The following is a 72,089-nucleotide window of genomic DNA, read 5'->3' as shown; positions in this document are numbered from 1 at the left end:
AGAATGCCCACCCAAATCACACCCTGACCTAACCAAATAGAGAAATAAAAAGGCTCTCTACGGTCAGGGCGTGACACCCCAATAAAACTCCCTAGTCCTTGTCATTGACAAGCATAACTATAACACGATGCAGCCACCACCATGCTTCAAAATATGAATATTGGTAATCAGTGATGTGTAGTGTTGCATTTTGCTTTGTATTCAGGACAAAAAGTGAATTTCTTTGTCACATTTCTTTGCAGTATTACTTAAGTGCCTTGTTGCAAACAGGATGCATGTTTTGGAATATGTTTATTCTGTACAGGCTTCCTTCTTTTCACTTTGTCATTTAGTTTAGTATTGTGGAGTAACTACAATGATGTTGAGAAATCCTACGTTTTCTCCTATCACGACCATTAAAATCTGTAATGGTTTTAAAATCACCATTGGCCTCATGGTGAAATCCCTGAGCAAGTTCTTTCCTCTCCGGTAACTGGGTTAGGAAGGACTCCTGTATCTTTGCAGTGACAGGGTGTATTGATACACCATCCAAAGCCTAATTACTAACTTCACCATGCTCAAAAGGATATTCAGACTCTGCTTTATTTTTCCATTCTTCGCAAGGCATTGAAAAACCTCCCTGGTCTTTGTGGTTGAATCTGTGCTTGACATTCACTACTTGGTTGAAAGACTTGACAGATAATTGTATGTGTAGGGTACATAGAAAAAATGATTATTGAAGATGGAATGAGTCCATGCAACCTATTATGTGATATGTTAAGCACATTTTTACTCCAGAATTGATTTATTCTTGTCATAACAAAAAGGTTAAATACTTATTAACTTAAGACATTTCATTTTTATTTATTTTGTATTAATAAATAACAAATCTACAAACAAAATTCCACTTTGACATTATGGGGGTATTTTGTGTTGATCAGTGACACAAAATCTCAATTTAATCCATTTTAAATCCAGGCTGTAACACAACAAAATGAAGAAAAAGTAAAGGGGTGTGAATACTTTCTGAAGGCACTATACATGTACATAATGTATCTACCTTAATTACCTCATACCCCTGAACATCGACTCGGTACTGGTAGTCCTTGTATATAGCCAATTTATCGTTACTCATTGTCTATCTATTGTTACTTTTATTATTACCTGTTTTACTTTTCTTTTATTTCTGTATTTTCTTTCTCTCTGTATTGTTGGGAATGGATCGTAAGTAAGCATTTCACTGTTAGTCCACAGTGTTCGGCGGTCAACGTCACCGGTCTTCTAGCCATCGCCGATCCACTTTTCATTTTCCATTTGTTTTGTCTTTGTTTTCTACACACCTGGTTTCTATTCCCCAATTACATGTTCATTATTTAACCCTCTGTTTCCCACATGTTAGTGTGCGTGTTTATTGATTGTTCAGGTCGGTACTTGTCGGCTGGTTATGTTTGCCAGGTTATGTATTTATGCCCGTTATTTTCGAGGAACCGGTATTTCGCCGCACCTTGAGTGTTGTCTGTATACTGGTGCTGTCGTGGAATTAAATACCTTGTACACTAATTTCTGCTCTCCTGCGCCTGATTCACTGCACCAGTTACCCACCGCCTGACACACAGGTGTTGCTTACAACGCATGTGACAAATAAAATTTGATTTGATGTGAAAGAAAAGGTCAGGGTAGCTTAACCAAGGATAGAGAAAATTGCAGGAATTGGGTTATCATAAATGTTTCACTTTTTATCCATTTCCATTTTATTTGCTCTCGCATTTAAAAATTAGTTACTTGCAATATTTTGTTTTGCTATAAATACTTTTGGGTTTATGTTTTTCGTTCAACCTCATTATTTTTGTTTGCAATACTAAGAATTTTGTTTTCGACTTCAGAGGTTTTGCTTGATATTAATGGTACAAAATGAACTCACTCACTAGAGGATTGTACCATATAATAACACTATGACTCTATTAAAGGTGTTTAAAGCCGCAATCCTTCATTGAAACATTAACAAAGTGACCGATGCAAGGACTGACCATCTATGGTATAAAATTATAGTTTTAACCATGTTTTTAGGCTATACAGTGTTTGTTTACATTTACTTTGTTTACAAATATTGGAATAAATGTGTAGTTTTCTTACACACACACCGCAAATTAGATGTTCACTTTCACGTGGAATTGCAAGTTCACATTTGAAAAACAATCACATCTAAAAATCATATTGCAATTCACATGTGAGGTGACAAATTGTTATTCTCCTCACATGTGAAAAGGTGGTGATAACATGTGAACTCTAAATGTAATACATGTGAAAATATGTTTTCACATGACATTTAAGCTGAACATGTGAAAACAGCTATTTCACATGTGAAAATGCGAAGATGGAGTGATGAGGACAGAGAGGGGTGGAGGTGGACCATGTTCGGAGAACAGACTCATAGGATCCGTTGCTTCCCTTGTAAGGTCTGGCACAGTGAGAACACTTTCTCATGGCTGCCAGTGCTAAGGTTATCATAGACAGTTTGCTTTTGTCTGCGGATGCGTGCATGTGTGCATGCGTGCGTGCGTCTGCCAACAAATGGATGGTCCCACTTTATGTGCAGGTGTTGACAGGCAGAGACAAAGCATGAAGACCCTGTTAAGCAGGGAAAAAAGGACACACACACACACACACACACACACACACACACACACACACACACACACACACACACACACACACACACACACACACTCACTCACAGTCTCTCTGCGTAATTAGTCGTTTATCTACGTTTATCCAAACGTCAAATTTCGAAGTTGCTCCAAATGTCAAATTTCGAAGTGTTTTTGACACACTGGGTTGACTCCTTCTGCTCAGTCTACAAGCTCTCACAGTCTCACGTCAGATTTAGACATTCATCCATGCTTCTCAAATGTCAAATTTAGAAGTTATTCCAAATGTCAAATATTGAAGTGTTCAAGTTTAAGTTTAGGCATTACATCTGAATTTTTAAGCTTAGGGTTAAGTCTCAGCATCAACCATCCCTGTCCACAATGTCCTAGCAAAACCAAAAGGTAACAGCGCTCACTGTTGCCCTAGTGGCTGGGTTCCACATCATCCCTGATGTCCTCAGACATGGATGGACGTCGAATACTGACTTGTATCACGGGATGACCTGTCTGGGGCAGTATCGTTCTGTCTCTCCAAATGTCAAATTTTGAAGTTGCTCTAAATGCCAAATTTAGTTGGTTAAGTGTTTATGTTTTGGATAGGGTTAAAACATTAAGTTCAGGCACTCATACCAAATGGTTAATGTAAGGTTTAAGGTTTGGGATAGGGTTAAAAAAAGAAGAACAAAAACATGAGTATCCACCGCTGGGATCGAACGCAACCTTCTGAACCATAGGTCATGGGATCTGCCACAGTGGCCAGTTTTGGAGACGTTTCTTGACGTGTTCAGGACATGGATAGACTTCCAATTCTGATGTCATTCTGGAGCGATCTGCCTGCACACACACACACACTGCCGCTGGTTTCCAGACCCTGTGCTGTATGTAATGAGGTCTATAATGAGAGGTTGTTAGCGAGGTGAGGTTGTTGTGTTTAGAATTGTGCTCTCTGGGTAATTAGGGAGATTGGACCTGACTGAACCGTTCATCACTGATACACACACTGACTGAGCCCTGCAGGCAGCACAACTGAGGTGCACACACACACACACACACACACACTCGTGGGCCCACACACACATGGGCCCACACACACATGCTCATACTTATGTCCACACTCTTTGCACACAAATGAACGTTTGCCCATTTACACACACAGATGCTTATTCATGGTCATGCACGCACACACGCACGTGAACGCACAAACACACCGCATTCCTGCAGTGATTCATAATGGTTGAGTCTGAGCAGTGCAGTGCTTTCCACTAGTCCCGGCTGTCGGGCTATACAGCCGATTACAGACTCATTTTCAGCCGGGACACTTTTTCCTTGTAAATGAACTAGGCTGCTTTTCATTTCGCTAGTCAGAAAAAAATGCCTGACGAGCCCTCTCCCACTAAAATGAACGATATGCATCGTTTAGCGATCTATTGATAGGACAGGCACCTGTCAGTCACAAAGTGAACGATGACAGGGAAACTGCTGGTTTAACAGTCTGCTGTCTGTCCCGCCTCTCGGTACCTGGGGGTGTGTGTTCTGTGGTTGTAGTCAAATTTCTTTACACGGAGGGAGAGCGCATGAATTTGCATGTTCCATATAATGTGGTAACGATGAGTCGAAATCCACTTAGCCAATTGTTTTCTGGCACATTAAGTAATTTTATTTAGCGTGCAGGGTCTGACAATCACAAGGGGGCAGTAAAAATGTGTCGGTCGGGCCAGTGGATCTCGCCAGTCACTGGGCCAAAAGGGCCTGTAACTTCTCAGCGCATTTTTGCATTCCAGTTCAACATTAACCTGCTCTGTCACAGTTTCCCTTTGAAAACCATTGAAGACTACACACTTAAATGCTATTTGTATTTGAGCAGTATGATTGGCCATTTATTCAAGCACCGTCACGTTCATGCGAGTCACAAGTTTGTGCTTTGCCCTGGACACCATATGTGAATTGATTGCCCCCCATCTATCGTCAGAGTTCGTTCTGCTAGGTGACCTTAATTGGGATATCCTTAACACCCCGGCCATCCTACAATCTAAACTAGATGCACTCAATCTCACACAAATTATCAAAGAACCAACCAGGTACAACCCAAAATCCGTAAACATGGGCACCCTCATAGATATCATCCTGACCAACCTCTAAATACACCTCTGCTGTTTCAACCAGGATCTCAGAGATCACTGCCTCATTGCCTGTGTCCGTTATGGTTCCGCGGACAAACGACCACCCCTCATCAGTGTCAAACGTTCCCTAAAACACTTCAGCGAGCAGGGCTTTCTAATCGACCTGGCCCGGGTATCCTGGAAGGATATTGACCTCATCCAGTCAGTAGAGGATGCCTGGTTGTTCTTTAAAAGTGCTTTCCTCACCATCTTAAATAAACATGCCCATTTAAAAACATTTAGAACTAAGAACAGATATAGCCCTTGGTTCACTCCAGACTTGACTGCCCTTGACCAGCACAAAAACACCCTGCAGCGTATTGCACTAGCATCGAATAGTCCCTGCGATATGCAACTTTTCAGGGAAGTCAGGAACCAATACACACAGTCAGTTAGGAAAGCAAAGGCTAGCTTTTTCAAACAGAAATTTGCATCCTGCAGCACTAATTCCAAAAGGTTTCGGGAAACTGTAAAGCATGGAGAATAAGAGTACCTGCTCCCAGCTGCCCACTTCACTGAGACTAGGAAACACTGTCACCACTGACAAATCCACGATAATCGAGAATTTCAATAAGCATTTCTCTACGGCTGGTCATGCTTTCCACCAGGCTACCCCAACCCCGGCTAACAGCTCTGCACCCCCCACAGCAAATGGCCCAAGCCCCCCCGCTTCTCCTTCACCCAAATCCAGACAGCTGATGTTCTGAAAGAGCTGCAAAATCTGGATCCCTACAAATCAGCTGGGCTAGACAATCTGGACCCTCTCTTCCTAAAATTAACAACCGCCATTTTTGCAACCCCTATTACTAATCTGTTCAACCTCTCTTTCGTATCGTCTAAGATTCTTAAAGATTGGAAAGCGGCTGCGGTCATCCCCCTCTTCAAAGGGGGAGACACTCTAGACCCAAACTGTTAAAGACCTATATCCATCCTGCCCTGCCTTTCTGATGTCTTCAAAAGCCAAGTGAACAAACAGACCATTTCAAATTCCACCGTACCTTCTCCGTTATGCAATCTGGTTTCCGATCTGGTCACGGGTGCACCTCAGCCTCGCTCAAGGTCCTATATGTTATCATAACTGCCATCGATAAAAGACAGTGCTGTGCAGCTGTCTTCATCAACCTGGCCAAGGCTTTTGACTCTGTCAATCACCGTATTCTTATCGGCAGACTCAACAGCCTTGGTTTCTCTAATGACTACATCGCCTGGTTCACTAACTACTTCTCAGATAGATTTCAGTCTGTCAAATCGGAGGGCCTGTTGTCCGGACCTCTGGCAGTCTCTATGGGGGTGCCACAGGGTTCAATTCTCAGGCCAATTAATTTCGCTGTATATATTAATGACGTCGCTCTTGCTGCGCGTGATTCTTTGATCCACCTCTACGCAGACGACACCATTCTGTATATATCTGGCCCATCTTTGGACACTGTGTTAACAAACCTCCAAACGAGCTTCAACACCATGCAACACTCCTTCCGTGGCCTCCAACTGCTCTTAAATGCTAGTAAAACGAAATGCAGGCTCTTCAACCGATCACTGCCCGCCCACCCGACTAGCATCACTACTCTGGACAGTTCTGACTTAGAATATGTGAACAACTATAAATACCTAGGTGTCTGGCTAGACTGTAAACTCACATTAAGCATCTCCAATCCAAAGTTAAATCTACAATCGGCTTCCTATTTCACAACAAAGCCTCCTTCACACATGCTGCCAAACTTACCCTCGTAAAACTGACTATCCTGCCGATCCTTGACTTTGGCGATGTCATTTACAAATTAACCTCCAACACTCTATTCAGCAAATTGGATGCAGTCTATCACAGTGCCATCCGTTTTGTCACCAAAGTCCCATATACTACCCACCACTGCGACCTGTATGCTCTCGTTGGCTGGCCCTCGCTACAAATTTGTTGCCAAACCCACTGACTCCAGGTCATCTATAAGTCTTTGCTAGGTATAGCTCCTCCTTATCTCAGCTCACTGGTCACCATAGCAATAGCCACCCGTAGTACGCACTCCAGCAGGTATATTTCACAGGGCATCCCCAAAGCCAACACCTTCTTTGGCCGCCTTTCCTTCCAGTTCTCTGCTGCCAATGACTGGAACGAATGGCAAAAATCACTGAAGTTGGAGACTTATATCTCCCTCTCTAACTTTAAGTGTCAGCTGTCAGAGCAGCTTACCGATCATTGCAGCTGTACACAGCCCATCTGTAAATAGCCCATCCAACCAACTACCTACCTCATCCCCATATTTGTTTTTGTTTTTCTGCTCTTTTGCCCACCAGTATTTCTACTTGCACATCCTCATCTGCACATATATCACTCCAGTGTAAATTGCTAAATTGTAATTACTTCGCCACTATTGGCCTATTTATTGCCTTACCCCCTTACTTAATTTGCACACACTGTATACAGATTTCTCTATTGTATTACTGACTGTACGTTTGTTTATCCCATGTGTAACTCTGTGTCGTTGTTTTTGTCGCACTGCTTTGCTTTATCTTGGCCAGATCGCAGTTGTAAATGAGAACTTGTTCTCAACTGGCCTACCTGGTTAAATAAAGGTGAAAAAATAAATCAATAAAAAAACAAATTCTCGAGCACTCGTCTTGAGTTGATGCCTTCACAGAGCAAACGCAATAAAAAAACAAGTTCTCGAGCACTCGTCTTGAGTTGATGCCTTCACAGAGCAAACGCGAGCTGTGCAGAGCATAAATACGCACCCATCAATCTACTCGCTGAGCTTATTTATTTTAGGGAAAGTGATTTACAAAAGTAAACCTTCAACAGTGAACATACCAGTAATATTCTGGCTACTGTTGATATTCTGCAAAAAGAAAGCTACAAAAGACACTTACTATTTGTCTTGGCTAGCCTACTTTAGTCTTGTCATTTTGCTTTTGGAAACTCTGTCTTAAAGGGGCAGCGTCCTATTTTAAATCTCAAAATGAAATACAGTACTTTAGAAACAAAAATGAATAATAGCTTAATAGCTTAATATAGAAAGAAAGCATGCCAACCTATATGCCCTGCATTATCCCAATGCATTTAAGAACTACACCATGTATGGGCCAGTAGAAATTCTGTTCGGGTCAGTATCTTTTTGGCCAACTGGCTCGACCTAACTAAAAAGTTAACGTTGGACCCTGGTGTGTTTCATATGCAGCCACGGAGTGATTACACATAGGATATTTATTGTGCTTTGATTGACGAACAGCAAGCTTGACTAGTTTATAGCAGGTGTGGAGCTAACTGAATAAAGTCGATCTCATATGTCCTTGCCATTCATAAATCATATAACGTAGTTGGTAACACTTTACTTTACACCCAGAATCATAACACATTATGAAACGGTCATAACCATGTAAAAATATGACAAAATAGCTGACATAACTTGTCGTAACCTGTCATAATATGGTCATAACACTGTCATGACCCATATTTTATTTTATTTTATTTATTTACACCTGTTGTGACATATATTGTGCTATTTTATGGATTTTATGGATGGTTATGCCACCCACATTTACTCAAATGTATTTTTTCCCTGCCAAGAAGTTTCGTTTGAACGTTTGTTTCTTAAGTCCTTTGTTGTTGTTGTTGTTGTAATGAATTATTTATAGTCATGTTTTTTTCCCATCAAATTTCTACTAACTTTATGACATTGTCAAGAAGCATTATGGCCATCCTGTGTCACTTTACTTGGACTAAGAAAATACACTTTATGACACTGTCAATAAGCATTATGACCCTCATAATCATATAAACCAGATAGGCCTATCACGTACATGCCCTTATATCAGTCATCTGTCAAAAAGAGGATGTCTTGTCCTGCTCCTGAAACCTGCTCCTGCATTCATCCCAGTCATCAGAAACAGAGCATTGGGGTAGGTGCTTGTCTGACACCAATTTCAGAAAATGTTAGATAACATAAACATACTGTTGACAATGTGTAATGAAATGTTTTGACTTGTGTGATAGGTTTTGGGGGTTTTGACACTCTTATGTAAGTGCCATAACTAGACATAAAATATCTACCATGGTAGGTTTTATGGGTTTTGACACTCTTATGTTGGTGTCATAACCAGCCATAAAATGGCACAATGTATGTCACAACAGGTGTAAATATATGTGCCATGACAGTGTTAAGACCATATTATGACAGGTTATGACAAGTTATGGCAGCTGTTATGACATATTATGACATGGTTATGACCATGTCATAATGTGAAATTACATTGGATGTCAAGTAAAGTTACCACTGAGTGTACAGAATATTAAGAACACCTGGACTTTCAATGACAGACTGACAAGGTGAATCCAGGTGACGGCTATGAGGGGAGGAGACAGGTTAAAGAAGGGTTTTTAAGCCTTGAGACAATTGAGACATGGATTGTGTATGTGTGCCATTCAGAGGGTGAATGGGCAAGACAAAAAAAAAATTTGTGTCAAGAATTGCAACGCTGCTGGGTTTTCCACGCTCAACAGTTTGCTGTGTGTATCCAGAATGGTCCACCACCCAAAAGGCATCCAGCCAACTTGGCACAACTGTGGGAAGCATTGTAGTCAACATGGGCCAGCATCCCTGTGGAAGGCTTACGACACCTTGTAGAGTCCATGCCCCGACTAGTTGAGGCTGTTCTGAGGGTAAAAGGGGATGCAACTCAATAATCAGAAGGGGTCCTTAATAATGTTTTGTACATTCAGTGTATGTCCATGGTTTTGCATCGGGACAAGTAAACTAAAGATCTTGTTTGTATTTTCGATAAGAATTCTATCAGGACATGCCAGACAGTGACGTTAAAGTGACTAAATTCGTTAAGAGAGCCTTTTATTTGGCTCCCTAATTTGCATACTGGTATGCTTTTTGGCGATTAACTGCAGATAAATTATAAAAACATTTAATGATGATGGTGAATACTCCACAATGCAGGAACAATAGGTAGGCTAGTGGAGTGATAGCCTCACTCTGGTCCAAAATATGATAAAATAAAACAGATTGAATTGTTTTAAAAGCTAATGATACTTATATGGTATTTTCAAAGATGTAGATATAGGTCCACTGATTTAATCAAACTGCTGCTTTCTGATTTAATCAAACTGCTGCTTTCTGATTTAATCAAACTGCTGCTTTCTGTGTAGCAAAGCCCATGTTTAACAATGGCTTCATTCTTCAGTCATACCTGTATTGCAGATAGCTGAGAAAATGCCTCTTAAAAGGAAGCTTGAAGCCTGTGGAAGACAGCAGACTCTTACTGTATTCAGGCCCAGTGCAGTCAAAATGAACTTTTCCTTGTGCTTTATATCATATTGTACAACAACTAATGAAACTAACACTGGAAAAGTGTGAACGAATGTGTTTCTTGATAGTCGCTGATTGAAAACACAATCTACACTGAACAAAAATATAAATGCACATGCAATAATTTCAAAAATGTTACTGAGTTACATTTCATAGAAGGAAATCAGTCAATTTAAATAAATAAATTAGGCCCTAATCTATGGATTTCACATGACTGGGAATACAGATATGCATCTGTTGGTCACAGATACCTTAAAAAAAGGTAGGGGCGTGGATCAGAAAACCAGTCAGTATCTGGTGTGACCACCATTTGCCTCATGCAGCATGTCAGATCTCCCTCAAGTTGATCGGGCTGTTGATTGTGGCCTGCGAAATGTTGTCCTACTTCTCTTTAAGGGCTGTGCAAAGTTGCTGGATACTGGCGGGAACAGGAATACGCTGTCATACACGTTGATGCTCAGCATCCCTAACATGCTCAATGGGTGACATGTCTGGTGAGTATGCAGGCCATGGAAGAACTGGGACATTTTCAGCTCCCAGGAATTGTTACAGATCCTTGCAACATGGGGCCGTGCATTATCATTCTGAAACAAGAGTTGATGGTGGTGGATGAATGGCATGACAATGGGCCTCACCATCTCGTCACGGTGTCTCTGTGCATTCAAATTTCCATCAATAAAATGTAATCGTGTTCATTGTCCGTAGCTTATGCCTGCCCTTATCATAACCTCACCGCCACCGTGGGGCACTGTTCACAACATTGACATCAGCAAACCTCTCGCTCACACTCCATACATTGTCTGCCATCTGTCCGGTACAGTTGAAACTCATCCGTGAAGAGCACACTTTCCAGCGTGAGCATTTGCCACTGAAGTCGGTTACGACGTCAAAATGCAGTCAGGTCACGTTAGGTGAAGATGCCGGATGTGGAGGTCCTGGGCTGGCGTGGTTACACGTGGTCTGAAGTTGTGAGGCCGGTTATCTGCCAAATTATCTAAAACGACTTTGGTGGAGAAATTGGCTTATGGGGGAGAAATTAACATTAAATTCTCTGGCAACAGCTCTGGTGGACATTTGCAGTCAGCATGCCAATTGCATGTTCCCTCAAAAGTTGAGACATCTGTGGCATTGCATTGTGTGGCATTTTAGTGTCCCCAGCATAAGGTGCACCTGTGTAAGGCTGTTTAATCAGCTTCTTGAGATGCCACACCTGTCAGGTGGATGGATTATCTTGGCAAAGGAAAAATGCTCACTAACAGGGATGTAAACAAATGTATGCATAACGTTTTAGACAAATAAGCTTTTTTTTGCGTATGAACATTTTTTTGTATCTTTTATTTCAGCTCATGAATCATGGAACCAACACTTTACATGTTGCATATATTTTTTGTTCGGTGTAGCATTAGAATGTACCAGAGTCATTGCTGCCTACTTTTTCTATTTGGTTGGTTTCTCCATGTGCTTGTGGAAAACACTGCAGTGCCAAAGCAGAATGGCACAACTGTAATCAGAACCCCTTTGTGCGTGTGTGTGTGTGTGTGTGTGTGTGTGTGTGTATGTGCAGTGTGTATTGTACATGTGTGTCCTGTCCTCAGTGTCTGCCATGCGGTTTGGATCCCTGTGTCCGTTCCCTCTCTGTGTGAATGTGAGCTCACTACCCCCTGTCTAAACAAATACATCATCCCTCTGAGCGCAGCCAGGTCACTCCAGATCCAAGGCGATATTCGACATTCATCCAGGTCCCCAGGAAGTTGGGAGATGCTTTCAAAACTGGCCACTAGGGGCAACAGTGAGCACTATTACCATCAAGTGGGCTTGCAGCTTGCTAGTGCGTTGTGGACGGGATGGCAGATGGGCGTAAACCATAAGCTCTGGCTCATTTTTTTTTTACTCTGTCCCAAACCTTTCGTAATTAATGCCTAAACTTTACTGTCAAAATTATATGTTTATCCCCGTCTCTTGACAGAGATTGAAGTCAAACTGAGAGAGAGAGAGAGAGAGAGAGAGAGAGAGAGATTAGAGAGTCCTTGATTGTTTATGAGCTTTTTACCAATGAAAGGCTGAAATCCTCACAATCCATCTAGCTGCATCCTCTCTCATCTGAAGCACTAGGAACATAATGTGACAGAAAATAACATGACACAACACCGGACAACACAGAACACAAAGGAACAGTGTTACACATCAAAGCGCCTCAGGGAATAACATGAGCTCCATGTTGGGATGTTCAGAATGCTCTCAGAACACACAACCAAACTAGTCCTGTCACTCTCCTAACTTTCAAACTCACTCTTTCACTTTCCCATGTGCTCTACTTACAACCTCACCAACAACCTGCTGTGAGTGTCACGTACAGGAATGACTTCATGTGAATTATAAATGTTTTCAGCTGGAGATGTCTTCATGCGAAGATGAAACGTGTTGACAGCTTCAGGGATTGTCGCTCTCAAGGGATTTTGGAGCATTTCAATTCTCATCTGAAGTTAATAATCTAATAGAAATCACAATATGCCTCAATGTGAGTATGATTAAAATGTTTTGTTTGCAATGTCATCACGTCTCCTGTGTACTAATAATACCTTTCTAGAGTTTGGTTTTCTTTCCTGTTTTGAGATTAAATCAAATCTGTTTATGTCTTATGTCCCATCTTAAATGTGTCCATTGCAGAGATCATACAGATGAATATGCCAGAAACTGACATTCTGACCCTGTACCAAATGCTTTTGAATTGTTTCACTTTCTTCCTATTTTTGGGGGGAACTAAGAACTGGTAGGTTATGGTTAGAGGACAGCTTATATTACATCTGTCATTATATGGATGTAAACTCACTATATGATTGGCTGGTATTCCATTTTTAACCTTTGTTTTATGAAGGAAAGGAAACAAGGAGAGGAGGAAAGAATAGGAGGAAATAAAGCCATTTTTCACTTTTAGGACAAACTCTTTCTTATCACTTTTTACCTTTGACCTTTCCTCAAACATTCTTTAGTTTGTTTATCAGGTTGTGGAACTGCTAGCGTTTCACTTTTCTTTTAGAGACGACAGAAATAACTGAGGAAGTATTTTTCATACCCTGTGGTGTTTGGTTTTGTATTTCACTCCTCGTTTCGTTTGGGGTTCCCTTCCCTGTGTCACCTTATACCCCGGACAGAGCCCTTCCAAATTAGCCTGCATCCTACACACATGCACACTCACACACACTACTCGGTCTAGTGTTTGGAGTGTGAGCTCTCTGGCCTTCACATACCTACAGTGTCGACTCTTGATGGTTGAGTGATGTGTGGTGAGTTCCTATGCGGTTTCTCTCTCTCCCCCCTGTATCTCTTCTTATGTGTCTCTTTCTCGTACTCCGCTAAGGTTACTCATCACCCAAGCATAGTTGACCAAACCACCTACAATACAAATCAGCACTTTGACTTCCTCCTCCTAGCTCTCTGCAGCAACCCCAACAGCTGATAGGCATTTACTGTGTAATCAAACCCTGATCATCCTTGCTAGCCCACTGAAGCCTAGATTGCACTGAGGGCTCACACAAGTATTCAGGGCCTGTATTTATCAAGTGTCTCAGATTAGGAGTGCTGATCTAGTAATAATAACAATAATAATAATAATAATAATAATAATAATTGAATTCATTATGATCTAAAAGGCACAATTGATCCTAGATCAGCACTCTCAGACAAAAATCCTGCCATTGACCCATTGCGTTGCTTATGTTGGACAGAGATTGAAAAGCTATTGTTACAGTATACATGTTTTTTATTTGTAATAAATTTGCAACAATTTCTGAAAACCTGTTTTCACTTTGTGTCACACCTTGATCTGTTTCATCTGTCCTTGTGATTGTCTCCACCCCCCTCCAGGTGTTGCCCATCTTCCCCATTATCCCCTGTGTATTTATACCTGTGTTCTCTGTTTGTCCGTTGCCAGTTCGTCTTGTTTGTCAAGTCAACCAGCATTTTTGTTCTCAGCTCCTGCTTTTCCCAGTCTCTCTTTTTCTCACCATTCTGGTTTTGACCCTTGCCTTCCTGACTCTGTGCCCGCCTGCCTGACCACTCTGCCAGCCCCTGACACTAAGCCTGCCTGCCGACCTGTACCTTTGCCCCACCTCTGGATTATTGACCTCTGCCTACCCTGACCCTGCCTGCCGTCCGGTACCGTTGCCCCCCCCTCTGGTTTACTGACCCCTGCCTGCCTTGTCCTGTCTATTGCCTGCCCCTGTTGGAATATTAAACCTTTGTCAATTCGACGTGTCTGCATCTGGGTCTTACCTTGATTCCTGATATGTTGTCATTATGGGGTATTATGTGTAGATTGATGATGAAAATATTACATTTAATCCATTTTAGAATAAGGCTGTAACATAACAAAATGTGGAAAATGTCAAGGGGTCTGAACACTGTACATAAAACAGAATCCATACACATTTTACATTTTATTTTACATATACTTGATAGAGAGCAGACGTTTATTTATTGTTGTATAAGATATTTAACATTTACATTTCATTTACGACATTTAGCAGACGCTCTTATCCAGAGCGACTTACAAATTGGTGAATTCACCTTATGATATCCAGTGGAACAACCACTTTACAATAGTACATCTATATCTTTTAGGGGGGGGGGTAGAAGGATTGCTTAATCCTATCCCAGGTATTCCTTAAAGAGGTGGGGTTTCAGGTGTCTCCGGAAGGTGGTGATTGACTCCGCTGTCCTGGCGTCGTGAGGGAGCTTGTTCCACCATTGGGGTGCCAGAGCAGCGAACAGTTTTGACTGGGCTGAGCGGGAGCTGTGCTTCCACAGAGGTAGGGAGGCGAGCAGGCCAGAGGTGGATGAACGCAGTGCCCTTCTTTGGGTGTAGGGACTGATCAGAGCCTGAAGGTACGGAGGTGCCGTTCCCCTCACAGCTCCGTAGGCAAGCACCAATGTAATGATGTTACATTATATTGGAGGGGAACAAACATTTTCAAAGCCATGTAAGCTGAGTGGAGTACAGAAACCAACAGGACTGATGATAAATAATTTACATCTGGGAGACTGTTCTGTTGGATAGCTACAAGACATAATGTACTTACTCTTTTTATCCATCTTTCTTTCTCTTTCTCTCTCTCTCTCTCACTCTCCATCTATTTTTCTACATGTTACTATACTTATTCTCTCTCTCCTTCCTCTCTCACTCACTCTCTATCCCCAAATACCTCTCTCTCTCTCTCTATCCCCAAGTACCTCACTCTATCTCTCTCCTTCCTCACTCTCTCACTCTCTATCCCCACCTACCTCTCTCTATCTCTCTCCTTCCTCACTCTCTCACTCTCTATCCCCAACTACCTCTCTCTAGCTCTCTCCTTCCTCGCTCTCTCACTCTCTATCTCCAAGTACCTCACTCTAGCTCTCTCCTTCCTCACTCTCTATCCCCAACTACCTCTCTCTAGCTCTCTCCTTCTTCTCTCTCTCACTCTCTATCCCCAATTACCTTTTTCTAGTTCTCTCTTACCCTCTCTCATTCTCTCCATCCGTTCCTCCCTCAAAAGTTCTAACTCTCACTTGTCAGGAGTGATTTCGGATAAACTTGGTTATTCCAAAGCACGCCCCCATTCTCATCGACGGGACTGTAGTGGAGCAGGTTGAGAGCTTCAAGTTCCTTGGTGTCCACATCCCCAACAAACTATCATTGTCCAAACATACCAAGACAGTCGTGAAGAGGGCACGACAATGCATATTCCCCTCAGGAGACTGATCCTCAAAAAGTTCTACAGCGGCACCATCGAGAGCATCCTCACTGGTTGCATCACCGCCTGGTATGGCAACTACTCGGCCTCCGACCGCAAGGCACTACAGAGGGTAGTTCGTACGGCACAGTACATCACTTGGCCCAAGCTTCCTGCCATCCAAGAGCTCTATAACAGGCGGTGTCAGAGGAAGGCCCTAAAAATTGCCAAAGACTCCAGCCACCCTAGTCTGTTCTCTCTGCTCCGGAGTGCCAAGTCTAGGTCCAAAAGGCTTCTTAACAGCTTCTACCCCCAAGCCGTAAGAGTCCTGAACAGCTAATCAAATGACTACCCAGACTATTTCCTTTGTTGCCACCCCATGCATAGTCACTTTACCTCTACCTACATGTACATATTACCACAATTACCTTGACTAACCTGTGCCCCCACACTTTGACTCTGTCAATGTGCCCCCTGTATATAGCCTCGCTACTGTTATTTTATTGTTGCTCCTTAATTATTTGTTATTTTTGTTATTTTTTATTTTTGTTATTTTTTACTTCAGTTTATTTTAGTAAACACTTTCAAAACACTTATTTTTCTTAACTACATTTTTGGTTAAGGGCTTGTAAGTAAACATTTCACTGTAAGGTAATACCTGTTGTATTCGGCGCATGTGACAAATAAAATATGATTTGATTTGATTCCTTGGTGTGACTTTGTGAGGCGGTAACCTTGAGAGGGTGTGTGCGTGCGTGCGTGTGTGTGTGTGTGTGTAAGAGAGAGAGAGAGAGAGAGGATGAGTCCCTGTGTGTATAGTAGATTAAAAAGTGTGAAAGGAGATACTGTGATGTGACAGAGGGTTTAATGAAAAATGTCTGATCACAGTGTGTGTGTGTGTGAGTGTGTGTGTGTGTGTGTGTGTGTGTGTGTGTGTGTGTGTATGTGTGTGTGTGTGTGTGTGTGTGTGTGTGTGTGTGTGTGTGTGTGTGTGTGTGTGCATATGAGTGTGTTAATTGTGCTGCTATCTGACCAGCACAAACTACAGGTCCTACAGCCCTGGGGCTGTATGTAACTAGCTCCTCAGAGTAGGAGTGCTGATATAGGATCAGGTCCATCCTGTCGATGTAATCTTATTCAATGTGATCTAAAAGGCAAAACTGATCCTTAACCCCTAAAAGTCTAAGGGCTCTATTTTTGGCCGGCGTTAAGGCGGTGCCAGTGTCAAACGCACGCTCTTTGGCAATTTCGACTTGTAAAAGCCAGCGCTCTGCTTTTTTCCAACCCTCATGCCAGTGTTGGTAATTGACCTGTCTTATATCAGCTCTCTTGCACTGAGGTGGGAGGGGTGGAAATATTTTAGGTTTGTCTTTAAAAACGTGTGGCAATGTGCCAATTTCAGGCAGCGCTACTGGTGGTATTTAAGACTCACCAAAAGCTGGTCTTAGCAGTAACGCAATTGGTATTGGCATACATTTTGCCAGCAGAGGCACACAATAGCCTAATCAGTCGCCTTTAACCAATGTTTTATTAAAATATCATGAGCAGCAAAACAGTCAACAGACATTCCCTTTGTTATTTATATTGGACATTATTTTTGTCCATACAGCTTCTTCTTCAAAAGTTTGTACTCATTAGGCCGACCGGGAGTGGATATCGACTCTCAGCACTCCTACTCTAAATCACTTTAGAATAAGGACATCTAACTTCCTGCAATTCTCCACATTTTACCATGAGGTTGAGAGAAAATGTTGCTATTTTAAAACCAATTTCCTGCAGTTCTACACATTTTGCCATGGGACATGGAGAAACATTTTCAGTTTCATAGCTAATCTTATGCTATCCTACACGTTTTGCCAAGAGGCTAAAAGAAAAATGTTAATTTCCTGCATTATATACATTTTGCCATGGGGCATGGAAAAAAAATAGCGTTTCATACCTAATCTCATGCTATTCTACACATTTTGCCACGAGGTAGAGAGAAAATTGTGCAGACTTAAAGCTAATTTACTGTAATTCTCAAATATTTGCCATGGTTTATATAATCATATGATGTCTGGGTGGGAGTGGTACGCCAGTGCATACGTCCCCAGACCACACAGTCGTCACATCATAAAAAAAACACCGTTTCTGCTGAACAATTTATTTTCAAACTCTCCTTTACTCAAGTCCTTTTCCTATGCCAAACATGTGTTGCTGTTTAATATTGTTGGATTATTAGGACCCATAAACACTTGAAATATGTGAAAGATTGTATTCTTTAGTTTAAAGATGTATTGCAAGAGCTTCAGTTTAGGGGATTTTAAATATTTGATTCGTAACAGTGGAAAACTGACAAGAGTCGTCGGTCAAAATCTGTCTGAAAGGAATCCTTAGTCTACTGTCATGTCTTCCAATAACACACAAACAACCCCCCCCACCCCACACACACACACACAAATCCTCCCCTCCCCTCCCCTCCCCACCCACACAACACCACCAAACGCACCAAACCCCAGGGACGTTGGGTCTCGGAAACAATCAAATAAAATATAATGTTATTTGTCACGTGTCGAATACACCTGGTATGGACTTTACCATGAAATGTTTCCTTACATTCCCAACGATGCAGGTTTAATAATAATAATAAGAAGAATACAAATAAAATAGCAACACAAGTGGAATAAAATAAAATACACAAGAGTGGAGCTGTATACAGGAAGTACCAGTTCCAGAGGTATGAGGTATTTGAGGTAAATATTACATGAAGGCATGGTAAAGTGACTAGGCATCAAGATAAATAATAATAAGATTAAAATAAACACAGTAGCCACAGAGTCATCACCAGTGGAAAATCTGAAGTATACAGAGGCCAGGGAGCATCTGTTGAGTCTATCAGTAAATTCCCAGTCCTGCTGTTCCTCTTCAGAACAAACATGTCAGACAGGAGATTTACACTGGCATGGAAAACACACAGACATACCAGCTAGGTAGCTCAAGATCCGTTGTGAAATTAGACATCCGTCCAAGTAAGAAGGACGTCAGGAGATAACGTCAAAACCGGCCACTAGGGGCAAAGTTGAGTGCTATCACCATTAAGTAGGCTTGGGTTTTGCTTGGGCATTGTAGATGGGGATGGAGGATGGGTGTAAGCTGCGAGCTCTGACTCCAAGGGTTCCATGTTCAATCCCAACTATAATTTATTTGTTTACCCTATCCCAAACCTTAACTCTTAACTTAAGCGTTCGCAATTAATACCTCAATTTAACCTTAGAAATGTGATGTTTATTGATATGGTTTGGACGTTTGATTTCGCAGTGAGATCTGAACATCAAATCAAATTGTATTCATCACATGCATAGTAAACAACAGGTGTAGGTTAACAGTGAAATGCTTACTTACGGGTCTTCCCCAACAATGCAGAAAGAAAGAAAATAATAGAAAAGTAATAACATGTATCAATTTATACACAAGAAGTAACAGTAACTTGTTGGGGTACCAGTGCCGAGTTGATGTGCATGGGTACAAGGTAGTTAGGGTAGATATGTACAGTTGAAGTCGGAAGTTTACATACACCTTAGCCAAATACATTTAAACTCAGTTTTTCACAATTCCTGACATTTAATCCTAGTAAAAATTCCATGTCTTTGGTCAGTTAGGATCACCACTTTATTTTAAGAATGTGAAATGTCAGAATAATAGTAGAGAGAATGATTTATTTCAGCTTTAATTTATTTAATCACATTCCAGTGGGTCAGAAGTTTACATACAGTTTACATACATACACATTTGGTAGCATTGCCTTTAAATTGTTTAACTTGGGTCAAATGTTTCGGGTAGCCTTCCACAAGTTTCCAACAATATGTTGGGTGAATTTTGGCCCATTCCTCCTGACAGAGCTGGTGTAACTGAGTCAGGTTTGTAGGCCTCCTTGGTCGCACACACTTTTTCAGCTCTGCCCACAAATTTTCTACAGGATGGAGGTCAGGGCTTTGTGATGGCCACTCCAATACCTTGACTTTGTTCTCCTTAAGCCATATTGCCACAACTTTGGAAGTATGCTTGGGGTCATTGTCCATTTGGAAGACCCATTTGTGACCAAGCTTTAACTTCCTGACTGATATCTTGAGATGTTGCTTCAATATATGCACATAATTTCCCTGCCTCATGATGTCATCTATTTTGTGAAGTGCACCAGTCCCTCCTGCAGCAAAGCACCCCCACAACATGATGCTGCCACCCCCGTGCTTCATGGTTGGGATGGTGTTCTTCGGCTTGCAAGCCTCCCCCTTTTTCGTCCAAACATAACGATGATCAATATGACCAGACATTTCTATTTTTGTTTCATCAGACCGGAGGACATTTCTCCAAAAACTACGATCTTTGTCCCCATGTGCAGTTGCAAACCGTAGTCTGGCTTTTTATGGTGGTTTTGGAGCAGTGGCTTCTTCCTTGCTGAGCGGCCTTTCAGGTTATGTCGACATAGGACTCGTTTCACTGTTGATATAGATATTTTTGTACCTGTTTCCTCCAGCATCTTCACAAGATCCTTTGCTGTTGTTCTAGGATTGATTTGCACTTTTCGCACCAAAGTGCGTTCATCTCTAGGCGACAGAACTCGCCTTCTTCCTGAGTGGTATGATGGCTGCGTGGTCCCATGGTGTTTATACTTGCATACTACTGTTTGTACAGATGAACATGGTACCTTCAGGCATTTGGAAATTGCTCTCAGGGGTGAACCAGACTTACAATGTTATTTCTGAGATCTTGGCTGATTTCTTTTGATTTTCCCATGATGTCAAGCAAAGAGGCACTGAGTTTGAAGATAGGCCTTGAAATACATCCACAGGTACACCTCCAATTGACTCAAATGATGTCAATTAGCCTATCAGATGCTTCTAAAGCCATGTCATCATTTTCTGGAATTTTCCAAGCTGTTTAAAGGCACAGTCAACTTAGTGTATGTAAACTTCTAACCCACTGGAATTGTGATACAGTGAATTATAAGTGAAATAATCTGTCTGTAAACAATTGTTGGAAAAATGACTTGTGTCATGCACAAAGTAGATGTCCTAACCGACTTAACAACACTATAGTTTGTTAACAAGGAATTTGGGGAGTGGTCTAAAAACACTCCAACCTAAGTGTATGTAAACGTCTGACTTCAACTGTACATATCACCAGAAACAAAGTGACTAGGCAACAGAATAGATAATAAACAGTAGCAGCGGTGTATGTGATTAATTAACATTTTTAGTGCACCAAAGGTCAATCCAGACAGTCCCATTAGATATTTGGTTAACTTTATTACTAACTATTTAGCAGTCATGGCTTGGGGCTGGAAGCTGTTCAGAGTCCTGTTGGTTCCAGACTTGGTGCATCGGTTCCACTTGTCGTGCGGTAGTAGAGAGAACAGTCTATGAATTGGGTGACTGGAGTTTTTTTATAGCCTGGTATAGAAGTCCTGGATGGCAGGGAGCTCGGCCCCAGTGATGCACTGGGCCGTAGGCATTACCCTCTGTAGCGCCTTGCAGTCTGATGCCAAGCAGTTGCCATATCAACTGGTGATGCAGCCTGTCAACATGTTATCAATGGTGCAGCTGTAGAACTTTTTGAGTATCTTAGGGCTCATTCCAAATCTTTTCAGTCTCCTGATGGGGAAGAGGCATTGTCGTGCCCTCTTCACAACTGTGTTAGTGTGTGTGGACCATGATAGATCCTTAGTGATGTGGACACTGAGTAAGTTGAAGCTCTCGACCCACTCCACTACAGCCCTGTCAGTGTGAATGCTTCATGATTAACGACTCATGGTGTAATCATAACATCATACAGGAACTCAAGTCCTTCTAATCACCCGACCTAGAATTCCTTACAATCAAATGACGGCCATATTATCTCCTAAGAGAATTATCGTCAGGTATCGTCACAGCTGTGTATATACCCCCTCAAGCAGACACCACAACGGCCCTCAAGGAACTTTACTGGACTCTATGTAAACTCGAAACCATATATCCTAAGGCTGCATTTATTGTAGCTGAGGATTTTAACAAAGCAAATTTGAGAATAAGGCTACCTAAATTCTATCAGCATATTGACTGCAGCACTCGCGCGGGCAAAACACTCGATCACTGCTACTCTAACTTCCGTGATGCATCCCTCGCCCTCCCTTCAGCAAATCAGACCACGACTCCCTCTCACTCCTAGCATCTTATAGGCAGAAACTCAAGAAGAATGTACCCGTGACTATTTAACCTCTCTAGGGTAGGGGGCAGTATTTGCACGGCCGGATAAAAAACGTACCCGATTTAATCTGGTTATTACTACTGCCCAGAAACTAGAATATGCATATAATTATTGGCTTTGGATAGAAAACACCCTAAAGTTTCTAAAACTGTTTGAATGGTGTCTGTGAGTATAACAGAACTCATATGGCAGGCAAAAACCTGAGAAGATTCCTTACAGGAAGTGGCCTGTCTGACCATTTCTTGGGCTTCTACACTCTCTTTATTGAAAACTCAGGATCTCTGCTGTAACGTGACACTTCCTACGGCTCCCATAGGCTCTCAGAAGGCGGCAAACCGCTGAATGATGTCTTTGCAGGCCCTGGCTGAAAAACAGTAGCGCATTTGGATAATGGTCGATCAGAGAACAATGAGACTGAGGCGCGTGCACGAGGCGACACCATGTTTTTATTTTTTCGTCTTTGAACTAAAACAGGGTTTCCCGGTTGGAATATTATCGCTTTTTACGAGAAAAATTGCATAAAAATTGATTTTAAACAGCGGTTGACATGCTTCGAAGTACGGTAATGGAATATTTCGATTTTTTTTGTCACGAAACACGTCGGGCGCGTCACCCTTCGTCACCCTTCGGATAGTGTCTTAAACGCACGAACAAAACAGAGGATATTTGAACATAACTATGGATTATTTTGAACCAAACCAACATTTGTTATTGAAGTAGAAGTCCTGGGAGTGCATTCTGACGAAGAACAGCAAAGGTAATCAAATTTTTCTAATAGTAAATCGGAGTTTGGTGAGGGCCAAACTTGGTGGGTGTCTAAATAGCTAGCCCGTGATGGCTGGGCTATCTACTCAGAATATTGCAAAATGTGCTTTTGCCGAAAAGCTATTTTAAAATCGGACATAGCGATTGCATAAAGGAGTTCTGTATCTATAATTCTTAAAATAATTGTTATGTTTTTTGTGAACGTTTATCGTGAGTAATTTAGTAAATTCACCGGAAGTTTGCGGTGGGTATGCTAGTTCTGAACGTCACATGCTAATGTAAAAAGCTGTTTTTTATATAAATATGAACTTGATTGAACAAAACATGCATGTATTGTATAACATAATGTCCTAGGATTGTCATCTGATGAAGATCATCAAAGGTTAGTGCTGCATTTAGCTGTGGTTTGGGTTTATGTGACATTACATGCTAGCTTGAAAAATGGGTATCTGATTATTTCTGGCTGGGTACTCTGCTGACATAATCTAATGTTTTGCTTTCGTTGTAAAGCCTTTTTGAAATCGGACAGTGTGGTTAGATTAACGAGAGTCTTGTCTTTAAAATGGTGTGAAATAGTTTTTATTTCACCTTTATTTAACCTGTTGGGGCTAGGGGGCAGTATTTACACGGCCGGATAAAAAACGTACCCGATTTAATCTGGTTACTAATCCTACCCAGTAACTAGAATATGCATATACTTATTATATATGGATAGAAAACACCCTAAAGTTTCTAAAACTGTTTGAATGGTCTGTGTGAGTATAACAGAACTCATTTGGCAGGCAAAAACCTGAGAGATTCCTTTCCAGGAAGTGGCCTGTCTGAGCATTTATTTGCTTTCTTTGACATCTCTTCCAAAAACTGAGGATCTCTGCTGTTACGTGACACTTCCCACGTCTCCAATGGGCTCTCAGAGCCCGGGAAAAACCTGAATGACGTAATTCAAAGCCCTGGCTGAAACACACAAGCGCTTTTGCTAAGTGGTCTATCAGCAGATTCCCGGTCGGAATATTATCGCTTTTCTATGAGATAAATTGCATAAAAATTGATTTTAAACAGCGGTTGACATGCTTCGAAGTACGGTAATGGAATATTTAGATTTTTTTTGTCACGTTATGCGCCATGCGCGTGACCATGATTTACCATTCTGATATTGTCTAGAACGCACGAACAAAACATCGCTGATGGAACATAACGATGGATTATTTGGGACCAAACCTACATTTGTTATTGAAGTAGAAGTCCTGGGAGTGCATTCTGACGAAGAACAGGAAAGGTAAGACCATTTTTCTTATAGGAAATATGATTTTGGTGAAGGCTAAACTTGCCGGGTGTCTAAATAGCTAGCCCGTGATGGCTGGGCTATGTACTTAGAATATTGCAAAATGTGCTTCATCCGAAAAGCTATTTTAAAATCGGACATATCGAGTGCATAGAAGAGTTCTGTATCTATAATTCTTAAAATAATTGTTATGCTTTTTGTGAACGTTTATCGTGAGTAATTTAGTAAATTGTTAGTAAATTCCCCGGAAGTTTGCGGGGGGTATGCTTTTTCTGAACGTCACATGCTAATGTAAAAAGCTGTTTTTTGATATAAATATGAACTTCATTGAACAGACATGCATGTATTGTATAACATAATGTCCTAGGTGTGTCATCTGATGAAGATCATCAAAGGTTAGTGCTGCATTTAGCTGTGATTTGGGGTTTTGTGACATTATATGCTAGCTTGAAAAATGGGTGTCTGATTATTTCTGGCTGGGTACTCTGCTGACATAATCTAATGTTTTGCTTTCGTTGTAAAGCCTTTTTGAAATCGGACAGTGTGGTTAGATTAACGAGAGTCTTGTCTTTAAATAGCTGTAAAATAGTCATATGTTTGAGAAATTGAAGTAATAGCATTTCAAAGGTTTTGAAAATCAACAAGTTCTCAAGTTTTCATTTTCAACTGCAACCTGGCCAAGATACAGCATGTGAATTGTAATGGGTCCAGGGTGTCTGGGATGATGGTGTTGATGTGAGAAATTACCAACATGTCAAAGCATTTCATGGCTACAGATGTGAGTGTTACGGGGCAATAGTCAGACAGGTTACCAGACAGGTTACCTTGTCATTCTTGGGCACAGGGACTATGGTGGTCTGCTTGAAACATGTAGGTATTACAGCCACGGTCAGGGAAAGGAGTGAAAATGACTGAGTACACATCCTGTTAATCCCAATGGCCTTGTGAATGTTTACCTGTTTAAAGGTCTTACTCACATTGGCTTTGGAGAGCGTGATCACACAGTCGTACGGAACAGCTGGTGCTCTCATGTATGGTTCAGTGTTGCTTGCCTCGAAGCATAAAAGGAATTTAAGCTGCTTGGTTGGTCAGAGTCACTGGGCAGCCTGCTGCTCAGTTTCCCTTTGTAATCCATGATAGATTGCAAGCACTGCCACATTGGACTAGCGTCAGAGCCGGGGTAGTAGCATTCGATCTTAGTCCTGTATTGATGTCTATGAAGCCGGTGACTGATATGATGAACTCCTCAACGCCATTGGATAAATCCCGGAACAAAATACAGTCTGTGCTAGCAAAACAGTAGCTTAGCATGCGTTTCATCGGGCCACTTCTGTATTGAGCACGTCACTGGTACTTCCTGTTTGAGTTTTTGCTTGTAAGTAGGAATCAGGAGGATAGAGCTATGGACAGATTTGCCAAATGGAGGACGAGGGAGATCTTTATATGTGTTTATGTGTGTGGAGTAAAGGTGATTTAGAGTTTGGTCGCCTCTAGATGCACAAATCACATGCTGGTAGAAATGAGGTAAGACTGATTTCAGTTTCCTTGCATTAAAATTGCCGACCACCCTATTAGTTCCGCCGCTGATTGAGCATTTTCTTGTTTGCTTATGGCGCTATACAGCTCGTTGAGTGTGGTCTTAGTGTCAACATCGGTTTGTGGTGGTAAATAAACAGCTACAAAAAATATAGATAACACGCACATATACACACACGTAGACGGACGCATACACAGACGGACGGACGGACGGACGGACGGACGCACAAGCACACACATGCACACACACGGAAAATGACATGTCCACACACTAACATGTAGATACACACACACACACAAACACACACACACACACACACACACACACACACACACACACACACACACACACACACACACACACACACACACACACACACACACATAAACAGACACTTTCTCTCTCTTTCTCTCTCTCTCTTTCTCTCCCCATCTCCATTGATTAGGAACTGAAAGGGGCCTGACAGGAAAGAGTACAGGCATTATATCAATTAGTGTTCTCACAGTGACACAACACCCCCTTCGCTGTCATGGCCTCACGGGTCAAAGTTGACGACAATCATAGAGGTCACTCCTAATGACCTCCCACTGTGTGTCTTTGTGGGAGTGTGTGTGTGTGTGTGTGTGTGTGTGTGTGTGTGTGTGCATGTGTTTATTTGTGTGTGTGTGTGTGTGTGCATTTGTTTCTGTGTGTGTTTATTTGTTTGTGTGTGTGTGTGTGTGTTTGTGCGTGTTTATTTGTGTGTATGTGTTTGTTTGTGTGTGTGTGTGTGTTTATTTGTGTGTGTGTGTGTGTGTGTGTGTTTATTTGTGCGTATTTCTCTCTCTAGATTGGACCTTTCAATCTCCCTTCTCTTCCTATCCACCTTGACATGGAATATGACTTTGTCTGCGGCCAGCAACCAAGCTGGAACATACTTGTGTGTGTGTGTGTGTTAGTGTGTGTGTGTGTGTGTGTGTGTGTGTATACATGCGTGTGTGCTTGTTTTCTGACTCTTGTGTCTGGAATGGAATACATTTACTATCCTTTCCCTAGGCCTTTCAAATTGGCTTTGTTATACATCCAGGACTCAATGTAAACACAGTCATCTCTCTCTAGATCAAGTTGTAATACAAGTTTGCTGTGTGTGTGTGTGTGTGTGTGTGTGTGTGTGTGTGTGTGTGTGTGTGTGTGTGTGTGTGTGTGTGGGTGTGTGTGTGTGTGTGTGTGTGTGTGTGTGTGTGTGTGTGTGTTTGTGTGTGTGTGTGTGTGTGTGTGTGTGTGTGTGTGTGTGTGTGTGTGTGTGTGTGTGTGTGTGTGTGTGCAAGTGTGTGTAGACAGACACAAGCAGAAAGAAAGGCTCTAATCAACTGTGAAAAATGTTCCCCTTATCACTGCACATCAATAAAGGCATAAAGGACCTATTCTCATGCTGTGTGTATGTGTGTGTTTGTGTGGGTAGGTGTGTGCGTGCACATGTGTGTGTGTGCGTGTGAGTTTGCGTGTGCTTCAGACCTGGGTAGAAATTACACTGCTCAAAAAAATAAAGGGAACACTTAAACAACACAATGTAACTCCAAGTCAATCACACTTCTGTGAAATCAAACTGTCCACTTAGGAAGCAACACTGATTGACAATAAATTTCACATGCTGTTGTGCAAATGGAATAGACAACAGGTGGAAATTACAGGCAATTAGCAAGACACCCCCAATAAAGGAGTGGTTCTGCAGGTGGTGACCACAGACCTCTTCTCAGTTCCTATGCTTCCTGGCTGATGTTTTGGTCACTTTTGAATGCTGGCGGTGCTTTCACTCTAGTGGTAGCATGAGACGGAGTCTACAACCCACACAAGTGGCTCAGGTAGTGCAGCTCATCCAGGATGGCACATCAATGGGAGCTGTGGCAAGAATGTTTGCTGTGTCTGTCAGCGTAGTGTCCAGAGCATGGAGGCGCTACCAGGAGACAGGCCAGTACATCAGGAGACATGGAGGAGGCCGTAGGAGGGCAACAACCCAGCAGCAGGACCGCTACCTCCGCCTTTGTGCAAGGAGGAGCAGGAGAAGCACTGCCAGAGCCCTGCAAAATGACCTCCAGCAGGCTACAAATGTGCATGTGTCTGCTCAAACGGTCAGAAACAGACTCCATGAGGGTGGTATGAGGGCCCGACGTCCACAGGTGGGGGTTGTGCTTGCAGCCCAACACCGTGCAGGACGTTTGGCATTTGCCAGAGAACACAAAGATTGGCAAATTCGCCACTGGCGCCCAGATGAAAGCAGGTTCACACTGAGCACATGTGACAGACGTGACAGAGTCTGGAGACGCCGTGGAGAACGTTGTGCTGCCTGCAACATCCTCCAGCATGACCGGTTTGGCAGTGGGTCAGTCATGGTGTGGGGTGGCATTTCTTTGGGGGGCCGCACAGCCCTCCATGTGCTCGCCAGAGGTAGCCTGACTGCCATTAGGTACCAAGATGAGATCCTCAGACCCCTTGTGAGACCATATGCTGGTGCGGTTGGCCCTGGGTTCCTTCTAATGCAAGACAATGCTAGACCTCATGTGGCTGGAGTGTGTCAGCAGTTCCTGCAAGAGGAAGGCATTGATGCTATGGACTGGCCCGCCCGTTCCCCAGACCTGAATCCAATTGAGCACATCTGGGACATCATGTCTCGCTCCAACCACCAACGCCACGTTACACCACAGACTGTCCAGGAGTTGGCGGATGCTTTAGTCCAGGTCTGGGAGGAGATCCCTCAGGAGACCATCCGCCACCTCATCAGGAGCATGCCCAGGTGTTGTAGGGAGGTCATACAGGCACGTGGAGGCCACACACACTACTGAGCCTCATTTTGACTTGTTTTAAGGACATTACATCAAAGTTGGATCAGCCTGTAGTGTGGTTTTCCACTTTAATTTTGAGTGTGACTCCAAATCCAGACCTCCATGGGTTGATAAATTGGATTTCCATTGATGATTTTTGTGTGATTTTGTTGTCAGCACATTCAACTATGTAAAGAAAAAAGTATTTAATGAGATTATTTCATTCATTCAGATCTAGGATGTGTTATTTTTGTGTTTCCTTTATTTTTTTGAGCAGTGTATTTGTATTTTGTAGTTTATTTGAAAACATCACATTTTCAAATACTCAAGGTAGTCAAAAGGTAGTGGAACGTGTAGAGAATCAACTGAAGGCAAGTATTTCCTTTGATATTCATATACACGTCTCAGAAAAACAAATAATATTTGAAAGCAGAAATAATGGCATTTTAATGAATTGGTCCTCTTTCTTTAAAATATTTGAACGTATTTTGAATACCTCTCAGAAAAACGTTATATATTTATTTGATGACTGCGAAATATTCGATGAAGAACCCAAAAACTACAACAATTAGTTTAGGTATTCTAGATACATGATCATTATCACATGGTTTATATGGCTTTCAGGTAGGAATCTTAATATATAGCCTATAATTAAATAGTTCATGATTGAAGAAAATAAAACATGGCAAACATTCACATTTATCAATCTAAATAATGGAAAGGGATTCAAATGTAAATCAATCAGGCATTTAGGTACATCTAGGCAATTGTTCGTGAGGGACATGGACTCATCTCAACATTGGAGTTGGAACACTTGTCTAAAATACATTTTGTTAATGAGTGAAACATAAGGTACAGTAACACTTGACATCAAGTTCATATAACGTACATATACAATATACTATATATGTAGTAACCTTGTGATTACTACAATAGCAACATGGTTATTAAATAAGACTTTAGATATTGGTTTATAATTGCAAAATAAGGGAGTTATTACACAAGTGGAATAAGGTACAATCACTAATCTTGTGCACAGTAGTTTCAAAATCTCTGCTCTAAAAGTAATTACAGTGTTATTACACAGGCACAATAACTGTTACTGAGAACACTAACAGTAACAGTTAAAATATAGCTATTAAGTGTCTAAGGGAACTAAATATAAAACAACTGCCTTCTTGACAGCCAATGTGGGTCGAAAATCATGTTCATTTGTCTTATTAAACCATCCCTTTAAATATGGTTTATTGTGTGTTTGAAATAAGAACACTCAGATAGACAAAGAAGTTCTATATTGTTTTTGTCGAGCATCCAACTCCCTGTCTGCAATGTTTGTACATTTCTTTGAATTTCTCTGCAGTATTTTCAGGTATCATAAAATGTATTACAGTGGCATGTTGAAAGAGGCATACAGTAGTTTAGTGTCAAAACGTATTTATACTTATCTGTAAAAATATCATTGGTTGATTGGTTTGACTTGATTATTGACACCCACGCGATCGCTGTTCAGGAGAAAGGAAATATACAGAATATTCAGATAGAAATGTATTGTGTCGATCAAATTTGATCTCCTGTCAGATAGATTGGAATAGTACAGGAGATTGTGTTTGGTCTATTCATTATATCTGCAACATGCAGTTCCTGAGTCTTTTGTTTTGTTTGTTTTAACCCTATCCGAATCCTCAACCCTTATCGTAACCATTCAGAATTAATGCCTAAACTTAACCGTCAAAATTGGATGATTATCCCCCGTCTGAACAAACGTTGAATACTGAAGTCAAACCATGTCAGTGTGAGATCTTGTTGGGAAAGCAGGGTGGAGGACAACAGCCAGGTTTGACAGTCTGACAGAAGCTGATGGAGGATCTGAATTAGTTTGATATTGGCCATGTCTCTCTCTCTGTGTGTGTGTGTGTGTGTGTGTGTGTGTGTGTGTGTGTGTGTGTGTGTGTGTGTGTGTGTGTGTGTGTGTGTGTGTGTGTGTGTGTGTGTGTGTGTCTACGTGCGTGTGGATATGCATCCTTGTGAGTGTGTTTGTGTGTCTTTATGTGTATGCACGTGCACATGTGCTTGTGTGCATGTGTGTGTCAAGGGGACCAGGGGACAAAGCTGGCTCCTGTCTGTGTCCTGGGTCCCTCATCAGGCCCTCATTAGTCACGCTAAGTGACCTTTAAGGAGGTGAAGATAGACAGGAGATGGGATACAGCCAGAAAGTCTATCTCCCTCTCCTTCTCCCGCTCTCTCTTGTCCCTCTCCCTTGCTAGCTCTCTGTCTGTCTGTCTGTCTGTCTGTCTGTCTGTCTGTCTGTCTGTCTGTCTGTCTGTCTGTCTGTCTGTCTGTCTGTCTGTCTGTCTGTCTGTCCCTCTCTCTCTCTCTTTTCTCTATCCTGTCTGTCTGTCTCTCTCACTCTCACTCTTTCTCTCCCCCTTCTCCCCCCTTCTCTCTCTTTATCGCTCTCTCGTCCGTCACTCTCTGTCTCTTCCTCCCCTCCTGGGTGGTTCAGTGGTTCCAGAGACGGTTCAACAGAGGAAGGTTTTTATATCTCATACAAATACAGTACAGCATTGTCTAAGAATGCATTTGGAGAAAGTGTGAACTATGAACTAATTTGACATCCTTTTATACCGTTTTGACATCAACCCTATTATAAAGATCTGAAAGATATTTCATTATACTCAGAATAGAGTGTTTGTTATTGGATGTGTATTTGTGTGTGTTCGTTTTAGTGTGTCAGAAATACAGCCTCTTTCTGTTGGAATCATATCTCTCTCTCCCTTTTTCCTTCTCTCGCTTTCCCTCTCTCTCTCTTTATTTATTTATTTCTCTCTCTATCTCGCTCTCTGTATCTCTCTCTCTCTCGCTCTCTCTCTCTCTCTCTCCCTCCCTCCCTCCCCTTGACCCGGGTAGCAGCTCCAGCCCGGGGGGACTAGTCTCTGTGTGTAGCCTGATTAGAGGCAGTGTGGGCTGGGGAGAGCTGGGCGTTGTGCTGGGCTGTCTGGAGCTCCTCCAGACATATTCAGACCTGCTACTGAGGAGACAGGCTGGAACGTGGGAGGAAACGCACACACACACACACACACACACACACACACACACACACACACACACACACACACACACACACACACACACACACGGACCGGAGAAGGAGGACACCCACGCGATCGCTAGTGCTGCCTGGAGAAAGGGCACTTAGAAAAGGTGACTTAGCCCTCTGAGACAGAGGCTGTTGTGTGTGCGCGTGTGTGTGGTCCCTTGTTTTACTATCTTATCCCTTCTTAGACTTGAGTTAGTATTAGAAAGAGAAGCAAACAAAAATGCCTAAAAGTTCCATAGAGTAAACAACGTTAGATAGTGAATGCCAAAATCACAAATATCTTTTGGTTTGAAAATAAATGGCACCATTAAGATCTTTATAAAAATGTCAACTATATTTTATTTATTTACTTTTGCAAAACAATAAAAAGTGGTTCAGTAACAGAACTACTTACAGTTTTAAAGGGTTAAAAACATAACTGCGTAAGTTAAATTAATCTTTTCATGAATTCAGGTGCTATGTCTGTATTTATGATTCCTGGTGTACCGTACCATAAAATATAATTCAAGCAAATGATAACAAATTCATCGTTTTAAAGTTGAACGCTGTCACTTTACAGCCCTTTTACGACCGGAATTGTCATCTGGTATGTAATGTGACATTTCTTCTAACAAAAAGTACTCTCTGGTCTAAAATTACACTCAATTCCCAAATGAACCGATATGTTCTCACAATATATTTTAATACATAGGTAAATACCTGGTAACTAGAGAGCCGTAAAATCAAGCGTTACTAAAAAGTGACATATTTCAATAGTGATAGTGAAACATAGTGAGAACCAGAGAGTTCACCACCCAATGGGTAGTTTTATTCCTTAATATGAGTCTCTCTCTCTCTGGCCTCTCTTCTTTTTCTTTCTGTTCTCAGATTTAGTATCCTTCTCTCTCTATCTCTTTCTGAGGAGTAGGCCTATGGTCCCAATGCAGGCTGCTCTGTACGATAGTCAGTGGCAGCATCAATCCATCAATCCATCCATCCATATCTTCTTCTTCTTTCGAGGAATTCATACATCCATCTTCTTTTTGATATTTTTCATATCAACAACCTATTATTATAATTTTTTCATTGAATTAACTTTTTCATTCTTATCTACACAAAATGAGAAACATAACAAGGAATGGGAACACATTATTTGAATATTCCATAATATTTCTGTGTAGGCCTGCAAAAAACTTTCCCAAAATTCCTTGTTTTTCTAGAAATCCTGGTTGAAAAATTCTTGGAATCAGGAGGGAATAGAAAGGACATGTGGATATCCTCCAATCAGGTTTTATGAAAAACCTTGGAATTTTGCAACGTCTGTGTTTTCAGGAAAAACCTGATCCAGCTCAGTCATGATTTGAGCGTATGACAGAACATTCAAATAAGGTGTCATCAGTAGCTAACTAACTTTCTATGTCCACTCTGGACAGATAGGTAGCTTGTCTATTTCAGTGTCTACTGAAGACACAAACGGCTTGCTAAGGGCACAACCTTTAACTCAAACTTTACACATGCATTTTCTCTTACCCCTTTTTCTCAAAAGCATAAACTCTCCCTTTCGTCTATTAATACATCTTGATGCTTGCTTTACTCGAATGTCTGCATTCTTTCGAAGAATTTAAAAATCATTCAAAGCACCAAAAGCATTGTCCTTACCACAATCTGTGCAAGTCTTACCATACTTTTTACTAACCCCCTCTGCTATCGTCATAATGATAAGGGGACATCTGTAAAATATACATGTGATTGTTTTATTTATAGGATCTAACAATCTAATAGTGTCTTGGAGGATCCCGTCACCTTGTGTCTGTGATAAACGCTGACTCCAATATGGCGGGTTAGTAACACCACCACCCCTGTATCAAAAATCTGTAGTAACCATCTCAAAAACAGGAAAGTCTGGGTTTCTTTGGGGCTCTCAGGTCAGGTATAAAATAGTGCTACTGTAGGGTAGGGGCTAGGGTAGGGGTTAGAGAAAGGGTAGGGGCTAGAGAAAGTGCTACTGTAGGGTAGGGGTAGGGTAGGGGCTAGAGAAAGGGTAGGGACTAGAGAAAGTGCTACTGTAGGGTAGGGGCTAGGGTAGGGGCTAGAGAAAGGGTAGGGGCTAGAGAAAGTGCTACTGTAGGGTAGGGGTGGGTAGGGGCTAGAGAAAGGGTAGGGGCTAGAGAAAATGCTACTGTAGGGTAGGAGTTGGGTAGGGGCGAGAGAAAGGGTAGGGAATAGAGAAAGTGCTACTGTAGGGTAGGGTATAGGGTAGGGTCAAGAGAAAGGGTAGGGGAGGAGAAAGTGCTAATGTAGGGTAGCGGCTAGGGTAAGGGCTAGAGAAATGGTAGGGGCTAGAGAAAGTGTGACTGTAGGGTAGGGTCTAGGGTAGGGGTAAAATAAACGGAGCTAGGGAGTGAGTGAGTTATCACAATAGTCTACAGAGGGTGGGTGGATAGCACAAAGGAGTTTGGGCCACAAAAAGGTCCAATGTTTCAACTAGTGGACTGGAGGGTTCTGGAGGGTCTGGAGGGGTCTAGAGGGCCTGGAGGGGTCTGGAGGGGTCTGGAGGGTCTGGAGGGGTCTGGAGGGGTCTGGAGGGGTCTAGAGGGCCTGGAGGGGTCTGGAGGGGTCTAGAGGGCCTGGAGGGGTCTGGAGGGGTCTGGAGGGTCTGGAGGGGTCTGGAGGGGTCTGGAGGGTCTGGAGGGGTCTAGAGGGTCTGGAGGGGTATAGAGGGTCTGGAGGGGTATAGAGGGTCTGGAGGGTCTGGAGGGTTCTAGAGGGTCTGGAGGGGTCTAGAGGGTCTGGAGGGGTCTGGAGGGGTCTAGAGGGGGCTGGAGGGTCTAGAGGGTCTGGAGGGGTCTGGAGGGGTCTAGAGGGGTCTGGAGGGGGCTGGAGGGTCTGGAGGGGTCTGGAGGGGTCTGGAGGGTCTGTAGGGGTCTGGAGGGGTCTGGAGGGTCTGGAGGGGTCTAGAGGGTCTGGGGGGGTCTGGAGGGGTCTGGAGGGTTCTAGAGGGTCTGGAGGGTCTGGAGGGGTCTGGAGGGGGCTGGAGGGTCTGGAGGGGTCTGGAGGGTCTGTAGGGGTCTGGAGGGCTCTAGGGGTCTGTAGAGGTCTGGAGGGTCTGGAGGAGTCTGGAGGGGTCTGGAGGGGTCTAGAGGGTCTGGAAGGGTCTGGAGGGGTCTAGAGGGTCTGGAGGGGTCTGGAGGGTCTGGAGGGGTCTGGAGGGGTCTGGAGGGGTCTAGAGGGTCTGGAGGGGTCTGGAGGGTCTGGAGGGGTCTGGAGGGGTCTAGAGGGGTCTGGAGGGTCTGGAGGGGTCTGGAGGGTCTGGAGGGTTTGGAGGGTCTGGAGGGGTCTGGAGGGGTCTAGAGGGTCTGGAGGGGTCTGGAGGGTCTGGAGGGGTATGGAGGGGTCTAGAGGGTCTGGAGGGTCTGGAGGGGTCTGGAGGGTCTGGAGGGGTCTAGAGGGTCTGGAGGGGCCTGGATGGTCTGGAGGGGTCTGGAGGGGTCTACAGGGTCTGGAGGGTCTGGAGGGGTCTAGAGGGTCTGGAGGGGTCTGGAGGGTCTGGAGGGGTCTGGAGGGGTCTAGAGGGTCTGGAGGGGTCTGGAGGGGTCTAGAGGAGTCTAGAGGGTCTGGAGGGGTCTAGAGGGTCTGGAGGGTCTGGAGGGGTCTAGAGGTGTCTGGAGGGGTCTAGAGGGTCTGGAGGGTCTGGAGGGGTCTAGAGGGGGCTGGAGGGTCTAGAGGGGTCTGGAGGGGTCTAGAGGGTCTGTAGGGGTCTGGAGGGGTCTAGAGGGGTCTGGAGGGGTCTAGAGGGTCTGTAGGGGTCTGGAGGGGTCTGGAGGGTCTGGGGGAGTCTGGAGGGGTATAGAGGGTCTGGAGGGTCTGGAGGGGTCTAGAGGGTCTGGAGGGGTATGGAGGGGTCTAGAGGGTCTGGAGGGGTCTGGAGGGGTCTTGAGGGTCTGGAGGGGTCTGGAGGGTTTGGAGGGGTCTAGAGGGTCTGGAGGGTCTGGAGGGGTCTGGAGGGGTCTGGAGGGTCTGGAGGGGGCTGGAGGGTCTGGAGGGGTCTGGAGGGTCTGTAGGAGTCTGGAGGGGTCTGGAGGGGTCTAGAGGTGTCTGGAGGGTCTGTAGGGGTCTGGAGGGTTCTAGGGGTCTGTAGAGGTCTGGAGGGTCTGGAGGAGTCTGGAGGGGTCTGGAGGGGTCTAGAGGGTCTGGAGGGGTCTGGAGGGGTCTAGAGGGTCTGGAGGGGTCTGGAGGGTCTGGAGGGGTCTGGAGGGGTCTGGAGGGTCTGGAGGGGTCTGGAGGGTCTGGAGGGGTCTAGAGGGGTCTGGAGGGTCTGGAGGGGTCTGGAGGGTCTGGAGGGTTTGGAGGGTCTGGAGGGGTCTGGAGGGGTCTAGAGGGTCTGGAGGGGTCTGGAGGGTCTGGAGGGGTATGGAGGGGTCTAGAGGGTCTGGAGGGTCTGGAGGGGTCTGGAGGGGTCTAGAGGGTCTGGAGGGGTCTGGAGGGGTCTGGAGGGTCTGGAGGGGTCTGGAGGGGTCTGGAGGGTCTGGAGGGGTCTGGAGGGGTCTAGAGGGTCTGGAGGGGTCTGGAGGGGTCTAGAGGAGTCTAGAGGGTCTGGAGGGGTCTAGAGGGTCTGGAGGGGTCTAGAGGGTCTGGAGGGGTCTAGAGGGTCTGTAGGGGTCTGGAGGGGTCTGGAAGGTCTGGGGGAGTCTGGAGGGGTCTAGAGGGTCTGGAGGGTCTGGAGGGGTCTAGAGGGTCTGGAGGGGTATGGAGGGGTCTAGAGGGTCTGGAGGGGGCTGGAGGGTCTGGAGGGGTCTGGAGGGTCTGGAGGGTCTGGAGGAGTCTGTAGGGGTCTGTAGGGGTCTGGAGGGTCTGGGGGAGTCTGGAGGGGTCTGGAGGGGTCTAGAGGGTCTGGAGGGGTCTGGAGGGGTCTAGAGGGTCTGGAGGGGTCTGGAGGGTCTGGAGGGGTCTGGAGGGTCTGGAGGGGTCTGGAGGGTCTGGAGGGTCTGGAGGGTTTGGAGGGTCTGGAGGGGTCTGGAGGGTCTGGAGGGGTCTGGAGGGGTCTAGAGGGTCTGGAGAGGTCTAGAAGGTCTGGAGGGGTCTAGAGGTGTCTGGAGGGGTCTGGAGGGTTCTAGAGGGTCTGGAGGGTCTGGAGGGGTCTGGAGGGGGCTGGAGGGTCTGGAGGGGTCTGGAGGGTCTGTAGGGGTCTGGAGGGCTCTAGGGGTCTGTAGAGGTCTGGAGGGTCTGGAGGAGTCTGGAGGGGTCTGGAGGGGTCTAGAGGGTCTGGAAGGGTCTGGAGGGGTCTAGAGGGTCTGGAGGGGTCTGGAGGGTCTGGAGGGGTCTGGAGGGGTCTGGAGGGGTCTAGAGGGTCTGGAGGGGTCTGGAGGGTCTGGAGGGGTCTGGAGGGGTCTAGAGGGGTCTGGAGGGTCTGGAGGGGTCTGGAGGGTCTGGAGGGTTTGGAGGGTCTGGAGGGGTCTGGAGGGGTCTAGAGGGTCTGGAGGGGTCTGGAGGGTCTGGAGGGGTATGGAGGGGTCTAGAGGGTCTGGAGGGTCTGGAGGGGTCTGGAGGGTCTGGAGGGGTCTAGAGGGTCTGGAGGGGCCTGGATGGTCTGGAGGGGTCTGGAGGGGTCTACAGGGTCTGGAGGGTCTGGAGGGGTCTAGATGGTCTGGAGGGGTTTTGAGGGTCTGGGGGGGTCTTGAGGGGTCTAGAGGGTCTGGAGGGGTCTGGAGGGGTCTAGAGGAGTCTAGAGGGTCTGGAGGGGTCTAGAGGGTCTGGAGGGTCTGGAGGGGTCTAGAGGTGTCTGGAGGGGTCTAGAGGGTCTGGAGGGTCTGGAGGGGTCTAGAGGGGGCTGGAGGGTCTAGAGGGGTCTGGAGGGGTCTAGAGGGTCTGTAGGGGTCTGGAGGGGTCTAGAGGGGTCTGGAGGGGTCTAGAGGGTCTGTAGGGGTCTGGAGGGGTCTGGAGGGTCTGGGGGAGTCTGGAGGGGTATAGAGGGTCTGGAGGGTCTGGAGGGGTCTAGAGGGTCTGGAGGGGTATGGAGGGGTCTAGAGGGTCTGGAGGGGTCTGGAGGGGTCTTGAGGGTCTGGAGGGGTCTGGAGGGTTTGGAGGGGTCTAGAGGGTCTGGAGGGTCTGGAGGGGTCTGGAGGGGTCTGGAGGGTCTGGAGGGGGCTGGAGGGTCTGGAGGGGTCTGGAGGGTCTGTAGGAGTCTGGAGGGGTCTGGAGGGGTCTAGAGGTGTCTGGAGGGTCTGTAGGGGTCTGGAGGGTTCTAGGGGTCTGTAGAGGTCTGGAGGGTCTGGAGGAGTCTGGAGGGGTCTGGAGGGGTCTAGAGGGTCTGGAGGGGTCTGGAGGGGTCTAGAGGGTCTGGAGGGGTCTGGAGGGTCTGGAGGGGTCTGGAGGGGTCTGGAGGGTCTGGAGGGGTCTGGAGGGTCTGGAGGGGTCTAGAGGGGTCTGGAGGGTCTGGAGGGGTCTGGAGGGTCTGGAGGGTTTGGAGGGTCTGGAGGGGTCTGGAGGGGTCTAGAGGGTCTGGAGGGGTCTGGAGGGTCTGGAGGGGTATGGAGGGGTCTAGAGGGTCTGGAGGGTCTGGAGGGGTCTGGAGGGGTCTAGAGGGTCTGGAGGGGTCTGGAGGGGTCTGGAGGGTCTGGAGGGGTCTGGAGGGGTCTGGAGGGTCTGGAGGGGTCTGGAGGGGTCTAGAGGGTCTGGAGGGGTCTGGAGGGGTCTAGAGGAGTCTAGAGGGTCTGGAGGGGTCTAGAGGGTCTGGAGGGGTCTAGAGGGTCTGGAGGGGTCTAGAGGGTCTGTAGGGGTCTGGAGGGGTCTGGAAGGTCTGGGGGAGTCTGGAGGGGTCTAGAGGGTCTGGAGGGTCTGGAGGGGTCTAGAGGGTCTGGAGGGGTATGGAGGGGTCTAGAGGGTCTGGAGGGGGCTGGAGGGTCTGGAGGGGTCTGGAGGGTCTGGAGGGTCTGGAGGAGTCTGTAGGGGTCTGTAGGGGTCTGGAGGGTCTGGGGGAGTCTGGAGGGGTCTGGAGGGGTCTAGAGGGTCTGGAGGGGTCTGGAGGGGTCTAGAGGGTCTGGAGGGGTCTGGAGGGTCTGGAGGGGTCTGGAGGGTCTGGAGGGGTCTGGAGGGTCTGGAGGGTCTGGAGGGTTTGGAGGGTCTGGAGGGGTCTGGAGGGTCTGGAGGGGTCTGGAGGGGTCTAGAGGGTCTGGAGAGGTCTAGAAGGTCTGGAGGGGTCTAGAGGTGTCTGGAGGGGTCTAGAGGGTCTGGAGGGGTCTAGAGGGTCTGGAGGGGTCTAGAGGGTCTGGAGGGGTCTGGAGGGTCTGGAGGGGTCTAGAGGGTCTGGAGGGGTCTGGAGCCGAGGGGCATGGAGGGTGTTTTCTAGAGCATGGTGGGATATGTGGGAGACTGAGGTGAGACTGGGCGAGACTTGGGAGAAAGACTGGGTAGACTTGGGTGAGACTGAGGGATAGATAGCCAGGTGAGAAGTAGCCTGAGTGCCAGTCTGTTTGTGCTATCATGCCCAACTCCCTGTCACTCATTGTCATTTTGGCTTGACAAGGACAGAAATGGAGTTCACAAGAGCACAAAGAGATCTGGGACCAGACTAGATGGGAATACTAATCCGATACTAATAGGATATGAGAGGTATTTGTGAGATATAAACAGTGGCGTAGTGGAGGGTATACCCAGGTATACACCGTAAACCCCAAAAAATGTCAGTGGAAGTATACTCACTTCTTAATCCCCCGCGGGCACTGCGTAAACTCACTTCTTAACGAGTGTACTTCTAGTGTAATGGCGGTATACATCGGATCAATTATGTAGTACAATAAAGAAATCATGCACAAAGTATCCTACACAAACGCAAAGCACGTGAAATACATTACATGACCAAAAGTATGTGGACACCTGCTCGTCAAACATCTCATTCCAAAATCATGTGCATTAATATGGAATTGGTCCCCCCTTTGCTGCTATAACAGCCTCCACTCTTCTGGGAAGGCTTTCCACTAGATGTTGGAACATTGCTGGGACTTCCTTCCATTAAGCCACAAGAGTATTAGTGAGGTTGGGCACTGATGTTGGATTATTAGGCCTGGCTCACAGCCATTCCAATTCATCCCAAAGGTGTTTGATGGGGTTGAGGTCAGGGCTCTGTGCAGGCCAGTCAAGTTCTTCCACACCGATCTCGACAAACCATTTGCGTATAGACCTCGCTTTGTGCAGGGGGGCATAGTCATGTTGAAACAGAAAAGGGCCTTCCCCAAACTGTTGCCACAAAGTTGGAAGCACAGAGACATCTAGAATGTCATTGTATGTTGTAGTGTTAAGATTTCCTTTACTAAGGGGCCTAGACCAAACCATGAAAAACAGCCTCAGACCTTTATTTCTCCTCCACCAAACTTTACAGTTGGCACTATGCATGGGGACAAGTAGCGTTCTCCTGGCATCCACCAAACCAAGATTAGTCCGTCGGACTGCCAGTTGTTGAAGCGTGATTCATCACTCCAGAGAACGCATTTCCACTGCTCCAGAGCCCAATGGCTGCAAGCTTTATACCACTCCCGCCGACGCTTGGATCTTAGGCTTGTGTGTGGCTGCTCGGCCATGGAAACCCATTTCATGAAGCTCCCGAAGAACAATTCTTGCGCTGATGTTGCTTCCAGTGGCAGTTTGGAACTTGGTAGTGAGTGTTACAACCGAGGAAAGAATTTTTTTTTGTTACGTGCTACGTGCTTCAGCACTCAGCAGTCCCATTATGTGAGCTTGTGTGGCCGACCACTTCGCGGCTGAGCCATTGTTGCTCCTAGATGTTTCCACTTCACAATTACAGCACTTACAGTTGACCAGGTTAGCTCGAGCAGGGCAGAAATTTGACAAACTGACTTGTTGTATAGGTAGCATTCTATGACCGTGCCACGTTGAAAGTCACTGAGCTCTTCAGTAAGGCCCTTCTACTGCCAATGTTTGTCTATGGAGATTGCGTGGCTGTGTGCTCGATTTTATACACCTGTCAGCAATGGGTGTGGCTGAAATACCCAAATCTACTCATTTGAAGGGGTGTCCAAATACTTTTGTAAATATGGTGTATATTCACATGCGAGCTGCACACATAGCCTAGTTTCAGAACAGACCGCAAGAGTGCGCAGCTCTCAACTGGTTGTTTCATGGAGCAGCTCACAGAAGAACGACATCGGTTAGTAGGGTACGTAGGAAAGATGTTTCAACTTTTGATATCTACCAGTAAATGCTAACTAAGGCAACAATGGGTATGCAAACCAGGTATAGAAAAAGTGTGGTCCAAAATCGGTGTGCAATTCAGTCATCATGCGCTGTTTGAATGAAAATGTCTGGCAAAAAACCTTTCCAATTAAATGTTGACTACAAAGTAGGCCTACCCGGTAGAATGATATCATGATGATTTGTATCAATTGGGAGGGCATTATTTTTACAAACTCTGCCATCACATGTAGGACATTGTACAGTACAGAAACACCACTAGCCAAATCCGCCCTACAAAGGCAAAATGCAGTAACTACGAATTTGGTCAAAAGTCTTTGATCAATTCTAATGGCTAAGTATATTATCTGATTAATGTGGAATTAAGTTTCCTGACACAAGAACAAACCAGATGATCAGAAGATATCATTGAGTATCAGAGAATGCTGTCTGTCTAGACAGAAAAATACTTTGAAGACAGATCATACAGTCAAAAAATATGTAGTTACTGTATTTTGCATTTGTAGTGCATAAATAGTATCTTGCTAGGTGCACAATTGAATTAATGGGCAACTACTACCTGCCAAAAATATTTTATTACGATTTTTCCCAGGCCTCAAAAATGGTCCCCTGATGTGGTTTAAGCATTATTATTGTGGACTTAGAACATACATTTGTTATCGTTTTTCTATATATAAAAAAGTGTGATTCTGAGAGTGAAAACCTAAAAAATCTTTAGAAAAATACATAAAAACGATAGGAAAATATATTTTTTGCCTTTCCTTTGACGGGCCATTTGGGATTCTTTTTGGCAGAATTAGAGTATACCCACTTCTACAGGCATTACAACACCACTGGATATGAAGGATACATCTCCACGGTGTCACAGCCAAACAGTATGATAGGTAGGACAATGGAAGGATAGACGGAAGAGGGGGGGGACAACTGGGGAAGACTGGAAGTAGGGATGTGATTGTTACATCACTAAGGTCACTGGAAGACAGTATGATAGGTGGGACACTGATGACTCTTCATGTACTTGATGGCGAACTTCAACTCCTTGCTCTTCTTCTCCCATTTGTGGATGGACATGAGCAGCAGCTGCTGGTCCACCTTACGTCCCATGATCAGGAAGTTACTGCCAAGACTGTCGAGCTGAGCACAGGGGCAGTTGGCTCCGTTCTTTATGTACAGTGTCAGCTTCTTCAAGTCCTTCTTACGCAGGACACCCATCTTGAGCACTTTCTTCTTCTTCTGGGCAGCGATGAGTTTACGGTCACCCTTCTCTTTCTTCACTTCTTTGATCTTCATCTTGATAGCTATGGGAGAAGGGAGAGAGAGAGGACATAGAGAGGGAGTGTGGAGAGAAGAGGAGAGGGAGGGAGAGAGAAAGGAGAGAGAGAGGGGAAAGTGACAGAGAGAGAAAGATGGAGAGGGAAGAAATATGAAGAGATATACAAAATTGGATCAATGACTTGGATCAATGAATTTTATTTCAGATGAACATCCTAATGATTGTGTTGCCTTTAAACAACATATTTAACTTATTTGAATCTATATTTGAATCTTAAATCCATGATCTAAACAAAAAAACATATAATCCATTCTTTAGCAAATCAAATCAGCCTAACATTGGACTTGATCATTCAAAGACTACAGTATATGAAAGCTAATCATGTGTTTTATGTTGTGACTTGGCCATTGCTTTGACAGCACACAAACGCATGCACGCACACACGCACACACACGCGGTTAGATCCCGCCCCAGACACAGGGGTACTCTACACCTCTCTAGATCAAGGTTTCCCGGTCCTGGGGCCCCTCCCATGGGTGCCTTTGGTTTTTACCCTTGATGAGTTGGTTATTTTCTGAATTAGCTGTGTAGTGCTAGGGCAAAAACCAAAAGGTGCACTCAGCGGGGCCTCAGGACCGAGTTTGGGAAACCCTGCTCTATAGGGTCATCATTTACCCCTGACACAACTAATCGCTATTACAGTTTTTAACAATCACTTTGGCACTAATTTCAGAACCTTGTGGTCATTTTTCAAAACTCTAGACATAAAACACAAAACGGTCATCACTTGTAACACAGGCTGTCCAATGTTCAAAACATTGCATTGTGCATTCATATCTTTAAAGAAACCTTGCACTTGCAGAACCATTGGTTCAAATAACTTATTTATCATGAAATACCATGAAATCCAAAATATGAAATTTATTGATGAAATACAATAAAATCACAATATAGGTTTCTTTGAATCAAAGCTAAAATAAGCTACAAAAAAAGAAAAAAGAGTTAAAGGTCAACGCAGTGTTCCTCACCTGGCTTACTGTTAAAAGCAAAACAAAAGATTGATTACTGTACTTCTACTGTACTTCCATCAACCCTGTCTTGTGGATTTGGCCACAGGTTTTCATCCACATCACAATGGATGTTTTCATTAGCCTGTCACGCAGCATGAGTAGCGTTCCACATCTTTATTAAAATGTGAAACTTAGCAAAATACAAAAGCAATAAATGAACAAACAAAATGTGAAGACAGTGAAGTGCAAATAGGCACCTACACAAAAACAAGATCCCACAAACACAGGTGGGAAAAATAACTACTTAAATATGATCCCCAATTAGAGACAACGATTACCAACTGCCTCTAATTGGGAATCATGCAAATCATCAACATAGAAATAATAACCTAGAACCCCAGATAGAAATAATAAACTAGAATACCCCCCAGTCACGCCCTGACCTTCTTCACCATAGAGAAACAATGGCTCTCTATGGTCAGGGTGTGACATAGCCAAACATCTTGGGAAGAATCTTCGGGCATGGTGAATCCAGGCCTGACACTGGTCTGCCGTGATGTCATTGCATGCGTCATCTATGGCCTGGAGAAGGGTGGCTTGTTCGTGAGGGTGCCTATCATATACCTTCCACCTCCATGTGGAAAGAAAATTCCTCAATCGGGTTAAGGAAAGGAGAGTATGGGGCTAAGTACAGGGTGGTAAATTGTGGATGGGCCTGAAACCATGCTTGGACGGTTTGAGCATGGTGGAACCTAACATTATCCCACACAATGACATAGGTCATGCCATCAGCTCTACAGACCTGATTTAGCTCATCATGGAAGGTTACATTCAAACAGCGAATCAGGTGGCTGCCTGCAACTCAATATATAGAGTATATAGAGTAGAGAGCTTTAGATGTTGTTCGTCCAAACATTAGAACGGGCAAGATGCGTAATCTAAGCAACTTTGACCGTGGTATGATTGTTAATGCAGCACATGTTGATTCCAGCATCTCAGAAACAGCTGCCTTCTTGGGATTTTTACACACTACAGTCTCTAGAGTTTACAGATGTAACGGCTGTCTGAAGGAGTAGACCAAGGCGCAGCGTGTTGTGTGCTCATATTTCATTGTAATCGAGACACTTTGAACAAAATGACAGCCAAACAGTTCTGTCAGGTAAAACTAAACACTAAACAGAAAATAACTACCCACAAACCCCAAAGGAAAACAGGCTGCCTAAGTATGACTCCCAATCAGTGACAACGATGTACAGCTGTCCCTGATTGAGAGCCATACCAGGCCAAAACAAAGAAATGCAAAGCATAGAAAAAGGACATAGAATGCCCACCCAAATCACACCCTGACCAAACCTAAATAGAGACATAAAAAAGGCTCTCTCAGGTCAGGGCGTGACAACAGAGAATGGTGCGATAAACAAAACACATTCAGTGAGCGGCAATTCTGTGAGCAAAACACCTTGTTAATGAGAGAGGTCAGAGGAGAATGTCCAAACTCATTCAAGCTAACAGAAAGGCCACAAATGCTCAAATAACAGCTGTTTAAAACAGTGGTGTGCAGAAGGGCATCTCTTAGCGTACAACACCGTGAATAATTCAGGTTGTTGTGGAGGCAAAAGGGGGTCCTACCCAGTACTAGATATGTGTACCTAATAAAGTGGCCATTGTGTGTACAGTAATGTCAAATCTGAAAACATGGTCTGGAAAAGTGGTACATGGAACCATAGAAACAGTGTCTGATAAAGAATGATGATGAGATATTACATCCATAGATAATGTAGTCCAATTGGTTCATATTCCATGGAAATTGGTGTTAATGGATCTCGTTATCCTGAAACTTTCATGATCTAAACATGGAATATTGTTTGTCAGTTTCCATAAAACAATGCATTAAGAGTAATGCAGCAGTTGTTTATCATTTTGATCAGTTGTATCAATTGATAGTTAGATCATTGTAATGAAATTAATAGACAGTCATCTCAGATGTAATGTGTGAATTGCATTTCGAAATGGTAATACTTTGATGTTACGTTGTGTCATTTTGAACAGGTGATCTTAGTTCAATGAACAAATGATCTTAGCTTTATGTGTATTGTATCCAAGCAATTGGAAAAATGGTTAGAGTTTTGCAAAATTTGCATTTTGATCATTGGTTGTGAGTTTTGTGTCTAGAGTTTTGAAAAATTACATCAAGGTTCCGAAATTAGTGCCAAAGTGATTGCAAAAAACTGTACCTCGGGACTGCCTCAAGACTACATCCTCTGTGTGTGTGTGTGTGTGTGTGTGTGTGTGTGTGTGTGTGTCCGCCCTAATCGTTGTCCCTCAATTGAGCACCTAAACACTACAATGGAAAGTTACACTGGCGGATGTGTCCCAAAATGGCATACACAATAACACACTGTAAAGGGAAAGGGATGCCATTTTAAACGCAGCCCATGACAAACGTTTTTATTCTCTTACTTACTGAAACCCAGTTATGAAGCATTTATAATGTAAATATTCCTACATGTGGCACTGTATATTCCTCTATATGGTTGTTTACATTCTGGTGAATCACAAATAGATAGCAACAGCGTAGATCCGTATATGCTATGACAAACAGAGCATTAAGCTAGCGACAATACATTCATTTATACAGCTTAATGTATACACGTGAAGGCGGGTTAAATGGGTCTGTCCTGTGTGTGTGTGTGTGTGTGTGTGTGTGTGTGTGTGTGTGTGTGTGTGTGTGTGTGTGTGTGTGTGTGTGTGTGTGTGTGTATGTGTGTAACAGAGAGGAATTCTCCATGCGAACACACCCTGACAGGCAAAATGAATCATGTTGAGGGTAAGGACCAACGTTGGTATGAAACATTGCTATGTTTCCAAACCGCCTGGAAGATTGCCATTTCACTTCTCGCCTGCTGTTTTATAAACATACATTTCAAGAGTTTCATACACACATGCACACATGGTCTTAGTATGTTCAGGGGGATATGTGTCTGTTTAGTGTTTGTGTGTCCCACTGGCTAGGATTTGACCTGAGACATTGCACAAAATAATGCAAGTAACATACAATAAAATGGCCATGGAAAGAGTTGTCTCACACAGTTTTCAGTGAGGAAACTGCAGGTTGGATGGCTAGGTGGGCCTAGTTCTCTCACTCACACACACACACACACACACACACACACACACACACACACACACACACACACACACACACACACACACACACACACACACACACACACACACACACACACACACACACACACAAAATGATGAAAGCTTCAAAAGGGGTCAGCTGTAAGTAAAATGCCCTATGTGCCCACCTAGAGATATGTCATAAGTAATGTTCTGGGAGTCTGTGTGTGAGTGAGTCTGGCCTATGTCCTGATGACAAGCTCAACCTGCTTTATACAATGAAAATGAAAGGAGAGAGAGAACAAGGGGGACAGACAGACAGAGACGGAGAGAGACGGAGAGAGACGGAGAGAAACCAAGAGAGAGGCAGAGGAGGAGAAAGTGACGGAGAGAGAGAGAGAGAGAGAGAGAGAGAGAGAGAGAGAGAGAGAGAGAGAGAGGGGCCTGTCATTTTGAGCAGAAACAGCACTTCCTGGGGCGAGAGCACGTCAGCCTCACTAACACGCAGGTGTTGGGTATTTACAGGACCACACCTAAAAGGGTTATACCTAGCAGGTCCACAGCCAGGTCTCTCTGGGACTGCTTTGCTTGGTCAGCAGTTTATTGCCAGTGACTGACTGGATATCCAGCTGCCCAGTGGGTAAAAACCTGACAGCATCAAATCAACGTCCAATTTTGGTTGCCTGATTGACTTTCAACTTGAAATCATGTCTGAGTTTTTGTCATCCTCCTCTGGGTAAATTAAATGCAATACCGAACCTAGGAGGCTCGCGGTTCTCACGCCCTTCCATAGACTTACACAGTAATTATTACAACTTCCGAAGGACGTCCTCCAACCTATCAGAGCTCTTGCAACATGTTGTCCACCCAATCAAAGAATCAGAGAAGGAATCTAGTACTGAAAGGATACACTACAGCTAGCTAGCACTGCAGTGTATAAAATGTGGTAAGTAGTTGACTCAAAGAGAGAGAATGTCACATGGAATGACGCTGGAGGGAAAGCAGGTACGGGGAGTAAAACATTTAAGAAATAACAGACATGGAACGAGAGTAACAGTGTCAGCAAACAGGTAACACAAACAAAAAACAATTAATGCATCAGCGGGGAACAGAGCAAGGGAACTGATAAATATAGGGGAGGTAATAAACAGATGAGTGAGTCCAGGTGAGTCTAATATCGCTGATGCACGTGAAGAGGGAAGGCAGGTGTGCATAATTGATGACAGGAGTGCATGATGCAGGGCAGCCTGGCGCCCTCAAGCGCCATGGGGGGGAAGAGCGGGAGCAGACGTGACAGTACCTCCCCCCCTTGGGGCACCACTCGGCGTCCCACAGGGGCTAACTGGCCGAGACATGGGCGCTGGGCAAGCCGGTTGGGGCGTGGAAGCCCAACGAACCGGCAGGAGCATGAGAGCCTGGCGAGCAAGCTGAGGCATGGAAGCCCGACAATCCGGCTGAGGCAAGACACCTGTCGATCCCGCTGCAGAGAGGGAGCCTGAAGATCCGGTGGAGTGTGACGCGGGATGGGAAGCCGCCGAGCCAACAGAGGTAAGGAAACCTCTCGAGCCAGCCAGGGCGTGAAAGCCTGATGGGCTGGCTAGGCACCCCCGGTTCCATCGGCAGCGGAATCCACCCCGACGTCACCAACAAAACAAAAAACAAACAAAAAAACTCCTGGACCGGCTGGGCGAACAAGACCTGATGATCCGGCAGAGGCCCAATGTGGGATGGTTGCCTTCCAAGCCAACCGGGGCAAGGAAACCTCTCGAGCCAGCTAGGGCGTGGAAGCCCGACAAGCTGGCTAGGCACCCCCGATTCTATCGACGGCGACCCAGAGCCGACATCACAACCAACCGGAACGCCAGTACTCCCCGATGCTTCGTATGTCGCTGATGCATTCTGTCACATGAATTGAAGCTGGAGAGATGAAGCAGGTACGGGGAGTAAAACATTTAATAAATAACGGACATGGAATGAGACAGTAACAGCGTCAGCAAACAGGTAACACAAACAAAAAACATGCATCAGCAGGGAACAGAGCAGGGGAACTGACAAATATAGGGGAGGTAATAAAAAGATGATGAGTGAGTCCAGGTGAGTCCAATATCTCTGATGCGCGTGACTAGGGAAGGCAGGTGTGCGTAATTGATGACAGGAGTGCATGATGCAGGGCAGCCTGGCGTCCTCAAGCGCCAGGGGGGAAGAGCGGGAGCAGACGTGACAGAGAAAGACAATAGTTGAAAAGTTTCGAATAAATTAATTTCTTAAAATATTGAGGAGAAGAGAGAGAGAGAGAGAAAGAGAGAGAGAAAGAGAGAGAGAAAGAGAGAGAGAAAGAGAAAGAGAAAGAGAGGAGAGAGAGAGAGAGCTATAATTGATTTAATTTCTTTCTTTTTCACTTTCACTTAGGTAGCGAATGCAGCTAGCTAATTTAGCCTACTCAAACACCCGGCTCAAACAGAGAGGGATGCTATGTTAGCTAGCTGGCTATAGCTATCCAACACTAGAACTCTTCCAAGGCCCGCCGGTGTAACTTCCAAACTGCTTGCTGCTGACTGTACTTGTAACGGGTTTACTAACACGTTAGTTCTAGTAGCTATGCTGACTATGTCGTTAACATGGTGACAATGATGTAGGCTGTGTGTAGCAGTTAGCAGTTATGATATGGAAGTTGCCTTGGAAAGGTTTTTTTGCCTGGTCACAGGAAGCTGATGTGTTGTGGCCAGGCACAACTCCAACACCATCAATAAGTTTGCTGATGACACAACAGTGGTAGGCTTGATCACCGACAACGATGAGACAGCCTATAGGGAGGTCAGAGACCGGGCCGTGTGTGGCCAGGACAACAACTTCTCCCTCAACGTGATGAAGACAAAGGAAATGATTGTGGACAACAGGGAAAGGAGGACCGAGCACGCCCCCATTCTCATCGATGGGGCTGTAGTGAGGCAGGTTGATAGCTTCAAGTTCCTTGGTGTCCACTTCACCAACAAACTATCATGGTCCAAGCACACCAAGACAGTCGTGAAGAGGGCACGACACAACCTATAGCTGCACCATCGAGAGCATCCTGACTGGTTGCATCACTGCCTGGTATGAAAACTGCTCGGCCTCCGACCGCAAGGCACTACAGAGAGTAGTGTGTACGGCCCAGTACATCACTGGAGCCAAGCATCCTGCCATCCAGGATCTCTATACCAGGCGGTGTCAGGCCCTAAAAATTGTCAAAGATTCCAGCCACCCAAGTCATAGACTGTTCTCTCTTCTACCGCACGGCAAGCGGTACCGGAGCGCCAAGTCTCGGTCCAAAAGGCTTCTCAACAGCTTCTACCCCCAAGCCATAAGACTCCTGAACAGCTAATCAAATGGCTACACAGACTATTTGCATTGCCCCCCCCCAGCTTTTACGCTGCTGCTATTCTCTGTTTATTAACTATGCATAGTCACTTTAACTCTACCTACATGTACATGTTACCTCAATTACCTCAACTAACCGTTGCCCCTGCACATTGACTCTGTACTGGTGCCCCCTGTATATAGCCTCGCTATTGTTATTTTACTGCTGCTCTACTTTTATTTCTTATTTTTTACTTATCAATTTTTTACTTAACACATCTTTCTCTTAAAACTGCATTGTTGGTTAAAGGCTTGTAAGTAAGCATTGCACTGTAAGGTCTACACCTGTTGTATTCGACGCATGTGACAAACAACATTTGATTTGTGGCAGTGAAGTCCACAAGCAATGGGAAGAGGTGAGAGGAGGAAAACGCGTTGATGTGAGTAGGAATTATACAACAATCAATGTGATCATGCTGTTTGTATGTTGGCTGCTATGAAAGTGAATTGTGTTTGTGTGTGATCAGGGGTGTATTCATTCCGTCGATTCTGTTGAAAAACATTTCTTAAACTGAAGCAAACGGAACGAAACTGGGATAAACATACCTGAATTTGTCTAGTTTGCAAATGTTGGACTAATGATTACACCCTAGATGAGCTAGATGCAGGCAAGATTGTGCAAGGCGGTATTGAATGTGTCAATGTCTGTCACCTTGATTACTCAAATTTCTCTTGACCTGTGCACCTATGTTGTAAACTTTCATTCACAGGTTGGGTTGTAATTCTATTTCGTAAACCTCATGATGCTTATAGGGAAAATGTTTGTATCATGTAGTAGCCTAAACCTATCAATATTACATTGAGCTGGGTGAATGGGATATGAATGACAGTCATCCAATATGCTGTAATAGAAGTAAAAATAAAAAAAGTATTGTCTTCCCTCATCTTAAACGGCACCGACCGTGTGTGTGCATTTGCATGCGTGTTTCTGTGTGTCTTCAAATGGCTATCTGCCATCATAATCAATCATATTACATTCTAATAACAGAGTTATTGCGTCATGCTTTTTCAAGCTATATTCCCTATTCTTCTTTTTCATTCCCACTGGACTCAATATACCATTATTCAATCTCACAACTAAACAGACAAATAAATATAGATGAGTTTCTGACCTCATGTTAGATGACAAGAGATTGTGGTGTGTGTGTGTGTGTGTGTGTGTGTGTCTGTGACCTCATGCTGGATGACAAAGAATAGGACGGCAGTGTTGGCTGCTACTCTAAATGTGAAAGAGAATGAAGACATTGGATGTGTCCCAAATTGCATCCTATTCCCTGTATGTGACTGACCGCCTTGATTCGGTCTTATGTAGCAAAATTTGAAATTGTGTTTTTTACATTGGATAAAAGCAGAGACACAGAGCTACAAAATGGTATATCATACACTACATTTGAGGAACAATGGGAAAGTAATTCTGCTTTGAAAGTTGATAGTCTTGTAACCTCACTTTTGAGGACGCATCCAATAATCCAGAGTTCGCGATCAGAGAATTCATGCAATCCGTCTTGAAACTTCCTCTAGAGACTGTAAACAAGGTGGCTTTCCACCGAGTACACAGACTTGGAGCTCAGAGCGACAAGACCAAGGATCCCCAATCGATCATTGCAAAATTTGAACACTACCAACAAAAGGAGCTGATCAAAAGCAGGGGAAGGGAGCTTAAAGGGACCAAATGTTTAGTCTCAGTGACCAATTTCCACGGGAGATAAACGAACGTCGTAAGAGACTGTATCCGGTACAAAGGCAACAAAGGGAGAAGGGTAAGCGTGCCTTTATCATTGTGGACAAACTCTTTATAGATGGACAGCTATTCCGAGACAGCTCCATAGATTCTACAGGGACTTCTACAGAAACATCATTTTGACTGGTACTGTATGTACACCTTTCTATTTTCAATTGAATTTTAAAGCTGCAATAGGTACGTTTTTGGGCGACCCGACCAAATTCACATAGAATGTGAGTCATAGATCTGTCATTCTCATTCTCAAGTAAGTCTAAGAAGCGGTATATCTGTTCTATGTGCGCTATTTCTAAGCTTTCCGTTCATAATTTTTGGTTTTGTACACCAGCTTCAAACAGCTGAAAATACAATATTTTTGGTGATTGAAAATATATATTTTACAGCGGTTTAGATGGTACAATGGTTATCTACACTTGTATTGTCACATATACAAAACTTTGATGTACAATAAGAATTTTAGCAACCAGGAAATGGCAGAGCGATTTCTGCACATTGCACCTTTAAGTTTATTCCACCTGAGTGAGTATATCTGTCTTCTAATGCCTTTTAAGGGGAAAGTAATCCAAAAGTAAGTAATGAGATTACGTTGCTGAATTTGGGTAAGCCAAAAGTTACGTTACCGATTACAATTTTGGACATGTAACTGTAACGGATTACATTTAGAAAGTAACCTACCCAAGCTTGATTGTAATGGAATCATCATTATGGTGTGGTTCTCCTCACAATTTACATGTGGTGATGTGGCGGTTAGCCGATGTCATTAATGATTTCTGTGTTTAGATGAGTGAGGGAGAGATTTGTGTGTGTAGGGCTGGCACGGTAATTGTATAATTCTGTAACCAACGATTATGGATGAAGACCGTCATGAAAAGAAAACAACCATCATAATACATTTTTTTCTTCATATTCCAGTCGACAAATTTTACCCAATAGCAGCAAATGAAAGTAAATCTGGTTTACATCTAAAAGCCTGAGAGACGAGTGAATTTTAGAATTTTGTGTTGCGGAACGAAGAGTTGAACAGCAAGTTCTTAGCTAGGAACTACCTCCGCAGCAGGAACACGCAGTTTTATGTGTGGATTTTATTTATTTATTTTTCGCTATTCATACTATGTGTTTCTCATTACTGTCATCGTCTCTGAAGTGAGTTTTGTGTTTGTGTATGTGTGTATCTGTCTGTGTGTGTGTGTGTGTGTGTGTGTGTGTGTGTGTGTGCGTGTGTGTGTCTGCGTGTGTGTGTCTGCGTGTGTGTGTCTGCGTGTGTGTGTCTGCGTGTGTGTAGTACTTACCAAAGTCACTAGCACAGTAATGTTCCATAATGGTGTCAGCTTTCAGTTCATTGTCACATGGAGGGCAGGCTTTAGATGCTGGGGAAAAATAGAGAGAGAGAGAAGAATGATTGATATTGTGGGCAGTCCCAACCTGAACTTGAAACTTGGACCTTCCGACTTTCAGCCCAAAACCTTAGATTTCACACCAAGACATTCAAACCTCTTCACGACAAAGCTCTGTGTTGGGTTAAGGTCGCTACAATTAAATGAATTATTACTGAAAATAAATGTATTAATTTCAGCTAGTGTAGGTAGTTGCTTATATACAACAGCCAGAGTACAGTAGAGTAGAGTGGACTAACGTAGAGCAGAGAATCAGCTTGTTCATACAGTGCATTCGGAAAGTATTCCGCCCCCTTCACTTTTTCCACACTTTGTTACGTTACAGCCTTATTCTAAAATTGATTATTATAATAACAACACCCCAAAATGACGAACACAGGTTTTTAGGATTGTTTGCAAATTCATTAAAACAAAAAAACAGAAATACCTTATTTACATAAGTATTCAGACCCTTTGCTATGAGATATGAAATTGATCTGAGGTGCATCTTGTTTCCATTGATCATCCTTGAAATGTTTCTACAACTTGATTGGAGTCCACCTGTGGTAAATTCAATTAATAGGACATGATTTGGAAAGACACACCTGTCTATATAAGGTCCCACAGTTGACAGTATATGTCAGTGCAAAAACCAAGCCATGAGGTCGAAGGAATTGTCTGTAGAGCTCCTAGACAGGATTGTGTCGAGGCACAGATCTGGGGAATTGTACAAAAACATTTCTGCAGCATTGAAGGTCTCCAAGAACACAGATGTTTGGAAACACCAAGACTCTTCCTAGAGCTGGCCGCCCGGCCAAACTGAGCAACCGGGAGAGAAGGTCAGGGAAGTGACCAAGAACCCGATGGTCACTCTGACAGAGCTCCAGAGTTCCTCTGTTCCTCTGTGAAGATGGGAGGACCTTCCAGAAGGACAACCATCTCTGCAGCACTCCACAAATCAGGCCTTTATTGTTGAGTGGCCATGCGGAAGCTACTCCTCAGTAAAAGGTACATCACAGCCTGATTGGAGTTTGGTAAAAGGCACCTAAAGGTCTGATGAAACCAAGATTGAACTCTTTGGCCAGAATGCCAAGCGTCACATCTGGAGGAAACCTGGCACCATCACCATCACCATGTGAAGCATGGTGGTGGCAGCATCATGCTGTGGGGATGTTTTTCAGCGGCAGGGACTGGGAGACTAGTCAGGATCAAGGGAAAGATGAACAGAGCAAAGTACAGAGAGCTCCTTGATGAAAACATGCTCCAGGGTGCTCAGGACCTCAGACTGGGGCGAAGGTTCACCTTCCAACAGGACAATGATCCTAAGCACACAGCCAAGACAACACAGGAGTGGCTTCAGATGTCCTTGAGTGGCCCAGCCAGAGCCTGGACTTGAACCCGATTGAACCTCTCTGAAGAGAACTGAAAATAGGTGTGCATCGACGCTCCCCATCTAACCTGAAAGAGCTTGAGAGAATCTGCAGAGAAGAATGGGTGAAACTCCCCAAATACAGGTGTGCCATGCTTGTAGAGTCATACCCAAGAAGACTCAAGGCTGTAATCGCTGCCAAAGGTGCTTCAACAAAGTTCTGAGTCTGAATACTTATGTAACCTGTTTTTGCTTTGTCATTATATGGTATTATTGTGTGTAGATTGATGAGGAAAATGAAACAATTTAATACATTTTAGAATAAGGTGTAATGTAATAAAATGTGGAAAAAGTCAAGGGTTCTGAATACTTTCTGAATGCACTATATATAGATCAGCCTGTGCTGTTTTATGCCCTAGTCTAGACTGAAGCACTTGTTTAGAAGCAGGCTGTCAGAAGTTATTTGCTGAAGAGGGAATATATAGCGCAGGATCTTGAGTGATGTTTTCACTGCAATTACTCTGGAGAAAATGTTTTAATTTGAGAAGTTGTATATTTTGGTGTTGAGGCGTGGCATGTGTGTTCGTGTGAGTGTTTTTCTCATTACTGTGTGTGTGTGTTGGGGGTGGGGGGTTAGATTGTGTGTGTGCATGCGTGCATCTGTGTCTGTGTTCGTGTTTGTGTGCGCGTGTGTGTGTCTGTGTGTGAAAGGTAAATGGCTACAGTAACAGCTAAGTTTAATGAACAGTGATTTTGTGTGCAGAAGCAGAGAACCAGTCATACAGTATGTCCAAACATGAAACACATATGTGTAGTTTGATAGGCTACAGTGGAAAATCAAGGGAAAAGCAAAGCAAATTACAAAGATTAGGCCTCTCGTCTCAGTTTCTGATAACTCTGATACCCCTGTGTGTGTGTGTGTGTGTGTGTGTGTGTGTGTGTGTGTGTGTGTGTGTGTGTGTGTGTGTGTGTGTGTGTGTGTGTGTGTGTGTGTGTGTGTGTGTGTGTGTGTGTGTGTGTGTGTGTGTGTGTGTGTGTGTGCACATGGGTGTGTTAAATCACATGGTTTTATTAAGAATGTCTATGCAGTTGTCTTATGCCATTTCCTATAGAGACCGAAATTAGTTAATTGATCCACACACAAACGTTTAGGGAAGAGAGAAAGAGAGCAAGAGGGGTAAGGATGTGGTTGCCGATAATAGTATGTTTACCACTGTAACATACACTGAGTGTACAAAACATTAGGAACATTTACATTTTACAGACGCTCTTATCCAGAGCGACTTACAGTAGTGAATGCATACATTTCATACATTTCTTTCCCGTACTGGTCCCCCGCGGGAATCAAACCCACAACCCTGGCGTTGCAAACACCATGCTCTACCAACTGAGCCACACACCTAATGTTGAGTTGCACCCACTTTTGCCCTCAGAACACCCTCAATTCGTCAGACATAGACTTTATAAGGTGTCGAAAGTGTGCCACAGGGATGCTGGCCCAAGTTGACTCCAATGCTTCCCACAGTTGTGTCAAGTTGGCTGGATTTCCTTTGGGTGTTGGACCATTCTTAATGCGCACAGGAAACTGTTGAGCATGAAAAACCCAGCAGCGTTGCAGTTCTTGACACACTCAAACCGGTACCTACTATCATACCCCGTTCAAAGGCACTTAAATATTTTGTCTTGCCCATGGCACACACACAATACATGTCTCAATTGTCTCAAAGCTTAAAAATCGTTCTTTAACCTGTCTTCTCTGCTTCATCTACACCAGTGGTTCCCAAACTTTTTATAGTCCCGTGCCCCTTCAAACATTCAACCTCCAGCTGCGTACCCCCTCTAGCACCAGGGTCAGCGCACTCTCAAATGTTGTTTTTTGTCATCATTGTAAGCCTGCACACACACACTGTATGATACATTTATTAAATATAAGAACGAGTGTGAGTTTCTGTCACAACACGGCTCATGGGAAGTGACAAAGAGCTCTTATAGGACCAGGGCAGAAATAATAGTATAATAATAATCAATAATTTTGCTCTTTATTTAACCATCTTACATATAAAACCTTATTTGTTCATCAAAAATTGTGAATATTTCACCACAGGTTAATGAGAAGGGTGTGCTTGAAGGATGCACATAACTCTGCCATGTTGGGTTGTATTGGAGAGAGTCTCAGTCTTAAATCATTTTCCGCACACAGTCTGTGCCTGTATTTAGTTTTCATGCTAGTGAGGGCCGAGAATCCACTCTCACATAGGTACATGGTTGCAAAGGGCATCAGTGTCTTATCAGCGTGATTTGCCAAGGCAGGATAATCTGAGCACAGCCCAATCTTGAAATGTGGCAGTGGCTTCTGATTAAACTTAATTTTCACAGAACCGCTTGTTGCAATTTTGATGAGGCTCACTTGTTCAGATATCGGTAAGTGGACTGGAGGCAGGGCATGAAAGGGAAAACGAATCCAGTTGTTTGTGTCATCCGTTTTGGGAAACTACCTGCGTAATTGTGCACCCAACTCACTCAGGTGCTTCGCTATATCACATTTGACACTGTTTGTAAGCTTGAGTTAATTTGCACACAAAAAAATCATACAATGATGGAAAGACCTGTGTGTTGTCCTTGTTAATGCAGAGAGAGAAGAGCTCCAACTTATTAATCATAGCCTCAATTTTGTCCTGCACATTGAATATAGTTGTGGAGAGTCTCTGTAATCCTAGATTCAGATCATTCAGGAGAGAAAAAACATCACCCAGATAGGCCAGTCGTGTGAGAAACTCATCATCATGCAAGCGGTCAGACAAGAGAAAATGGTCAGTAAAGAAAACTTTAAGCTCGTCTCTCAATTAAAAAAAACGTGTCAATACTTTGCCCTTTGATAACCAGCGCACTTCTGTATGTTGTAAAAGTATTATATGGTCGCTGCCCATATCATTGCATAATGCAGAAAATACACAAGAGTTCAGGGGCCTTGCTATAACAAAGTTAACCATTTTCACTGTAGTGTCCAAATCGTCTTTCAAGCTGTCAGGCATTCCCTTGGCAGCAAGATCCTCTTGGTGGATGCTGCAGTGTACCTAAGTGGCGTCGGGAGCAACTGCTTGCACGTGCGTTACCACTCAACTATGTCTCCCTGTCATGTCTGTTGCGCCATCAGTACAGATACCAACATGAGCAGCATCTTTGTTTGGCTACATACGGACCGTTAGTGGAATTCCCGTGAGAGAGTAACGGTTAATGTGATTGGATGTTAATTATTTGACGAGGATACCTGTATTTGACATTGTGTTGTTATTCCGCTGAACACTAGATGGTTTAATTTTATTTTTGGCAGTGAAACGAGGCTACTCAGGTGAGAAAAAAACCTAACCCAAATGTATAACCCTTTGGAAAATATAAATGTACTGTTTGAAAATGTGAAGAAACCCCCCCCCCCCCAAAAAAATAAAAAAATAAAAAAATACTTTAGAATCACATTTTTATTTTGGGTACCTCCGACGGCATTGCACGCACCCCTGGGGGTTGCATTGCGCGTACCCCAGTTTGGGGATACCTGATCTACACTGATTGAAGTGGATTTAACAGGTGACATCAATAAGGGATCATAGCTTTCATCTGGATTCACCTGGTCAGCCTATGTCATGGAAAAAGCAGGTGTTCCTAATGTTTAGTACACTCAGTGTATATAACTGTGGGTTAGTGTGAGTAAGCTTGCTATGACTAGGTATAGCACGTCATTGGGAAAATGCATTAGCCATCTGCTGACTGTACTTTTCAAACAAAGCTGGGTCTTTGCTTTCAGTTGCAGTAAATACTTCTTTGTCATCATTCTCTCCCCATACAACATCCCACTAGCCTCTCTCACTATAATACCGAAGCATTTGGAAATGTTGAATGTAGACAAGGGTTTTAGAAGCAGATATGCTGATGCACAGTAACTTCATTTTTAAGGTTTTTCCACATTTTATTATGTTACAGTCTTATTCTAAAATTAATTAAATAGTTTTTTTTCTTCATCAATCTACACACAACACCCCATAATGAAAAAGCAAAAGCAGGTTTTTAGATATTTTTGCTAATAAATAAAAAAAATTGAAATATGACATTTACATAAGTATTCAGATCCTTAAAGCAGGACTTTGTTGAAGCACCTTTGGCAGTGATTACAGCCTACAGTATTCTTGGGTATGATTCTACAAGCTTGGCACACCTGTATTTGGGGAGTTGCTCCTATTCTTCTCTGCAGATCCTCTCAAGTGCTGTCAGGTTAGTTCGGGAGCGTTGCTGCACAGCTAATTTCAGGTCTCTTCTGAGATTTTCGATCGGGTTCAAGTCCGGGATCTGGGGCTGGGCCACTCAAGGACATTCAGAGACTCGTCCCAAAGCCACTCCTGCCTTGTCTTGACTGTGTGCTTAGGTTTGTTGTCCTGTTGGAAGGTGAACCTTCACCCCAGTCTGAGGTCCTGAGCGCTCTGGAGCAGGTTTTCATCAAGGATCTCTCTGTACTTTGCTCTTTTCATCTTTCCCTCGATCCTGACTAGTCTCCCAGTACATGCTGCTGCAAAACATACACACAGCATGATGCTGCCACCACCGTGGGGATGGTGCCAGGTGTCCTCTAGATGTGACGCTTGGCATTCAGGCTAAAGAGTTCAATCTTGATTTCATCACACCAGAGAATCTTGTTTCTCATGGTCTGAGAGTCTTTAGGTGCCTTTTGGCAAACTCCAAGCAGGCTGTCATGTGCCTTTTACTGAGGAGTGGCTTCCGTCTGGTCACTCTACCATAAAGGCCTGATTGGTGGAATGCTGCAAAGACAGTTGTCCTTCTGGAAGGTTCTCCCATCTCCACAGAGGAACTCTAGAGCTCTGTCAGAGTGACCATCGAGTTCATGGTCACATCCCTGACCAAGGCCCTTCTCCCCAAAATTGCTCAGTTTCAGCTCTAGGAAGAGTATTGGTTGTTCCAAACTTCTTCCATTTAAGAATGATAGAGGCCCCTGTGTTCTTTGGGACCTTTAATGCTGCAGACATTTTTTGGTACCCTTCCCCAGATCTGTGCCTCGACACAATCCTGTCTTGGAGCTTTACAGACAATTTCTTCCAACTCATGGCTTGGTTTTTGCTCTGACATGCACTATCAACTGTGGGACCTTATATAGACAGGTGTGCCTTTCCAAATCATGTCCAATCAATTTAATGTACCACAGGTGGACTCCAATCAAGTTGTAGAAACCTCTCAAGGATGATCAATGGAAACAGGATGTACCTGAGATCAATTTCATATCTCATAGCAAAGGGTCTGAATACTTATGTAAAAATTGCAAAAATGTCTAAAAACCTTTTTGGAGGGAAAATATTTATTTAATTCATTTTAGAATAAGGCTGTAATTTAACAAAATGTGGAAAAAGTCAAGGGGTCTGAATACTTTCCCAAAGGCACTCTATATTACCTGATTGTTAATTTAAATGCATAATAACAGAGTATCTTTGGACAAAAAAAATCACAACTCAAATGTCTTTAAATTCATGATTGCTATGGGAATATCTAATTAAAAGTAAATTCTTCAATTCACTTACATCACAAGACAATATAGTATGGGCCCTGGTCAAAAGTAGCGCACTATATAGCGATTAGGGTGCCATTTGGGACCTATTCACTGACTGCAGCGAGCCCAGTCTAATTGATTTCCCCTGTTAATGAATAAACAGGACAGAGCGTTGGTTGTGCTGTATAGAAGGAATGCATTCTCCTGACACAAACCCTGGCACTGAGACAACTGGGCAGCCAGCCAACACACCACAACCCCAGAGAAATCACAATCTATTACTCTATGGGATGAATAAGATGCAACAGCCTCCAAGTGAATCGTTCAAAACAGGCAGAGCAGAGAGGGAGAGAGAGAAGCGGGGAAGAAGAGAGAGAGGCTGTTTGTGTGTGTGTGTGTGTATGTGTGTGTGCGTGCGCGTGTGTGTGAGTGCGTGTGTGTGAGAGAGAGCGAGAGAGAGAGAAAGAGAGAGAAAGATAGAGAAAGAGAGGTAGAGGGAGAAGGAGAGAGAGAGAAACTGTCTTTCCACCGTGAGAGTTCCCATGCATTAACACAGTGAGGCCTGCTATACAGAGGGGGTCAGGGCTTTAATTGTGTGTTGCTGACAATAAGACAAGGGCATGCACACACACACACACACTGAGGGTTTCTGTGTGACTAAAGAGTTCACCTCGATGCGACCCAGTGCAGTGAGGCATGTTGAACTCTGACCCCTGTCATTATCAGGCCAGACGGCTAGTTAGGACCAGGTGATAACCTCCAACCTTTGACTTTTAACCTTTGGAGGAGAACGGGCTGGCCTAATAATGAATGGGCTCTCTCTCACTCCCTCTTACTTTCTCTCTTCTCCCTCTCTCTCTTTATTTAGTTCTATGAGTACATGTTTGCATGCATAAGTATCTCTACATGGCAGTACAAACTGGACAGGGGTCATGTAAATACACTAACCTCTAATCATTTCGTTAAAGTGGTCAATGTATGTTCTAAACATCGACAGACAGTCAGCACTGTCATAGCCAGTTCTCAGATCTATTTGTGTTGTATAGGTCCTAAGGTTGCTGTCTGACCAGTGACCATAGGAGTTGGCAGGACTGATCTGGAACCAGTCTAACGCTGTCAGGTCACCAATAGCACAATGACCACTAGTCATACTGCTGGGCTGATGTTAAAAGGGAACGTCTGATCCAACGCTCTGTACACGGAACACTGGCCATGCCTTTGGAGAATATTATTTCTGTTCTGTAGAGGACACACACTCACACACACACATACACACTGTGGGTATAGGATTCCTACAGATGCGAGAAGCGTGCTGTATTTTACTGGTCCCAGGGGTCGGCCTGCGGGGCGATGTTTAAACTCTTCTCTGTCTGTTAGCATGGTGCATTTAACCAGATGTTAGCCTCACTGACATAAATCACACGCTGTATTTCATCCCTGCCCCAGCAGCGTTTTATGTCAGAAGTGTCTCTGCTCGTAAGTTAAAGGGCCCAAATGAGCCGTGAGATTGTGACCTGTGCATAGTTTATTCATAAAAGCCCCTCTGATACATGGGAGTGTGTGAGTGTGTGTGCAAATATGAGTGTGTGTCTATGAGTGTGTGTGTGCGTGTGTATGCATGTGTGTTTATATGTGTGTGTGTGTGTGTGCGTGTTTGTTTGTGTGCGTGTGTGTGTGTGTGATACTGCACACTCTGTTTAGGATCAGTGTTATTCAATCTGACAGTAGACAGCAGGCCAGTCATCACACACTCAGTGACCAACAAGATGTCACTGTCTCACTTCAGTATCCAACGTTTGGGGAGGATAAACATCACATTTTGACTGGTTAAGGTAAAGGTTAAGGTTGGGGATAGGTTTAAAACAGAAAAAACTTGACGGTTAAGTTTAGGCATTGGGCCTCTCGAGTGGCACAGCGGTCTAATGCACTGCATCGCAGTGCTTGAGGCGTCACTATAAAAGCTGGTTTGATCACAGGCTGTGTCACAGCCAGCCGTGATCGGGAGACCCATATGGCGGTGCACAATTGGCCCAGTGTCGTCCGGGTTAGGTGAGGGTTTGGCCGACCGGGATTTCCTTATCCCATCACACTCTTGCGACTCCTTGTTGCGGTCCAGGCGCCTGGAAGCCGACTTCGGTCGCCAGCTGGACGGTGTTTCCTCCGACACATTGTGTCAAGAAGCAGTGCGGCTTGGCAGGGTCGTGTTTCGGAGGACGCACGGCTCTCGACCTTCGCCTCTCCCGAGTACATAGGGCAGTTTCAGTGATGGGACAATTGGAAATTACGAAATTTGGGAGAAATAGGGGTAAAAGAAAATATATAATAATATGTTTAGTCATTAGTTCCAACTGGCTAAGGTAAGGATTAAGGTTTGGGATTGGGTTAAAACAGAAAATAATAAAAACAAGTGTTCTCACAGCCTCACTTCAGAGTTAGACGTTCGTCCATGTTTCTCAAACGTCAAATTTCAAAGTTGTTCAAAGTGTTTAAGGTGAAGTTTAGGCATCACCCTGAATTTTTAAGGTTAGGATGACAGGGCTTCGCAGACCTCACTTATATCTTTCTCTTCTCTCTCTATCTCTCTTTATCTCTCTCTCTCCTACACCTCCTTTTCACCTCACCTCATCGCTCTCTGTCTCTCTCTCCACCCTCTAGACCCCCTCATCCCATTTCTCAAGTGAGCTGAGTACGTCCCACAAAGTGGCTATCAAATCCTGCAGAGGCTCTGCACCACCACTGAGTAACACCCTACAACACAGTACAAATACACACTTGCACTGTCAGTCCAATCCTCTTCTGCTTGTTATGCTTCCCTGTTCCGCTCTCTCCTATAACAACCCCAAAACCCATGGTCCTGCCAGGTACTGCTGCTTGTTTGTGTTGCCTTGCTATCTCTAGGTGTCAGTTTCATGTAATCGCACACCCAGTGCCCAAACACACACACACACACACACACGTACATGTGCACACACATAGCACACAAACACCACAAGCACACAGACACACAGTTGGACATTGGTAGTGCTCCTCTCTCTCTATCTCTCTTGCACTCTCTCTCTCTGAAACGAGAGGTGGAAAGTGAATCTAACTCTGTTGTGCTAGTTTCTACACCAGCTCCCTAACCGTGTTCTCTTCTCCCTCTCTTTCCCTCTTTCTCTTGCTCCCTCTCGCTCTCTCTTTCCTCTCTCTATCTTTCTTTCCTCTCTCTCTCTTTCTTTGTCTCTCTCTCTCTGTCTTTCCTGACTCTTCCTTTTTCTCTTGTGTGTGTTTGTGGGTGCGTGTCTGTGAATGAACGTGCACATGTGTGTGTGAATGAACATGCATGTGTGTGTTTGTGTGTGTGTGTGTGTGTGTGTGTGTGTGTGTGTGTGTGTGTGTGTGTGTGTGTGTGTGTGTGTGTGTGTAGCTGTGCTATATCATGTAATTGCAGAATAGCCGGTATCTGGTTCTTGCAGACAGACAGGAGAGATCCCTCTGAGTGATAAAAAATCAGAAAGACTATACAGGGAAGAATGATCTAGAGGTTTCTAAAGACCAATCATTCATTACACTTTGAAGGGATTTTAGAGCTCTGAGTAGAGGCACAGAGGCTATGAAAAAAAAGTTGAACAAATAATCACTACGTAAAAATATAAATAATGTGCTTTGATTTGTTCCATTAAGGCCACCTGTTTATGTGCTTAGATTTTAAAACTCTGAAGTTCCCCCTCAGTTCTCCAGCTACAATCAGGGGCATCCCTAGACCAGACCAAGTAGTGTATGTGTGAGATACCTCTAGGCTGGTACTCTACCATGTGGAAAGAATGTGACTTCACCAGTGAGCAAAACCTTTCAAAGATTTTACAGAGTTTTACAGTTCATATAAAGAAATCAGTCAATTGAAATAAATTCATTAGGACCAAATCTATGAATTTAACATGACTGGGAATACAGATACTGTATGCAGCTGTTGGTCATAGATACCTTAAAAAAGGTAGGGGCGTGGATCAGCAAACCAGTTAGTATCTGGTGTGACCACCATTTTCCTCATGCAGCACAACACATCTCCTTTGCATAGAGTTGATCAGGCTGTTGATTGTGGCCTGTGGAATGTTTTCCTACTCCTCTTCAATGGCTGTGCGAAGTTGCTGGATATTGGCAGGAACTGGAACACACTGTCGTATATGTCGATCCAGAGCATCCCAAAATTGCTCAATGGGTGACATGTCTGGTGAGTATGCAGGCCATGAAAGAACTGTGACATTTTCAGCTTCCAGGAATTGTGTACAGATCCTTGAGACATGGGGCCGTGCATTATCATGCAGAAACATGAGGCGAGGGAGGCGGATGAATGGTACGACATTGGGCTTCAGGATCTCGGCACGGTATCTCTGTGCATTCAAATGGCCCTCGATAAAATGCAATTATTTCAATTTTCCATAGCTTATTCCTGCCAATACCATAATCCCACCGACCACAATGGGGCACTCTGTTCACAACGCGGACATCGGCAAACCACGCGCCCACACATGCCAAATACGTGGTCTGCAGTTGTGAGGCCGGTTGGACGTAATGCTAAATTCTCTAAAACGATGTTGGAGGTGGCTTATGTTAGAGAAAGGAACATTTAATTCTCTGGCAACAGCTCTGGTGGACATTCCTGCAGTCAGCATGCCAAATACACATTCCCTCAAAACTTGAGAGATATGTGGCATTGTGTTGTTTGACAAAACTGCACATTTTAGAGTGGCCTTTTATTGCCCCCAGCACGAGGTGCACTTGTGTAATGATCATGTTGTTTAATCAGCTTCTTGATATGCCACACCTGTCAGGTGGATGGATTAACTTGTCAAAGGAGAAATGCTCACTAACAGGGATGTAAACACATTTGTGAACAATATTTGCGAGAAATAAGCTTTTTGTGCTTCTGGAACATTTCTGGAATACTTTTTTTCAGCTCATGAAACATGGGACCAACACTTTACATGTTGCGTTTATACTGTATGTTTTTTCAGTGTAGATTGAGTCTTTAGAGGAGTTTGGAAGCAGTTGTGTGTTAGAAGGATTATTATGGTGTGTCTGAAACGTTGCAGGGTGTAGTATCAGACTAGGAGGCTCTCAGGACATGGAGCCGGTACATCAGAGAAGCTCTGGATCTTAACAGCATGTCAGCAGCCTCTAACCCGCCAGGCTAGAACTGATAAGGGTTCAATCTGTTTCACACACACGCATGCACACACACACACACACACACACACACACACACACACACACACACACACACACACACACACACACACACACACACACACACACACACACACACACAGACACATGCACGTTTGCCAAGTGTAAATCTCAAACGCTCCACTCTAACAGGATGGAGATACACACCGGAAGCCATAGTCAATCAAAAGCTGTAACCAGGTTTCCAGAAAAAAGTCTAAATTGTTCTTGAAATCGTTGTTTTTTTATGACACTGACCCTGTTATCAGTGTTTTAAAAAATGCATTAATCCGAACATAACAGAGTAAAATATTTAAATAAAGCATTTATTTTATTTGTACCAACATTTGGGTATTTCAGCATATGTTGTAATATCACATTGTGTGCTTGGACTTTGCAACTTTATTGTAACTATTTGACCATGAACCAGTCATTGAAATGAAATGTACACTCTGAAGTAACCTATATATTATCATTTGAATAGATAAACATGTGGTTTTCCATATAAAAAGATAAAGTTCAGGTACAATTCATGCCGTCTACTTTCCAAGGACCATGTAAAAGAGTGAGTTATGGCTCAGGGAAGTGAATATGTCACATAGTTGATTCTAGTCCTATAAAAACACAACATATATTTTCATAATGGAATATGATCTGCATCCAAAATGGCACCCTATTCTCCATATCGTGCACGGTTTTTCAAAAGCAGTGCACTACATATGGAATAGGGTGCTATTTGGGACACATTTTCTCTCCTCTGCATGAGCTCAATGAAACAGCTTCTATGAATCTCTGTCTTCCAATGCTATCAACGTAGACATGTGCACACACGTTGAGTGTGTGTGTGTGTGTGTGTGTGTGTGTGTGTGTGTGTGTGTGTGTGTGTGTTCGTAGACACTTGCTGAATGAGTTTTCCCTGAACACTTCATATTTCCTGATGAAACATGAAAGGTTTGCAGACTTGTGTTATCATTCAGAGTGTCTGGACTGATTAAAACTGACACATGTTTTCCTAGATTAAGTCGGCCATATGTCTCTTTCATCCTTCTCCTATCCACACTTTACATTGTCCTCCTGTCCTTCTCGGCCAAGTTTGTCTGACTCTATTAAGCCAGTTTCTTGTCTTTGTACTGTTTTAAATAGAATGTTCAGTCTGAAGCATAAAACCAGAAGGATTCTAGTATAGACCGATTCTATTCATACTGCCTGAGATGGTGCACTGTAGATGCAAACCTGGGCCCAGATTCACAAAACCTTCTTAAGAAGACATTTCTTATTAAGTGCCATTTTCTCCTTAACTATAGACTTATGAAGAAATATAAGCTATGCTGCTATTTCTCAAAAAGGTTCTTATGTTTATCCTTAAGCAAAAAGTAAAGAAGAAATTTGATTCTTGAAAATAAAGTTATTGGAAATGTTCTTAATTTCAAGATAGATAAACCCTTGTCTTAAACTCTGGGCAGTGATAAACAAATCTCATGAAAGCAAAGATGTTTAATTCACTCACAAACTTCAGCTGAAAGTTTCAGTATTGACTATTTTAAACCCAATAACATGTTTTACAACAGTAATCTCAGTAAGAAATATGCTAACATGATTGCCATTGCTAGCTAGATAGCTAGGAAAAGCGGTTGCCTAGCAACGGACATCTTAAGAAGATTTGTAAGAAGATATTTGAGAAGTTCGTAAGAAAATCATCAAATCTTAAGATATTGTTGAGGAATTGCACTTAAGAACTATTTTATGAACTTATTTTTTTTCTTAAGATGTTTCTTAAGTTTTTGCGGAACAAGTGTTTTGTGAATCTGGGCCCTGGTTCTAAATTGACCAACCTGAGTAGCAAAGTAAAAACAAAACATAAATGAAGGAATGAATGAAACATTCTCTTTCCCATCCTCACTGAAACTGGAAGGGAACTACTCTCTTTTCTTTACTTTGTTCTTTCACTTTACTTCCCTCACAACCTCCCCTCTCTCACTAAACTCTCTTTCCCCTCTTTCTCCTCCCTCTTGTCCCAGCTTTTTCATTCTCTCTCTAAAGCCCACTCGTTCTCTCCTTCTTTCCATCACTCTCTCACCTCCCTTTTTTCTCTCTCCTTTTCTCCCTCATTCTCTCTCTTACACCCCCTTCTCACTCACCCCCTCTCTCTAACTGCCCCCCCCCCTCCCTCTCTCCTTTTCTCTCTGTAGACTAATTCACCCTCAGTAATTAGTTGGCTAGTTAATTGGCTGTCTAACTGGTCGACCAGACAAAAGACAGAGCAGGATTGGACAACAGAGACACAGAGGAGAGTGTCCCCTCCACATTCTATAGACTCTAGACTCACATTGACTCTCTCTCTCTCTCTCTCTCTCTCTCTCTCCTCTCTTCTTTCTCCTCTAACCTTCTCTTTTTCTCTCGCTAGTTGCTGTGCACACACACACACACTCAAAGTTTCACACACACACAAACACACACATCAGGGGTCATACAGTAGTTGATTTGGGAAAAGTGTGTATTGCTCTGTCCTGCACTCGAGTCATAGCCGGAGAGCCCTCCACGCTGTCTGTCTCTCTGTACTTAAACTACTCCTGGCTAGTTTCTCACTAGACTCACTGTCTGTTGTCAGCACATCACTCCTACCACATGAGATTTATTGCCATTTTCTGTGTTACATTCGCAAAAATATAACTAATATGTCACTGTCAGTAAAATATATCTCAAATGGTTAAATATCACTATTTGTACATATACTAATGAGACCATGTTGAAATTAACATTGTGAATGATGATAATCTATTCATCACTTACTGCATTATGATTTTATGAAGATTTTCTTATAGAATAGCTCCCTGATCAGCCCAGTCACTGATAATGTTCAAGAAATGTTGCTCGCTAAAATCGGTTAAAATATTAAAAGTCAAATATGGTTTCAATCAGCATCTGATTTTGATATTTTCTTCTTCTTTTGTTTTAACTGAGAATTTGTTTGGAAGCACATTTAAGTTTAGGGTCGGTTTCCCTGACCCAGAATAAACCTACTCCTGGAGTTAAAAGCATGCTGAATGCAGAATCTCTGAAAGTGTTTTCAGAGATTCAGGAATAGCCTTAGACTGTGCCTGGTATAAGGGTTTATCTGAAAAGCTGCTGTCACTGAGATCGGTCTGAAACTGTCAACTTGTTCTTCATTAGATTTTTTACGCACACTAGCAGTTCTACTGTAGTCTGATACATGAACTGAAAATGTTTCCCTTGTCTACAGTAACTTTTATTTTAATCTCTGCCATTGCAATAACAATAAATCGTTGCAATATTTGACATGAAAACATCCCCTTGGTCTTTCCTTTAATGTCACTCTGTTTTATAGTAGAAGTTATATTGAACACATGGACATTTCATTATGGTCTATCTATTATTTCCAGCTTTCTCATACAGTAGAAGAAACACTGACTTGCATATTAACTGACCTAACGGAATATAATACATTCTAATATCTAACCTGGAACATTACTATACTTTCTTCCCTAGCTACAGTATATCTTATAGCAGTTGCATTGACTTAAAAGGTGTATCTTTGTATCTATAACTATCAAAATTGTTTCAGTGTTTTGTTCTTTCCTATCCAAAGATTATTCCTTCCATTACTTAAAATGAAACGTAAATCTTGTTCTACAATATCTTCTGTTCAAAGCTCCGAAGCAGGAGTAAGAGTGAACCTGCATTGGGGCTTGTGCTCTCTCACATCTAGAGCCAGTGTGATGTGTGGAGGCACAAACAACATTCAACCTGACAAACAGTCAAGTAAACAAGTTATTACTATAGGGAAGGGACAATTACCATGTCATTTAGGGGCTATATTTTACACAAGTTAGTATACAGTCTCTAAACATGCAAGAAAAAAGAAGGTTGTGAATAAGTGTGTGATCTCACCTGGAGCCGGGGTGGCCTGGTTCCCAGCAAACTGCATGGGGATACACAGATCATTATCAATAGGAAACTTATCGCAGGTCAACATCTCTGGCCAAGGGAACCCGTAGGTTTCCATAACGGGGGCACAGCTGTCCCTCACGGCCTCACACAGCGAGCGACACGGGTAGATGGGCCTGTCCAGACACACTGGGGCGAAAAGGGAACACAGGAACACCTGTGTATCTGCGTGGCACCGCTTGGCGAGGAGCGGCACCCAGCTACCCGCCTGCTGTTTGACCTCCGGCATGGTCTCGTGGTCCAGCAGGTTGGGGAGGCGCATCTTCTTGTACCCCACGTTGTGACAGAGGCGTAAATCGGCGGAGATGTCCACACACTGCGGCTGCTTCGTGTAGAAACGACCGTTGTGGAAGTTGTCTGATTGCCAGCTGTAGTAGTCGTATTCGTCGGCGGTCGAGGCAGGGGAGGTGAGGAAGAGGAGGAGGAGGAAGAAGGACATGGAGAGGGACAGTGCCATGGTGGAGAAGGGGTTAGTGAGTAGTTGTGCCCGCTGCTGCCTGCTGTTGCTGTGGTTCTTTTGTCCCTGTGCCATGTTGCTCTGAGCTCTGGGAGGGAGAAAGAAAAGAGGAACGTATCCAAATTGTCCAACGTGACTCGGGGCTTTTGGTGAATAAAGACTGTGCTGAAGAAATAAACTGTAATCCTTTTTTTCCTGTCCAAGAACGAGAGCAAGAGCTGAGATAGAAAACAAAAACAAAGTGTGTATTCTGGTCTTCTTTCAACAGAGAGAAAATGTGTGTGTTAGTGTGTGTCCAGTCATCTCATCTCTGCGCTGGTAGAGCTGTGTGTCTCTGCCTCAGGTTGTTGTAAGTGAGGAGATAAGGGTGAGTCGAGGGTAAGACGAGGGGTCAGTGGACGGTGAGTGCTGTGTGTGCCTCCTTTCCCTCTAATTCTCTGTCAAATTCTAAATCTCTCTATCTCTCTCTTGCTCTCTTCCTGAAGTTCTCTCTATCTCACTCCACAGCTGTCTCTTCCTCTGTCTCTGCCTCCACCTCTCTCCTTCTCTCTCTGTCTGTGTCTAATAGTGTGTGTGAAGCAGCTACAGTATATCAGCTAGTGGGATAGTTTCTCCATGTATTCTGTCAGGTCCCCTAGCAGACTCCCAGAACACTTTCCCTCCCACTGGCCCCACACAGCTCTGGCTCAGCCTATCACAGGCCTCACACAGTGCTACCTCAACCAATCAGAGACCAGGGGGAGGTCTTGAGGGGGGATGAGATTCTCCCCCCTCATCACCCTCTCTGGTAGACACTCCCTGAGGCAGAGAGAGGCAGGCTGAGGAGAGAGAGAGAGAGAGAGTAGCACTACCAATGTCCAACTGTGTGTGTCTGTGTGCTGAGTGTGCACATGTGGAGAGAGAGAGAGAGAGAGATAAAGAAGGAGAGTTAGAGAGGTAGAGGGAGAGTGAGAGGGAGAACGAGAGAAAGCGGGAGAGATAGGAGAGGGAGAGGAAGAAGTGAGAGAAGGAAAGCCCAATATGTCGAGACTTTTCTACTCTCCCTGCTCTCTCTCTCTCTCTCTCTCTCTCTCTCTCACACACACACACACACACACACACACACACACACACACACACACACACACACACACACACACACACACACACACACACACACACACACACACACACACACACACACACACACACACACACACACACACACACACACACACGCAGAGAGTGGGGTGGCAGTGAAATGTTTGTGCACTATATTGAGAGTCAGGCAGGCTACAGCAGCTACAGGTGGCTAGGTCATTTGGTTACGCTCTGTGAGATATGCTAATGTCTATGGTGGTGTTGAATAGAGGCACGCTGCCTTTCTGTCTCTTTCCATCAGTAACACTGACACACACAACACACAGAGGGGCCCAGCAATAGCATGAAAATGAATCCAATTCTCATTCAACTCTCATTCAAAGCACTCTAACTTAGTGGGTGGACTGGTATGTTGGATTCATATGGATGCCCTCAATTAGGTGATTTCTCAGTGTTCTACACATACCTCAAATTCTGTTGTGTCACCATATTGGGAGGACAAAGACAGTACCAATGGATTTTAGAGCTATGTCCACTAATTAGGGGGGTCAAACACACACACAGCATTTAACCCAGCGACCATGCAGCTTTGCAGAAACCTCTCCGCTGCGGGAACATATGGGCTCATGTCACTGTCCAGACATTCACATCAATACCACAATAAAGCAGGGCTAGAGATTGGGAATTTGTCAATTGATTGACTTATTCCCTTTAGCTTCATGTGGAGCGATTTATGTTTGCATGTTCTTTGCATGCTAAAGCTGGTGTAAATATTATAAATAGGGGTTCACAGCGAAGCTTACTTTTCAGTCAGTCAACTTCGGTATAACATACTATGGGGAGTTGCACTCTCGCGACTTCGGTTGAAGGATCTACAATCACACCTGACAAGGCCAATGAATTCCGTGGCTCGCTGGAAGCCCCGCCTTCCACAGGTGATAAGCCTGAGACTCAGATTCATTCATTAAATTATTCTGCTCTTCACCTCAGTGTGAAGAGGAACAATTCACGCTACTTAAACAAACAATTATCTTGTGCTAACTAAACTGTCTCTTAGTGCTAGAGTGTGCTCACCCCCACGACATTGTGTGTTGAAGGTTGTGCTTGTTCTCATAAGTTTTCTAATCACAAACAATTAGTTATTCTTCAATTTGCTGGTGCAATAGGTAAGATGGCTAAGAAATCGACCGAGACGACGATGGCCGAGCTGTTTTCGGGGTCGAGATCATGCCGCCAGTCATGTGGTTATAGCATTTCTCTGAAAGATACTCACAGTCTATGCTATGTGTAGTGTGTCTTGGCTTGGGGCATGCTTCGGCGGCCCTCGCTCGAACCAGTCCGTGTGCGCATTGTCACGTACTGTGTACAAACGTCCTGGAAAGACGTGTAGCATTCTTGAGGAAGCTTGGAATTACCGATGACAACGTTCCCTTCCCGGGTGCCAGTACCGAGGACCGAGGTGCTGGAAGCGGAGATGGATTGGGTGGTCGGAGCAAATGTCTTGTCTGCCTTGTCTGCCTGCGCCCACCCCGACTTCTGTGTGCTCTGTCGCCGGTTACGGGAGGCTACTCAAAAAGAGAGGGCGGCCAGGTTTGGTGGGTACACCCCGCCGCCTGTGTCAGCCTTGGTCAAGCACTGCTTGCCTCTTTTCTTGTTGATGAAGGGTCTGGTCCCACCTCAGTGATCCGGTCCAATGGGAAGTTTTGAGACCGGGCTAGCTAAATGAGCGCTGCATAGTGTTTTAACCAGGTTGGCTAACTCGCTGAGACAAGCTAGCTATTACTAGCTATTCCTGCCTCCCCACGGTGGAGTTTCTGAGGTAGCTCTCTTGTTTAGCCTATGTTCAGTCCCTGGGGTAAAA

At 44.1% G+C, this 72,089-nt stretch overlaps 1 protein-coding gene across 1 annotated transcript; it reads right to left on the bottom strand.

The window, feature by feature from the left end:
- Positions 1 to 40,650: 40,650 nt before the first annotated feature.
- Positions 40,651 to 69,734, bottom strand: LOC115153396 (secreted frizzled-related protein 5). The gene is made up of 3 exons (XM_029698810.1): positions 68,635 to 69,734; positions 52,523 to 52,600; positions 40,651 to 41,985 (listed from the first exon to the last, which is right to left on the bottom strand). Exons 1-3 carry the CDS (start codon positions 69,221 to 69,223, stop codon positions 41,657 to 41,659), a joined length of 996 nt encoding a protein of 331 aa, XP_029554670.1. The 5' UTR covers positions 69,224 to 69,734; the 3' UTR covers positions 40,651 to 41,656.
- Between the last annotated feature and the right edge of the window lie 2,355 nt (positions 69,735 to 72,089).

Source organism: Salmo trutta, chromosome 18 (genome assembly GCF_901001165.1).
Source record: "Salmo trutta chromosome 18, fSalTru1.1, whole genome shotgun sequence".
NCBI lineage: Eukaryota > Metazoa > Chordata > Actinopteri > Salmoniformes > Salmonidae > Salmo > Salmo trutta.
The sequence above is the reverse complement of the archived record's forward strand: the minus strand, read 5'-3'. Positions and strand labels throughout refer to the sequence as shown.

What these genes read in the sequence shown, in the direction of transcription:
- LOC115153396 (XM_029698810.1), bottom strand. Translation starts at nt 69,223, where the DNA reads ATGGCACAGGGACAAAAGAACCACAGCAACAGCAGGCAGCAGCGGGCA. An exon ending in CCAGGCCACCCCGGCTCCAG is followed by an intron (nt 52,601 to 68,634) that starts GTGAGATCACAC and finishes ATTTTTCCCCAG; the next exon opens with CATCTAAAGCCTGCCCTCCA. An exon ending in TTACTGTGCTAGTGACTTTG is followed by an intron (nt 41,986 to 52,522) that starts GTAAGTACTACA and finishes CTTCTCCCATAG; the next exon opens with CTATCAAGATGAAGATCAAA.